The 68,941-nt window shown below is 54.5% G+C and overlaps 3 protein-coding genes and 3 long non-coding RNA genes across 9 annotated transcripts; 3 read left to right on the top strand and 3 right to left on the bottom strand.

Annotated features, from left to right (window-relative positions):
* The first annotated feature begins 10,891 nt into the window (after nt 1-10,891).
* Nucleotides 10,892-11,824, top strand: LOC138102053 (olfactory receptor 14J1-like). The gene has a single exon (XM_068999807.1). It carries the CDS (start codon nt 10,892-10,894, stop codon nt 11,822-11,824), a length of 933 nt encoding a protein of 310 aa, XP_068855908.1.
* A 4,256-nt stretch (nt 11,825-16,080) lies between these two features.
* Nucleotides 16,081-19,355, bottom strand: LOC138102054 (uncharacterized). The gene is made up of 3 exons (XR_011147296.1): nt 19,256-19,355; nt 18,336-18,521; nt 16,081-16,295 (listed from the first exon to the last, which is right to left on the bottom strand). It is a non-coding gene; the product is annotated as an uncharacterized lncRNA (long non-coding RNA).
* Nucleotides 19,356-27,402: 8,047 nt separating this feature from the next.
* Nucleotides 27,403-30,479, top strand: LOC138102045 (olfactory receptor 14J1-like). 2 transcript variants are annotated; one of them, XM_068999802.1, is made up of 2 exons: nt 27,403-27,422; nt 29,519-30,479. In XM_068999802.1, exon 2 carries the CDS (start codon nt 29,547-29,549, stop codon nt 30,477-30,479), a length of 933 nt encoding a protein of 310 aa, XP_068855903.1. In that variant the 5' UTR covers nt 27,403-27,422; nt 29,519-29,546. The 2 variants fall into 2 exon arrangements, with proteins under 2 accessions (XP_068855903.1, XP_068855902.1); XM_068999801.1 differs by lacking the exon at nt 27,403-27,422 and adding an exon at nt 27,559-27,608.
* A 4,244-nt stretch (nt 30,480-34,723) lies between these two features.
* LOC138102060 (uncharacterized) lies at nt 34,724-37,956 on the bottom strand. The gene is made up of 3 exons (XR_011147300.1): nt 37,857-37,956; nt 36,979-37,164; nt 34,724-34,938 (listed from the first exon to the last, which is right to left on the bottom strand). It is a non-coding gene; the product is annotated as an uncharacterized lncRNA (long non-coding RNA).
* A 9,150-nt stretch (nt 37,957-47,106) lies between these two features.
* Nucleotides 47,107-50,274, top strand: LOC138102038 (olfactory receptor 14J1-like). 2 transcript variants are annotated; one of them, XM_068999792.1, is made up of 2 exons: nt 47,107-47,217; nt 49,314-50,274. In XM_068999792.1, the coding sequence occupies exons 1-2, from the start codon at nt 47,189-47,191 to the stop codon at nt 50,272-50,274; spliced, it is 990 nt and encodes a 329-aa protein (XP_068855893.1). In that variant the 5' UTR covers nt 47,107-47,188. The 2 variants fall into 2 exon arrangements, with proteins under 2 accessions (XP_068855893.1, XP_068855894.1); XM_068999793.1 differs by having other exon boundaries at nt 47,128-47,403.
* Nucleotides 50,275-54,524: 4,250 nt separating this feature from the next.
* Nucleotides 54,525-57,790, bottom strand: LOC138102059 (uncharacterized). 2 transcript variants are annotated; one of them, XR_011147299.1, is made up of 3 exons: nt 57,700-57,790; nt 56,780-56,965; nt 54,525-54,739 (listed from the first exon to the last, which is right to left on the bottom strand). It is a non-coding gene; the product is annotated as an uncharacterized lncRNA (long non-coding RNA). The 2 variants fall into 2 exon arrangements; XR_011147298.1 differs by having other exon boundaries at nt 54,525-56,965.
* Nucleotides 57,791-68,941: the final 11,151 nt, after the last annotated feature.

The following is a 68,941-nucleotide window of genomic DNA, read 5'->3' as shown; positions in this document are numbered from 1 at the left end:
TCAGTTTGTTCACCAAGACGCCCACCCTGTCCTCGCCTTCCCTCCATTGCAGCGTTGCCAGGTAACGGGAGTACATCTCTGGTCCAAGGCGTGCAAACCTCAACCACATCTGTGATGTGCACTGGACACCATCTGGGCTCTTAGGAAATCTCTCGTCTTCTGAGAAAATGATCTCCAGCACAGCCAATTCCCTCAGGCACCGGATACCTTGTTCCATTGTGCTCCATTTCCCTTGGTGCACCTGGAGGTCTTCTTTACAAAGGTACCTGTCCCTGACACTTGTAAGCAGTCGCCGCCAGAGGCTGAGAGTTTCTTGGGTTCTCCCGATCCCCTGGTCAATGACCACATCCCGGGACAGAGATCCCAGTTGCCTGGCCTCACTTCCGTCCAGAATGGTGTCATTGGCTGCAGCGTCCCAAATGCGGAGCAGCCAGGTCAGGATGGACTCGTTCGTCTGGCGCGTGAATTCCCTCCGCAGGTCACGCAGCTCACCCAGGGATAGTGACCGAGTGATGATCTCTGGCTCTGCCTCTTCTGCTGGGTGCGAAGGTCCTGCTGCATCCTCGTCAGTCACTATGCGGACTGATTTGCTTTTTGATTTCTTCTTCTGGACGGGGGCAACTGCAATCGGTTTGGGCTGTTCTGGTTCAGTGGTGGCTTGCATGGGGACGCTGACAGTGCTTTTGGTTCCTTTCTCCTCTGAGTCAGTCTGTGTAGACATGGACGCTGTTGCTTTGCATTTGGTTCCTTTCTCCTCTGAGTCAGTCTGCGTAGAGATGGATGGGGTTGCTTTGCGTTTGGTTCCTTTCTGTGTGGCAGTCTGTGTAGACATGGTATTTGCTGCTTTGCTCCTTTTTACCTCCTCCTCAAGCAGACGTTGCACCACACTAAGTAGCGTTCTGTTTCTAAGCATGGTGTACACAATGCAGGCCATAGAGAAAAAAGAGAATAGAACTGACAAGAAGATTATACCATCCTTAACATCCAGAGGGAACTCAATATTTTCAAAAACTGCTGTGCCTGGCCTGAAAGGCTGGAAGAAACCACTCTCTACTCCTCCCACCAGGGGCTGGGTGCAATTGTTGAAGAGATCCCAGACATAGGAGCCCAGACGAGGACAGCCAAACAAAACTGAGTATATATTCCGAATGGTATTCATTGCCTCGCAGGTTATTATGTTATAGACATAATAAACCAATAAAGCAATTCTCATACCAGTCCCTGGTTTTAACAGGAGTAGCACAACAGGCAGATAGTTCCCCATGTGAGGAAAAATATAGAGAGCAAGATACAGTACCCATGTAGACAAGCTGAGCACCATGGTGAATAGGTTTCTGTTTATACAAAATTGTAATTCTGACTTTCTCTCAGAGCCTGCCTCACGTTGGGTGCCAAATTATGTGCTAGTTTGAAAACAAACCAGTGGGAGGCACCAAGTCAGAATAACAATTTAATGGAAATTAAAGGAAAGGAAAAGAAAAGTAAAAGAAAACACTGACAGAGTCAAGATACAACCTGAGTCCCTGTTAGGCAGGATGGTGGTAGCAGTCCTCTGAAGTGGTGATCCTGTAGTAGAAGGGGTCTGCTCTTCCTCAGAAAGTCCAGTGGTGGCTGTGTAGCTCCTGTCCTCTGGAAATCCAGTGGAAAGAGTGTCTCTGGTGCTCAGAGTCCCAGATTATATCCACAATGGGATGCTTGGTTCCTCCCTCTGGGTGGAGCATCTCACAATAGGGTAATGAGTCGTGAGGCCAAGTGTTGATTAGGCTCATTAACAGAAGATAGTCCAGAGGGAGTCATCTCCTAGTCATGAGGCAGGACAATGATGGGCCATTAACAGCAAGATAGTCTGGGGGGAGGAGGCAAGGAAACACTGCCCCACCTGATTTCCACTGCTCATGAGGATGGTAATAGAATACACTTCAACCCAGGACACCCCAACACCTTGACTTAGTGACCACATGGGGAATCATGGAATCAAGGAGCCCATTGTGACACGGCCAGGCCGCATGGAACCAATGGTCCATTGTTACACTGCGGATTCAAGAAGACCATGGTGACACCACGGAACCTCATGGAACCATACGTCCATTGTGACACAGCGGGGCCTCATGGAAACAAGGGGACCATTGTGGCAAAGTAGGGCTTAATGGAAGCATGGAGAGCATTGGGACATTGTGGGGAATCATGGAAGCATGGAGAGCATTGTGACACTAAGGAAACTCATGGAACCAAGAGGACCACTGGCACATAATGGAACCTCATGGAACCAAGCCTCTATGATGACTTTGGAGGGCCTCATGGAGCACAGGATCCATTGTGACACAGCAGGACCTCGTGGAACCAAGGAGCCTTTGTGATACTCCAGATCCACATGGAACCCAGGGTGCACTGAGACACAGCGGGGCCTTGTTGGAACCAAAGACACCACTGCAAAAAGCAGGGCTGCTCCTAGAACCAAGGAGTCCACTGTTAAAATATAACACCTATGGAACTAAGGGGCCATTGTGACACAGCAAGTCCCTCTGGAACCAAGGAGCCATTGTGACACAGGTGATCCACATGAAGCCAAGCAGCCATTGTGACTCTGTGGGTCTCAATGGAAAAAAGGACACTGTTGATAGTAATGAAGCTTATGGAAACTATGGGACATTGTGACACTGCAGAACCTCATGGAGCCAGGGAGACCTCACTGAGGAACCTTATGGAACCAAGAGGCCATTTCCACGCTACGGAACCAAGGAGACCATTGTTGACGGTACAAACCTTATGGAACAAGGGGCCATTGTTATACAGCGAGGGCTCAGGGAACCAAGGGCCCATTGTGACACTGCAGGGCCCTGTGGAACCAAATATTCATTGTGACACAGCGGGGCTGCTTGTAACCAATTGCGGATCCACAGAGACCATGGTGACACTACGGCACTTCATGGAACCAAGGGGCTGTTGTGACACACCAAGGCCTCGTGGAACCAAGGAGAGCATTGTGGAAGAGCAGAACCAAGGAGGCCATTTGGACAGTATGGACCCTAAGGGAACCAAGGCTCCATTGTTCTACAGCAGGGCCTCCTGAAAGCAAGGAGCCATTGTGAAACTGTGGGGCATCATGGAGTCAGGGGCACCACTGCTACTGAAATCTGCTGGAGAGAAACCTTCTCACACAGTTTGGAGGATTTGAAAGCAGCTATTCTTTATTACAGCATGGTGGTCCCTCGGGTGATCCTTCATGCATTTGGGTGCACTGAGCATTGAGTGAACAGAGTTTATATCAGACACACTGATTCCATATTCATTAGCCATCCCCACTTCCTTTGACTTTATTGGACATCATTGTACCCTTATCACAAGTCCTATCTATTTCTCCAAGGCTGTGCTGTTCTGTCCTACTGTCCTTGATAAGAGTTAATGTTTTTCTGTCCTACTGTCCTTGTCACACTACTCGCCCCACATGAGGGCTGTCTGCAAACCCCCCCAGCCAATGGGCTTGGGCTGGGCAAGTGATCCCAAGGGAACAGGGACGGGACAGCTGGGCTGGACTGACCCAAGGGATGTTCCATTCTGTGTCACACCATGATCAGCAAGAAACTGAGACAAGCAGGAGGTGGAGGGCATTAATTTCTTTTTTAAGACATTTTTCTTTCAAACAGCACCTACGCATACAGATCCCTCTCCTGCCACAAGGTGGTTGAGCAATTTCCGCTGATAGGAGATTTCCTGTGCATTTGCTTTGCTTCTGTTTGTGGCTTTTGCTTTTTGTGGTTGGTTTGTTTGTGGGGTTTTTGTGTTGTTGTGGGTGGGTTTTGCTTTGGTATTTTTGGTTGGGTATTGATTTTTCCCTATTGAACTGCCTTTCTTCTGATTCATAAGTATATTCTCCCTTTTCTTTTGTCTTGGTTGGCACCTGATGGCAAGACAAATTTATGCAACTCAGTCCTCTTGCCCAATTATGTTTTGCAGTCACCATTAACTGGATGAGTTTGGTCACAGACTCCCTGCAACTTGGCAGCATCCACAAAGGCTTTGAAAGTGCAATTCATCCCATTGTAGAGATAATAGAAATGTTCCCCAGTGGTGGTCAAGGGCTGGCCACTGAGGGATGGCACCAGGGAGTGGCTGCCAAGAGGACTCTGTACCATGGATGACATCTGACCCTCATTGTTCAGCCCAATTCCCACCCATCCCATGTTCCACTTCTTCAGCCCAGCTCTCACCAACCTGGCTCTGAGGAGTCCCCAGCAGACCCTGGCACAGGCCTGGCTGGAGTCTGGGCACACAACATGCCCTTCTTTTCCCTCCCACAGGGCTTCTGCAATCCCTGCCTTGTCCTGCCAGTGCCTGGAATGGCTGCAGGAGCATTTGCCACATGCCCTTCCCTGCTGAGCCTGACCAGTCTGGGACTGTCCCAACACCTGGATGAGAAGGCCAGTTCATTCCCATAGGAAGGAAAGCACAGAGCCCTGGTGTTTCAGGGGCAGATGAGAGGCAACAAGCAGAGGCCAAGGCCAGCCAGAGCTGTCTGTCCTGGCAGCTTTTGTCTGGGAGAAAGCCTTGCATATAGGCAATTTTGGAGGAGAAGTACCAGTTTTGGCTATGGGTGCCTGGACAGGAGGGACGGTTCTTTCCTATAGGAAGGAAAGCCCGGAGCCCCAGTGTGTGAAGGCAGGTGAGAGCCAGCTCTCAGGAAGCCAAGGGCAGCCAGACTTGTTGGTAATGGCAGCTTTTGTGTGGGAGCAATCCCTGGATATAGGGAATTTTGGAGGCAGAATCCCATTTCAGCCATGGGCACCTGGATGAGAAGAACAGTTCTTTTCCCTTTGAAGGAAAGCCCAGAGCCCCAGTGTTTCAGGGGCACATGAAAGAGACCCTTGACATGCCAAGGTCAGTTGGAGCAGTCAGGCCAAGCCGACCACACCTGTTACCTGTTCCCTCGGATCCACGGGGCCCTGCAGTGTCACAATGTTGGTGTCATATTGGGTCCTTGTTTCCATGGGACCCCACAGTGTCCTAATGTTCCCCCTTGCTTCCATGAGGCCTTGCAGTGTCACAGGGCTCTCCTTGGTACCGCACTATCACAATGGAATCTTGGTTCCATGGGGACTCACAATGTCAGAAGGGTCTCCTTGGTTCCACAAGGTCCTGCAAAACCCCTGATTGAAGGAGGCCTTGAAGTGTCATAATGGTCTTCAGAACTCCATGAGGCCCCGCAATATCACAATGGACCTTTGATTCCATGAGTCCCCACACCGTTACATGAATCCTTAGTTCCATGGGGCCCTGGAGTGTCACAATGCTCTCCTTGGTTCCATGGTGCCACACAGTGACACAACGGCCCCTTGGCCTGAGAAGGTCCCATAGTGTCACAATGGTTCCTTGCTTCCATGAGGCCTTGTAGTGTCACAATGGACTCCTTGGTTCCATGGGGCTGTGTCGAAACTGATGGTGATGAGGGTGTGGGTTCGGTCGGGCCCGGCTGGAGATGGACGGATGGAGACGAGAGATCTCTATAAGCAGGTCTTTGGAGCATGCAGTTTATTGCAAAGGGCGTGGGTACAGGGGCACTGCTTAGAGCTGCCAGCTGCAGCTCCAAGCAGGCCCAAGGTGTAAGAGAGGGAGAGAGAGTGAGCGAGAGAACTAGAGCAAGAGAGTTACTAAGAGAGTTACTAAGAGGAGAAGAGCATTACTAAGAGGAGAGGAGTTAAGAGAGCGAGGTCCTTGTTACAATACAATAAATCATCTTCTGTAGTGAATATTCTAATTCTCAGTAGCCAATCTAATACAAGGTACAAATCCTATAGCATTTACATACAGCCTATAAGAGTTCTTACATTACCATAGAGTGTTACATTTTAACTTCTAAAAACTACTCCTTGGACCCCTTCTGCTGAGCTAGTAGGGTCTGCTCTGACCCTTGGACCTGTCTGCAAGCCGAGGGTATTGTTCAATCAAGAGGGGATTACCTTCAGCCGGCTATACCATTGTTTTCTAGTTGTTCAGTAACTAAGACTCTATATCTCAAAGATGGCCTTCATTTCGATGTCGCTCACGGTTTTCATATTCCCAAAATCTTTTGTTAGGCAATCATATTTATAAGGCTTTCCTGTTTCATCTTCCCCAACAGGGCTGCAAAGTGTCACAAAGGCCCCTTGGTTCAATGGGGCCTGTGGTGTCACAACAGTCTCGGTGATTCCATAAGGCCCTGCAGTGTCACAGTAGACCACTGGTTCCATGAGACCCCACAGTGTCACAAGGGCCCCTTGGTTCCATTGAGCCCCACAGTGTCACTATGGTCACCTTGGTTCCACAAGGCCCCGAAGTGCCACAAGGGTCCTTTGGTTTCACAAGGCCTCAAAGTGTCAAAATGGCCCTTTGGTTTCATGAGGCCCCACTGTGCCACAATGGACCCTTGGTTCTGCAGTGTGAGAATGCCCCCTTGGGCCCTTGGAGCCTCACAGTGTCACTGTTGTGCCCTTGGTTCCACAAGGCCCTGCAGGGCCACAATGGTCCTTCGGTTCCCCGAGGCCTCCAAGTGTCACAATGGTCTGCATGGTTCCATGGAGCCCCACTGGCTCACAGTGGTGAAAGGAATGAGATCAATTTGTCTTTACAAACAAACTGTGGGTCTGCTCTTAGGTAAAAAGCCAGATACTGAGAGGTGAAAGAAGCAATGGCAAGAACCATAAATTCCATAGAAAAAAAAGGGTGGGGTATACATTAGATGGGGTCTGTGTTAAGTGATTTGGGAAGTCTGTAGCTCTCAAGTACCTCAGCCAATGGGCAAAGAGAGAGGGAAATGCGGCCAGGAAATGAGGAGAGAAAGGAGGCTGCATCCTCTAACAACTTGACAGACCCCAGGGAAATGCCCCATGGCCTCTCCCTTTATTCAAATACAGTAATGGGACTCCTCTGTCTCCTTTGTGGACATAAACCTCTGGTGTTTGTGGATTAATTTTCCTGGCAATGGCTTCCTTGGTTCCGTGATGCCCTTTAGTGTAACAATGGTCTCCATGGTTCCATAATGTCAGAATGGACCCTTGGTCCCATGGAGCTCCACAGGGTCACAATGGTCCCCTTGATTCCATGAGGCCCTGCCGTGCTATAATGGCCCCTTGGTTCTAGGAGGCTCTGCAGTGTCACAATGGCCCCTTGGTTCCAGTGGGTCCCAAAGTGTCATAATGGTCTCCATTGTTCCATGAAGCCCCACAATGTCACTGTGGTCCCCTTGGTTCCACAGGGCCCCACAGTGTAACAATGGACCCTTGGTTCCATGAGGTTCCTCAGTCACAAGGGTCTCCTTGGATCTGCAGAGTCACAATGGCCCTTTGGCTCCATGTGGCCACTCTGTGTCACAGTGGCTCATGGTTCCATGAGCGTTCATACTGTCAACAACGATCTCCTTGGTTCCACAGTGCCACCATGGATCCTTGGCTCTGCACTATGACAATGGACCATTGGTTCCATGGGGTCCCACAGTGTCACTGTTGACTCCGTGGTTCTGTGAGTCCCTGCTGTCACCAAATCTCCAAAATATCAGCATAAGACTCCTTAACACTGATTTGTTGTTAAAGAGAGCATCATTTATTCAGGCCTGAGCTCCAGCAGGGGATAACTCCTAACCTTACGTGGACACGTGACTCTACAAGTGTGTTGATCACATCCAGTCGCTACATGCGTATTACAATTCACCCATTTCCTTAAAACCCACCCCAAGTTCCCACATTCAGTCCTTGTTTTTTCTATCCCTGCACCCTTGAGCCAGATGTCTTCTTCTTCTCTTCCAACCATCCCTGCTGGGAAAGCAGCCCCTGCATGCCTTGTTCCTCTGCTAAAAGTTCACAGACACGGTAAAAATTGAATGAAGCCTTTTGGTATCAAGCCCAAGGCTTTGTGTGCCAAGGCAGAGGCAGGCAGGACGCAAAGCTGCCAGCAAAGGAAGGGGCCAGCCAGGTGGGGCAGCCGGAGGGATGAGGACAGCCTGCAGGGACAGAGGCGCAGGGCAGGGACAGCGTGGCACAGCCTGGGCTGGAGAGGGCAGAGGGATGGGCAGCAGCTGCAAGGCCCTGACAGAGCCAACTTGTGCAGCACTTGGGCCACAGCTGCTGGCCCTGGCCCTGAGGCCAGCAGGAGACAAGTGACCCTTGCAGCCCTGGGGCCTCAGTGCCTCCTTGTCCCTGCTCAGCAGCCTGGCAGGGGCCGCCCCATGGTGCTGCCCTTGGCACTGCCCATCCCCACATCCCAGTGCCCCGGCAAGAGCCCTGAGCACTGAGGGAGGGACAGGATCTGCCTTGCCAGGGGCTGGGGCTCAGGCCTTGACCCTTTGCATTCCTCAAACACATCCAGCTTTGCTCAGCAGCAGAGACACCTTTCCCTTGCTTGTCCCCCCCTGTCATCACTGCCTGCAGTGTTCTGCTCTGACTGGAACCTGGGGACACTTTCTCAGTCCTGTCCCTCAGTGGCACCCATTAAAACTTCAAGAAACTTCAGTGTTTCACGTTAACTTTGAGTTGTTTAGAAGTTTTTTGGACACATTCTCAGGGACTGAGGCCAATGTAAACAACACCAGAGCCCCGAGAGGATCATTACAGTCCCTGTGCTGTGTCTGTGCTGCTGAGCTGGGCCGGGCTCCTGGCAAACAAAAAGACGTTCCTCCTAATGAGCAGCTCCTCTCCCAGCCCAGCAGGGCTGCAGGCACTGCCTGCAGGTGCCTGAGAGGAGTGAAGCAGACAGAGGCTTAAAGCAGCTAGAAGGACAATTCTGAGCTTATTCATGGAGAAATCTTCACCACTCCTGACACAGTGAGCCTCTGGCTGCAGGGATCCTCTAGAGCTGGCCCATGACAGGACTGCCATGGCTGTGAGGATGGCTCTGCTGCCGTTCCTGCTTTGGGGGAGGATGTGCTGCAGAGCGGGGCTGCCCTGGGCACCGTCAGAGGGACAGGGCAGGACGGCTCCTGCTGCCAGGGCCGGCTGCAGGCTCTGAAGGTGGGCAGCAGCCAGGGGTGCCCAGGGCTGTCCTGCAGAGCAGCTCCTGCAGCCCTGAGGGCTCTTTGCCAGGCCAGGGCATCTGCCACCTGCCAGGGGCAGCTCTCAGCCTGCCTGGGAGCTCCCCATGGGCGCTGGAGGGGAGCTGTGGCTGCAAGGAGTGACTGCTGCAGGGCAGGTCCTGCTGCTGTGGAGAGGCTGCTGTGGGGGCCAGGGCTGCTCCGAGCTCCAGCTCATGCCCAGCTCACTTCTGAGGGGACTCTTCATGAGCACATTCAGGGCATGGGATTCCTGCTTGAGTGTCTGCTTTCCTCAGTCTGTGCTCCCACTTCTCCCAGGCTCAGCTTGGTGGGAATGGAAACTCAGCTGTGCAGGGTAGAGCAGGGCCTGAGGCTCTTAAACCATCCCGCCGAGGATTCCTGGGAGCCTCAGCAAGTGCCTGCACTTCGCCAGCCTCCAGATGCAGCCAGCATCACCTTTCCATGGTGCCCAGGCCCGGGGGAGCTGTTCTTTAATCGCCGCAGCCCCGAGCGGCTGCCGGGCAGGGCTGGCCCAGGGGCTGGGCTGGGCTCCGGCAGCAGCGGCAGGGACGGAGCCCGGGCCGCAGGAGCAGCTCCCGGCTGGGCCAGCTCCAGCAGCAGAGCCGTGGGCAGGGAGGGAGGGAGGCAGCGCTGAGGGCAGCCCTGCTGAGGGGAGCTGTGGCAGCTGCCGGCGCTGCCCTGCAGTGCAGACACCGCCCTGAGCAGCGCAGCTCCGGTGTCCCCTCGCAGCCAGCACAGCCCTCAGCCCGGGGGCTCGGGGCCCTCAGCCCGGGGGCTCGGGGCCCTCGGTGCCCTCCTGGGCCGGCAGAGCAGCAGCAGAGATGAAGGGCATCTCTGCGGCCACGGGCCCGTTCCTGCTGCCCGGGGCCTGAGGGCGACTGTCCTGCCCTGGTGCTGCCCGGGAGGGGCTGGGCAGCGCTGGGCAGGGAAAGGCTTTTCCTCAGGGCCCGGCTCTCTCTCCTTGCCCTGCTCAGCTGCTCCTGCCGCTGCTGAGGGGCTCTCTGGGAATGGCGCTTCCAGCTGCAGGCTCAGGCCCAGCCCTGGGGCTCCTCCTGTGCAGGCTGAGCACAGCAATGGGGTGTCCCAGCTCCCTCTGCCCCGGGAGCTCTGGGCAGGCCGGGCTGGGAGGCTGGCAATGAGCCGGCTCTCCTCCAGCAGTGCCATGGACAGGAGCCTCGCTGTGCCCTCGGGATGCCATCCCAGCTGTCAGCTGCCTTCCAGGGGACACTGGGGCCGGGAGTGTCCTTGGCCAGCAGTGGGGCTGAGACTCTGAGAAAGGCTGAGCCACTTTGCTCTGCTGTGGCTCCCTCTGCTCTCAGCTGTGCCAGGCTGATTTTCAGGGGAACACAGTGACTGCCCTCGATCTCAGGAAGGGCAGCTGGGGACAGATGGAGCGACAGAGCAGCTCCCCTCACCCTTCACTGAGTTACAGCCAATGCTCTTGCATTGCTCAGCTCTCTCTGCTCTCCCTGGGCACAGCAGGAAACCCTCTCAAAGTGCCTTTGGCCATCACCGTTCCTTGGCCCTGGCACAGGAGATGCTGCCCAGCTCCTCTGCCTCAGGAGCAGTTCTGTTTGACAAATTCCAACCCCAGGACTGGCCCTTGTCCCCCTGTCCCATGACCCCACTGCTGCAGAGCAGAGCTGATTCCTCGGTGTCCATGGGCACAGCCCCTGCTCGTCACGGCAACAGGGCCAGATCCCAGCAGAGCTCCAGGCACGGGGCTGAGGGAAGGGCTCTGAGAAAAGGAAAATTGGGTGGCACAGAGTGTCAGGGGCAGGGCTGGGAGAAAGGGCTTGGGCATTGCTCAGGAAAGTCTCTCCTGACTTGTCACTGTCTCCTCCTAGAACAGATCCCCATGGCCAGAGGCAGCAAATGTCCAACAGCAGCTCCATCAGCCACTTCCTCCTGCTGCCATTGGCAGACACGCGGCAGCTGCAGCTCCTGCACTTCTGCCTCTTCCTGGGCATCTCCCTGGCTGCCCTCCTGGCCAACGGCCTCATCATCAGCGCCGTAGCCTGCGGCCAGCACCTGCACAGCCCCATGTTCTTCTTCCTGCTCAACCTGGCCCTCACCGACCTGGGCTCCATCTGCACCACTGTCCCCAAGGCCATGCACAATTCCCTCTGGGGCACCAGCCACATCTCCTACTCAGCATGTGCTGCTCAGGTGTTTTGCTTTGTGTTCTTCATTTCAGCAGAGTTTTCCCTCCTCACCGTCATGTGCTACGACCGCTACGTGTCCATCTGCAAACCCCTGCACTACGGGACCCTCCTGGGCAGCAGAGCTTGTGCCCACATGGCAGCAGCTGCCTGGGCCAGTGCCTTTTTCTATGCTCTGCTGCACACGGCCAATACATTTTCCCTGCCCCTGTGCCAGGGCAATGCCCTGGGCCAGTTCTTCTGTGAAGTCCCACACATCCTCAAGCTCTCCTGCTCGCAATCCAACCTCAGGGAGCTTGTGCTTATTGTGCTGAGTGCTTTTCTGTATTTTGGCTGTTTTGTGTTCATGGTTTTCTCCTATGTGCAGATCTTCAGGGCCGTGCTGAGGATCCCCTCTGAGCAGGGACGGCACAAAGCCTTTTCCACGTGCCTCCCTCACCTGGCCGTGCTCTCCCTGTTCCTCAGCACTGCAGCATTTGCCTACCTGAAGCCCCCCTCCATCTCCTCCCCATCCCTGGATCTGGCCCTGTCAGTTCTGTACTCGGTGGTGCCTCCAGCCCTGAACCCCCTCATCTACAGCCTGAGGAACCAGGAGCTCAAGGCTGCAGTGTGGACACTGATGGCTGGACCATTTAAGAAACATTAAACTGGTTGCCAATTTTTGCAAATCACTTGTAATAAAACTCGTCTTTGATAGTTCTACTTGGTTTGGTTCTGGGGTTATTTTCTCTGCCTTCAGTAATTTATTGTTGTCCACAAAGCAAGGGCAATATTTCTTCCATTTCTCATTTTGTTTCTCTGCACCTTGGCTGTGGCCCCAGACTGTGTCAATGAGGAGCTGTGCTCTCGCTGCCTTTAAATGAACTCAAGGATCTGCCAGCAAAGTTTCCAGCAGAGATGCCCCTTTAGTTGCCTTCTGTGGAGCTGCAGCAGCAATGTCTGTGTGCAGAGCTGGGGGCAGATCAGGGGGGCACAGCAGCTGTGCCCAGGAGCAGCAGCCCTTGGTGCTGCCAGTGCTGCTCCCGTGCCACTGCCGCGCTGCCCTCCTGCCCCTGGTGTTGCTGCAGGGCCTGAGTGCTCTGGGGCTCGCTCCCAGCCCTGGGGTGGCAGTGCCGGGGCTGCAGCAGGGACAGGCCATGGGCACTGCTGGGCCAGCGCTGACGCCTCAGGGCAGGGCCTGGGGGCTCCAGGCTCCTTGCCCAGGCTCTCTCAAGAGCACGCCCAGGCCAGTGCTCAGCAGAGAAAACCCCCGTGAGCAGCCCCAGGGTGGCCGTGGGCAGGGTGGGGGCAACCAGCATGGCTGGTGCTCTGCAGGGTCCCTGGGGGAGCCGGGAAGGAGCAGCAGAGCAGGGGCTGATCCATCCCCCCTGTGCTGGACACCCCAGGGCAGCGTCCCAGAGCGGCCTCATGCACCTGCCAGCAACATCCCCCCTCTGCAGCCCTGGCCTCTCCCCAGCTCAGAGAGGGGCTGGATCCTTGCAGGCACACACACGGCAGGACTGGCTCAGGAGCCCCTGTTTGCACTGCACAGCCCAGGCGTGAGCACCCCACGGTCTTGGTGTGGGGAGAGGAACCTGAGTGAGCACAAATGCCATCAGCCCCTGGGGGCCAGCAAGGGCTGGGGGACGGCAGGGAAACCTCTCAGCTTTGTCGTGGCCTCTCAAGTCAGCCAGAAAGTTTGTTCCCATCAGCTCTGAGTTTCCTGTCCCACTGCAGACGTTGTTGCTCAGAGCCAGGGCTGCCTGGCAGCCACCCCCAAACAGCCCTGAGCATTTCCTCTGCCTCACCTTTGCTTTCTTTCCTCTCTCCTGCTCCACATTTCTTGCTCTTGCCCACCCCTGTGCCCTCCCCTGCAAACAGCCCAGCCCTGGTTGCCCTTTCCTCTCTGGCCCCACTCCCCATTTCAGTTCCTGCCTTGGCACCATGGGAACGTCCCTTGGGGAGCAGGATCATCCTACAAGTGCTGCAGGAATTGTCTGCAGGGCCCTGCAGTGCCTCGAGCTGTTCCCTTGCCAGGGGCACCACAGGCCAGGGGGGCACATCTGGGCTGCTGTGTCTGGCTGTGGGGCTCCCTGTTGTGGGGCAGTGAGGAGGAGCTGGAGAGGCTCTGCAGGACTGACAGGATGGGCTTTGGGGCGCGTGTGGAGAAGCTGAGGGACAGGGGCTGCTGGACCTTCTGAAGAGGAGGCCCAGGGCTCATCCTGCAGCTGCTTCAAGGGTGGTTTCAGAGAATCACAGAATCAACCAGGCTGGAAAAGACCTTGGACATCATCAAGCCCAAGCCGTGCCCTGACACCTCCTTGTCTCCCCTGAGCCTCCTCTTCTCCAGGAGAAACAACCCCAGCTCCCTCAGCCGCTCCTCACAGCACTTGTGTTCCAGACCCCTCACCAGCCTTGTTGCCCTTCTCTGGACACGCTCCAGCCCCTCAATGTCCTTCCTAAATTGGGGGCCCAGAACTGGACACAGCACTCGAGGTGCGGCCTCACCAGTGCCCAGGACAGGGGGAGAATCCCTGCCCTGGTCCTGCTGGCCACTCCATTCCTGATCCAGGCCAGGAGCCATTGGCCTCCTTGGCCACGTGGGCACACTGCTGGCTCATGTCCAGCCTGCTGCCCATCAGTGCCCCCAGGTCCCTTTCTGCCTGGCCGCTGTCCAGCCACTCTGTCCCCAGCCTGTAGCGCTGCAGGGGTTGTTGTGGCCAAAGTGCAGGACCTGGCCCTTGGTCTTGTTGAACCTCCCATTGTTGGATTTGGGCCCTGGATCCAGCCTGTGCAGGTCCCTGTGCAGAGCCCTCCTACCCTCCAGCAGATCCACACTCGCACCCAGCTTGGTGTCATCTGCAGATTTGCTGGTGCTGGACTCAATGCCCTCATCCAGATCATCAATGAAGACACTGAAATCCACGCTTGGGGAGCTCATCCAGCAGCTCCCTCATCCCCCTAGGATGGATCCCATCTGCTCCCAGAGACACCTGTGAGCATCTGAGGGGCTCAGCAGTCACCAGCTGCTTCCTCCTGGATTACAGGGGCTGTTCTGCTCCCTGTCCCCATCTACCAGCCCAGGAGGCCACTTGTCCTCAGGATGACCTGTCTTAATGTTGAAAAGATAGGCAAAGAAGAGGTTAAGTAGGTCAGCCTTTTCCTCATCTTTAGTTACTAAATTCCCTCCTCCATCTAACAGGGAATGGAGGTTCTCCTTGCCCTCCCTTTTGCCATTAATGTGTTTATGAAAATATTTTTTATTGTCCTTCACAGAAGTGGCCAGATTGAGTTCTAACTGGGCTTTTGCCTCTCTAAGTTTTTTCCTACATGACCTAAAGACTCCCTTAAACATTTCCTGCGATACCTGACATTCCTTCAAATGTGATGCACCCTCTTTTTTCCCTCATGTCATAGGTTAGCAAGCATAGTCCTGGAAGGGATATCCTTGCTAAGGGGTGCTTACAGCTTCCTCTGGGACCTGATAGAACCTATCAGCTGGCCAGTTTGAATATCGACAATTCTTTAAGCCACTTAAAGTTGTGACCGCCTCTGTGATACACACTTAAGAATAGACAAACTCCCCCCCAAGCTCTCTCTCGTTTCCGGCGCTGGGACAGGTGGCTGCAGGCCCCGTGTGGGGGCCAGTGGGCCCGGCCAGGCCCTGCTTGGGCCAGGCCGGGCTGGGCCACGGCCAGCCTGGAGCCATGGGCCTGTTCCAGCCGTGGAACCCCCCCCACTGCCTTGCCGTGGGTGACCGGAGCAGCTCGGCTCTCCCCCCTCTCCACTGCGGCCGAGATTCAGCAAAGCGGCACCTCTGTCCGGCAGAGGTCAGTGACCAACAGCGATAAGCCACATTCCAGCTGCAAGGCCGAGGTGAGATTAACCCTTTTATTGCTGTGAAGAGCTGAAAACCTGAGGGAAGAGAGAGAGGAAATGCTTAAAGCTGAAAGTCTGTTGTGAAGCTATGATATATCAGAGTATCCTGTTGTAATTTCATGAAGATATGGGGGGTGGAGTGTTCAACTCGTAAGCAATAGGCAGATGCTGCCGCAGCTGTAATTTCATGAGAAGTTTGGACAGAGAGAGATGAACCAGATGAACCAGATGAGGACTTTTGCTCCAAAGAGGAAAGGAGAAAAACCTCAGTTCCTAGAGATGCTCCCAGAGATAGTCCTAACGATGAAGATGAGGAAGACCCTTTGCTCCCAGGGAAGGAGAAGGGCCTCTGGTTTTTGTTTCTGAACGGCTCAACCTTAAAATTGTACCCCAAACAACTTCAAGAGTGGACCCTCGAAAGCAGTTGCGGGAAAAGCTGCAAGTCGGGGGAAGGGACTCAACATCACGAGCAGAGAGACTCCTCTTCCTAAATGGACTGAACAATATTTGGAAGTGGGCAGCTGGCTCGTTGTGATAATGTTTTCATAGCACGAGCAAGAAGAGACTTCTCTTTCTAACTGGACTGAACAAGGTTATTATGGAAGTGGTAAACAGACTGAATATCTGAAGGGTTGTCTTTACATTGTCAGTGGGAGAAGGGAGGAAGGTGGGGGGAGGAGGAGAGTTCTGAAGCTATGGTATAATTTTTTTTCCCTCTTTTAGGTCTGTTAATAAACTTCTTTAGATTCTTTCAAGTTTGGTGCCTGCTTTGCATTTCTCCTAATTCTTATCTCACAGAAGATAAACAGTAATGAGTATTTTAGACCAAACCACTACAGTCTCCAAACCACTGAGCCCAGGCATCTCCACCTCCACATACTGATCCTGTACTTGAGGTCTCTCAGCCCCATCATTCTTTGATTCTTATTTTACCAACTGCTTCTCCATAGGGCTGCAAATACCTGCTTTCACCATGTTAGCATTTTCATCTCACCTAATCCCTTATATTTCCATGAAAATCAAAGAATTGCCATAGCAGGGACGTGAATTGCCATATTTGTGCAGAAACCATTCAAAATTCAAACCGTCTAAAACAAGTCAGAGAATGTTCCAACATTTCTGCATGAAAGATTCCCCAAGTGGGTCAGTGGCAGACTCTCCCAGGATGACCTCACAGATGAGGATGGGGTTTTTCCTCTGGGTCTGAGACTCATGGAGGTCAGACAGAAAGAGCATTTTCCAGACTTCCTGAGGGATGCCTAGAAAAGGACACAGGAAGGCAAGGGAAGGGATCATGGCGGTTTGTAGAGGCACAAGTATGAGAAAACAGAGAGAGAACGGCATGAAGGGAGCTGGTGGCTCTGCATCTTCTCCTGCCATGGCAGAGCACACAAACAGCCCATCCCTGGGTCCCTTTCTCTGCTGGCTGGGCTTTGGCCTGGCCTGGAAACCTCCCAAGGTCCCTCCCAGGAGGAGTCCCTGTGCATTCCCCTCCCCCATGGCTCTGCCCCTCCTGATCCAGCAGCTGTGGGGCAGCAGAGCTGGGGCAGGGCAGGGACAGGGCGAGCTCTGACAGGGCCCATGAGGCCACTGCCAGGAGGTGACAGCAAGGACAGTTTGCAAAGGGGAAATGTAGAAATGGTGACTTTGTTGTTTTTAGGCAGAGAAAGCTTGGCTGGAGCGTGTGAGGAGGATGAAAGACAAGGGGTGTTGGGTGAAACAGGATGTTCAGCCAGGAGATGAGGAAAGATTTTTCCCCAGTTGCAGGGCTAGACAGAGCAGGGTGGCCATGAGCCCGGCCGGCCTCCCTGTGTGCCAGGGCTGGTCAGGTTGTGCAACAGAGGTGCCCCAGAATCAGAGCCCAGGTGGGGCCTCTCCCTGCTGCCGCACTCCTTCACCTCCCCAGGGATGGAATTCCTGTTGTGTGGGGTCTCTGATGTGCTGGGTGACCTCACAGTGCTTCCTGGCCACAATGTCTGCTGAGGGCCAGCCAGGCTGCTGCACTGGGAGTGACCTCACAGCCATCACCATTCCAGCCCTGTCCCCTGGGCCTGGCTCTCCCCTTTCCTCTGCCCCTGTCTTGTCTCTGCTGGCATGAGCAGTTTTGTCATTAATATCTTGTCCCCAGGTTATGGGGCCAATTGCTTCCCAACCAGGCTCCTGGAGCAGAAGAGGCTTCACAATCCCCGTGTGAACACTGAGAGACGAAGGGCAAATGGGAAATTATAGCAGGTTGTGATTGCAAAGGGGCTGTGTGGATGGGGGACAGCACCTTTCTGGGGAAAATGTGGGGCATTTGGGTTGTAAAACACCAGATCTGCACAGAGCAGGTTGGAAGCAAATTTGATCTGAGCATTTGCTGTATCAGGGACAGAGCCCCTGGGCACAATGTGCCTTGGTCTGCTCCTGGGGCTGTGGGACCTCACCCTGTGCATATTCCTGTCTGTGCTCCTCTCAGGGATCTTTTCCAGAGCAGGGAGAGGCACCAGGATTGCTTTGTTGCTGTGCTGCGGGATATCAGTTTGTGCTGTGAGAACATCAAGGGCAGTGGGGGTCATTTGGGATGTGTCTCCAGTGCTGCTCTCCTGCCCTGGCCTCGGGTGCTACCTCTGGGAATTCATTAATAATTGTGCCCAGCCTGTGGGGGGAACAGGGGAGGGTGATGATTTTGCCCAGCCTTTCACCCCCTTCTCCTCCTTCAGGCCTTTTCCAACAGCTTTGGGGAATTCTGAATTCCCTCTGGATGTTAAGGAAATCCTGTTCTTGCTGCTGAGTCTGCCGGGTCTCCTCAGTGGGGTCCACACCATGTTTAGAGTCAGGACAGAGGTTTCCAGGACGGTCATTCAGAGACCTGCTCCGAGGGTGGATAGTCACGAGTGGCATGGAATGTGGGAGGGAATGGGCCAGTATTTGGAGAACTCCTCTCCTCCAATGGTTTGGAAGTTCACCCCTGAACAGCCACAGGACCCCGTTAAAGTGATAGAAAATGTGAAGGAAAACGCTGCAGCAGCTCCAGAGAGGTGCAAAGTGATGCAGCCTGCTGGGCCCTGGCTACTGTTTCCGGGACACTGCTGGTCACTGGACAGCACCCTCAGGGGGAGGAGGAGGAAAGCAGAGCAACAGGCACCGTGGGCACTCCAACTGCAGCTGAGCCAGAGGAACAGCCCCTGCCGGAGCAGCTCCTGCTATACAGCAGAAGACATCTGAGACCAAATCATCACCAATCCCTCAGTGAGGGATGAAGAGGAAGAGGCAGGGCCCTCACAACTGGAGGAAGAGGCAAGGCCACAGATAATCACCCACTCCCGGTCCTCAGGTGAGCTGTGAGATGTGTGAAAAGATTTCAGCCGCCAGTCGGGAGAGCCCCTGGTGACCCGGCTGCTCCGTGCTGGGATATCGCGGCTCCCATGTGGAGCTGGATGGTGGTGAAGCCAAGCAACCGGGATCCCTGTGCCAGGATTTGGGCATTGACCGGGTGTAAGGACCTGATAATAAGAAAAATGCCTCAAAAATTGCTTTGTCATTGTGTCTGCTTATTGTAATCTCTTTGAACACCTGGAGACTGTGTCCCCCATGTTTCCCTTGTCCCCCATTCTGTGTCCCCCATCCAACATCCTCCAAGTCCCCACTCCATGTCCCCCATTTCATGTCCCCCACTTCCTGTCCCCCATTTCCCCCATCTTCCATGTCCCTCATCCCATTCCCCCCTTCCATGTCCTTATCCTGTGGCCCCCACTCCATGTCCCATCTCCCATGTCCCCTTGTCCCCCATCCCATGTCACTCATCCCCCATCCCCCATGCCCCACATCCCCCATGCCCCACATTTCCCTCCCCATCCCATGTCCCTCATCCCCATCTCCCATCCCCCACATCCCCCCATTCCCATTCCATGTGCCCCATCCCACATCCCCCATATCCCCATCCCATGTCTTCAATTCCATGTCCCATCCCATTGTCCCACATGCCCATATCCCCCGTTCCATGTCCCATCCCATTGTCCCACACGCCCATATCCCCTATTCCATGTCCCATCCCATTGTCCCACACCCCCATGTCCCCCATTCTATGTCCCATCCCATTGTCCCACATGCCCATATCCCCCGTTCCATGTCCCATCCCATTGTCCCACACCCCCATATCCCCTATTCCATGTCCCCCATTCCATGTCCCATCCTGTTGCTGCCTGTTCTGAGCTTCCCCTCCCATGAGGACACTTGCCTCTGCCATGTGCTCTGAGCTCCTTTGTTCCAAGCTCGGGCAAACCCAAATGTAACTCAGACTCTTTAGCAGTGTCTGATTGGCCGGTCACCCCGGGTCTGCCCCCAGTCCTCCCCTTTCCCCTTCTCCGAATAAAAGAGAGGATCAAGGGAGGCCCCGCCTCTCTTGGCTCTGCTACCCCTTCTGCAAACGCCTCTTGTCATCTGTTTCTTTTGAAAGCTTCTAACTGTGGGAAATTGAGCGAGCAGACAGCTGTATTTCTCCCTCTTTGCTTCTGCTGGAGGTATTTGCTTTGCAGCTGACACAGTTACCGATTTTAGAGCTACTGAAATGCTGGATTGCCCGTGCCACCTCTCTGGGTTATTCGAGGCTTTCTAAGGCATTGAACTACTAGCACAAGCCGGTAAAAAGCTGAAAAGATACCTCCCTCACCATCCCACTTGTCCCACACCCCCACGTCCCCCATTCCATGTCCCCCATTCAATGTCCCATCTCTCCTCCCTGCCCCAGCCCCGTATCCCTGCCCGTGACCCCACGGTGTCACCACGATGTCACAGAGGCCCCACCGAAGTCACAGTGCCACCAGCAGCATCACCGAGTGTCCTAGGGACACAACAGGAGCTAGGCTGGTGGTGGGACATCCCACACCCCCCACATCCTGATCCCACATCCTGATCCCACATCCTGAGAGAGTGCAGAATGACCTCTCACCCTCCTGTACCCCTGGGAATGTCAGATCTGTCAGGATCCTGACTCAGTTTCCCTCAATTCCCAGAGTGGAAGGAAATTTGGGACGTGGTGGCCGACTTTGTCCTGGACCAGCTCCTGCTGCGGAACAAGGTCACCCCAGTTCCCCCACCATGTTCCCTCCTGGGGGTCGAGGTCACCTCTGGCTCATTCCAAAATCCTGAAATTCCACTTCCAGGGCGAGCAGATCCCAAAATCCCAAAGTTCTGCTTGCAGGGGGTACAGATCTCAAGATCCCAAAACTCCGGTTCCATGGAACGCAGACCCCAAAATCCCAAGTTTCCACTTCAAAATCCCAAAATTCCACTTCTGTGGGGAAGCAGATCCCAAAATCCCAAAAATTCCGGTTGCAGGGGGTGCGGATCCCAACCCTTGGCACCCTGGATGTGCTGCCCTGGCAGGCGCAGGTTGGGGACATGGAGGTGACAACGCAGAGGCCGATTTTTTGCCTGGCCAGGAGTTTGGTCCAGAGCCACAATTTGATGGATGACTGGGAATTCCAGCCCGGTAGGACCATGGGCATTCCGAGGTGGACACGGATGGAGGGGGAGAGTTGAGGGAAGGGGTGGAAAATGGGGAGTTGAAAGGTGTGAAAAGAAACCAAAAAAATGTGAGGACACCCTAAAAATCCATGAGGAGATGCCAAAAAACCACAAGGAGACCCCTAAAAAATACAAGGAGATCCCAAAAATCACAAGGAAACCCCCCAAAAACCGAAGAAGAGATCCCAATAAAATGCATGAGGAGCCCCCCAAACCCATGAGGACACCCTAAAACGGCCCATGAGAAGAACCCAAAAATCACAAGGAGCCCCAAAAAAACTGTGAGGAGTCCCAAAAATATATTACAAGACCCCAAAAAGCACATGACAAGAACCCAAAAAACTAGAAGAAGACCCCATAAATCTATTGGAAAACCCCCAAAAACATGAGAAGACCCCATAAACCCACAGGAAAACCTCCCAAAACCCATAAGAAGAACCCAAAAAAACATGAGAAGCACACAAAAATCATAAGGAGACCCCAAAAACTCCAAGAAAACCCCCAAAAAGCACACAGAGACCACATAAAACCATAAGAAGACCCCAAATAACCATGAGGAGACCCCCAAAATACATTAAAAGACCTCAAAAAAGCATGTGGCAAGGCCCAAAAAACCACGAGACCAGAAAAAACAAGAAGACCTCAAAACCACAAGGAGATCCCATAAAACAATGAGGAGATCCCCCAAAATATAGGGATACCCCATAAAACGATGAGAAGCCCCCCAAAAAAACACATTTTGCCATTAATGTAGTTATAAAAAAATTTTATTATCCTTCAGAGAAGCAGCCAGCTTAAGTTCTAATGGAGCTCTCACCCCTCTAATTTTCTTTCTGCGTGACCTAACAACATCCTTAAACATTTCCTGATTTTCCTACCCCTCTGCCCAAAGGTGATGCACTCTCTTTATTTTTTCCCCTGAGTGCCTGCAAAAGCTCCTTGCCCACTCCAGGCTGGTCTTCTTCTCGGCCAGCTCATCTTTCGGCACATAGGGACAGCCTGCTCCTGTGCCTTCAGGATTTCTTTCTTGTCGTGTGGCCATTGTTTCTGGATACCTTTGTTTTTAAGGGCTGTTTCCCAAAGCACTCCAAAATCTGCATCCTGAATAGGCCAAAGTCCACCCTCCAAAATTTCAGTGAAGAAGGTTTGTTGATGCCTAATGGAAGCATGGAGAGCATTGGGACATTGTGGGGAATCATGGAACCATGGAGAGCATTGTGACACTAAGGAAACTCATGGAACCAAGACGACCACTGGGACATAATGGAACCTCATGGAACCAAGCCTCCATGATGACTTTGGAGGGCCTCATGGAGCACAGGATCCATTGTGACACAGCAGGACCTGGTGGAACCAAGGAGCCTTTGTGACACTCCAGATCCGCATGGAACCCAGGGTGCACTGAGACACAGCGGGGCCTTGTTGGAACCAAAGACACCTCTGCAAAAAGCAGGGGAGCTCATAGAATCAAGGAGTCCATTGTTACAATATAAAACCTATGGAACCAAGGGGCCATTGTGACACAGCGGGGCCTCTATGGAAGCAATTGTCCATTATGACAATATGGATCAAAGGAGACCATGGTGACACTGCGGAACCTCATGGAAGCAAGGAGCCATTGGGACACAGGAAGGCCCTGTGGAACCAAGGAGACCATTGTGACACAGGTGATCCACATGAAGCCAAGGAACCATTGTGACACTCTGGGCCTCAATGGAAAAAAGGACATTGTTGATTGGAATGAAGCTCATGGAAACTATGGGACATTGTGACACTGCAGAACCTCATGGAGCCAAGGACACCACATGGAGGAACCTTATGGAACCAAGGGGCCATTCCCACACTACAGAACCAAGGAGACCATTGTTGACGGTACAAACCTCATGGAACAAGGGGCCATTGTTATACAGGGAGGCCTCATGGAACCAAGGGTCCATTGTGACACTGCGGGGCCCTGTGGAACCAAATATTCATTGTGACACAGAGGGGCTGCTTGTAACCAATTGCGACACTGTGGATCCAAGAGACCACGGTGACCCTACGGCACTTCATGGAACCAAGGGGCTGTTGTGACACACCAAGACCTCGTGGAACCAAGGAGAGCATTGTGGCAGAGCAGAACCAAGGAGGCCATTTGGACAGTATGGACCCTAAGGGAACCAAGGCTCCATTGTTCTACAGCAGGGCCTCCTGAAAGCAAGGAGCCATTGTGAAACTGTGGGGCATCATGGAGTCAAGGGCACCACTGCTACTGAAATCTGCTGGAGAGAAGCCTTCTCACACACTTTGGAGGATTTGAAAGCAGCTATTCTTTATTACAGCATGGTGGTCACTCAGGTGATCCTTCATGCATTTGGGTGCACTACGCATGGAGTGAACAGAGTTTATATCAGACACACTGATTCCATATTCATTAGCTATCCCCACTTCCTTTGACTTTATTTGACATCGTTGTAGCCCTTATCACAAGTCCTATCTATTTCTCCAAGGCTGTGCTGTTCTGTCCTACTGTCCTTGAGAAGAGTTGATGTTGTTCTGTCCTACTGTCCTTGTCACACTGCTCGCCCCACATGAGGGGTGTCTGCAACCCCCCCCAGCCAATGGGCTTGGGCTGGGCAAGGATTCCCAAGGGAACTGGGATGGGACAGCTGGGCTGGACTGACCCAAGGGATGTTCCATTCCGTGTCACACCATGCAAGAAACTGAGAGAAGCAGGAGGTGGAGGGCATTAATTTCTTTTTTAAGACCTTTTTCTTTCAAACAGCACCTACACATACAGAACCCTCTCCTGCCACAAGGTGGTTGAACATTTTCTGCTGATAGGAGATTTCCTGTGCATTTGCTTTGCCTCTGTTTGTGGCTTTTGCTTTTTGTGGTTGGTTTGTTTGTGGGGTTTTTGTGTTGTTGTTGTGGGTGGGTTTTGCTTTGGTATTTTTGGTTGGGTTTTGGTTTTTGTCCCTATTGAACTGCCTTTCTTCTGATGCATAAGTTTTTTCTTCCTTTTCTTGTGGCTTGGTTGGCACCTGATGGCAAGACAAATTTATCCAACTCAGTCCTCTTGCCCAATTCTGTTTTGCAGTCACCATTAACTAAATGAGTTTGGTTACAGACTCCCTGCAACTTGGCAGCATCCACAAAGGAGTTGAAAGTGCATTTCATCCCATTGCAGAGATAATAGAAATGTTCCCCAGTGGTGGTCAAGGGCTGGCCACTGAGGGATGGCACCTGGGAGTGGCTGCCAAGAGGACTCTGTACCATGGATGCCATTTGACCCTCATTGTTCAGCCCAATTCCCACCCACCCCATGTTCCACTTCTTCAGCCCAGCTCCCACCAACCTGGCTCTGAGGAGACCCCAGCAGACCCTGGCACAGGCCTGGCTGGAGTCTGGGCACACAACATGCCCTTCTTTTCCCTCCCACAGGGCTTCTGCAATCCCTGCCTTGTCCTGCCAGTGCCTGGAATGGCTGCAGGAGCATTTGCCACATGCCCTTCCCTACTGAGCCTGACCAGTCTGGGACTCTCCCAACACCTGGATGAGAGGCATGGTTCTTTCCTATAGGAAGGAAAGCACAGAGCCCTGGTGTTTCAGGGGCACATGAAAGAGACCCTTGACATGCCAAGGTCAGTTGGAGCAATCAGGCCAAGCAAACCACACCTGTTACCTGTTCCCTCGGATCCACGGGGCCCCGCAGTGTCACAATGTTGGTGTCATATTGGGTCCTTGGTTCCATGAGGCCCCACTGTATCAAACTGGCTTCTTGTTTCCATGGGGCCCCACAGTGTCACGATGGTTCCGCCTTGCTTCCATGAGGCCTTGCAGTGTCACAGGGGGCACCTTGGTACCGCAGTATCACATTGGACTCTTGGTTCCATGGGGATTCACAATGTCAGAAGGGTCTCCTTGGTTCCACAAGGTCCTGCAGAGCCCCTTGATTCAATGAGGCCTTGAAGTGTCATAATGGTCTTCAGAACTCCATGAGGCCCCGCAATATCACAATGGACCTTTGATTCCATGAGTCCCCACACCGTTACATGAATCCTTAGTTCCCTGAGGCCTTGTAGTGTCACAATGGCCTCCTTGGTTCCATGGGGCTGCAAAGTGTCACAATGGCCCCTTGGTTCAATGGGGCCTGTGGTGTCACAACAGTCTCTGTGATTCCATAAGGCCCTGCAGTGTCACAGTAGACCATTGGTTCCATGAGACCCCACAGTGTCACAAGGGCCCCTTGGTTCCATTGAGCCCCACAGTGTCACTATGGTCACCTTGGTTCCACAAGGCCCTGAAGTGCCACAAGGGTCCTTGGGTTTCACAAGGCCTCAAAGTGTCAAAATGGCCCTTTGGTTTCATGAGGCCCCACTGTGCCACAATGGACCCTTGGTTCTGCAGTGTGAGAATGCCCCCTTGGGCCCTTGGAGCCTCACAGTGTCACTGTTGTGCCCTGGGTTCCACAAGGCCCTGCAGGGCCACAATGGTCCTTCGGTTCCACGAGGCCTCCAAGTGTCACAATGGTCTGCATGGTTCCATGGAGCCCCAGTGGCTCACAGTGGTGAAAGGAATGAGATCAATTTGTCTTTACAAACAAACTGTGGCTCTGCTCTTAGGTAAAAGCCAGATACTGAGAGGTCAAAGAAACAGTGGGAGGAACTCCACTGATTGATGAAAGGAGTGAGAGGGATTTGTCTTTACAAACAAACTGTGGGTCTGGTGACACGTAAAGATAGATACTAAGAGATGAAAGAAGCAATGGGAAGAACCATAAATCCCATAGGAAAAAAAAGGGGGGGAGGGGTATACATTAGATGGGGTCTGTGTTAAGTGATTTGGGAAGTCTGTACCTCTCAAGTACCTCAGCCAATGGGCAAAGAGAGAGGGAAATGCGGCCAGGAAATGAGGAGAGAAAGGAGGCTGCATCCTCTAACAACTTGACAGACCCCAGGGAAATGTCCCATGGCCTCTCCCTTTATTCAAATACAGTAATGGGACTCCTCTGTCTCCTTTGTGGACATAAACCTCTGGTGTTTTGGATTAATTTTCCTGACAATGGCTTCCTTGGTTCCGTGATGCCCTTTAGTGTAACAATGGTCTCCATGGTTCCATAATGTCAGAATGGACCCTTGGTCCCATGGAGCTCCACAGGGTCACAATGGTCCCCTTGATTCCATGAGGCCCTGCCGTGCTATAATGGCCCCTTGGTTATAGGAGGCTCTGCAGTGTCACAATGGCCCCTTGGTTCCAGTGGGTCCCAAAGTGCCATAATGGTCTCCATTGTTCCATGAAGCCCCACAATGTCACTGTGGTCCCCTTGGTTCCACAGGGCCCCACAGTGTAACAATGGACCCTTGGTTCCATGAGGTTCCTCAGTCACAAGGGTCTCCTTGGATCTGCATAGTCACAATGGCCCTTTGGCTCCATGTGGCCACTCTGTGTCACAGTGGCTCATGGTTCCATGAGCGTTCATACTGTCAACAACGATCTCCTTGGTTCCACAGTGCCACCATGGATCCTTGGCTCTGCACTATGACAATGGACCATTGGTTCCATGGGGTCCCACAGTGTCACTGTTGACTCCTTGGTTCTGTGAGTCCCTGCTGTCACCAAATCTCCAAAATATCAGCATAAGACTCCTTAACACTGATTTGGTGTTAAAGAGAGCATCATTTATTCAGGCCTGAGCTCCAGCAGGGGATAACTCCTAACCTTACGTGGACACGTGACTCTACAAGTGTGTTGATCACATCCAGTCGCTACATGCGTATTACAATTCACCCATTTCCTTAAAACCCACCCCAAAATCCCAGATTCAGTCCTTGTTTTTTCTATCCCTGCACCCTTGAGCCAGATGTCTTCTTCTTCTCTTCCAACCATCCCTGCTGGGAAAGCAGCCCCTGCATGCCTTGTTCCTCTGCTAAAAGTTCACAGACACGGTAAAAATTGAATGAAGCCTTTTGGTATCAAGCCCAAGGCTTTGTGTGCCAAGGCAGAGGCAGGCAGGACGCAGAGCTGCCAGCAAAGGAAGGGGCCAGCCAGGTGGGGCAGCCGGGGGGATGAGGACAGCCTGCAGGGACAGAGGCGCAGGGCAGGGACAGCGTGGCACAGCCTGGGCTGGAGAGGGCAGAGGGATGGGCAGCAGCTGCAAGGCCCTGACTGAGCCAACTTGTGCAGCACTTGGGCCACGGCTGCTGTCCCTGGCCCTGAGGCCAGCAGGAGACAAGTGACCCTTGCAGCCCTGGGGCCTCAGTGCCTCCTTGTCCCTGCTCAGCAGCCTGGCAGGGGCCGCCCCATGGTGCTGCCCTTGGCACTGCCCATCCCCACATCCCAGTGCCCCGGCAAGAGCCCTGAGCACTGAGGGAGGGACAGGATCTGCCTTGCCAGGGGCTGGGGCTCAGGCCTTGGCCCTTTGCATTCCTCAAACACATCCAGCTTTGCTCAGCAGCAGAGACACCTTTCCCTTGCTTGTCCCCCCCTGTCATCACTGCCTGCAGTGTTCTGCTCTGACTGGAACCTGGGGACACTTTCTCAGTCCTGTCCCTCAGTGGCACCCATTAAAACTTCAAGAAACTTCAGTGTTTCACTTTAACTTGGAGTTGTTTAGAAGTTTTTTGGACACATTCTCAGGGACTGAGACCAATGTAAACAACACCAGAGCCCCGAGAGGATCATTACAGTCCCTGTGCTGTGTCTGTGCTGCTGAGCTGGGCCGGGCTCCTGGCAAACAAAAAGACGTTCCTCCTAATGAGCAGCTCCTCTCCCAGCCCAGCAGGGCTGCAGGCACTGCCTGCAGGTGCCTGAGAGGAGTGAAGCAGACAGAGGCTTAAAGCAGCTAGAAGGACAATTCTGAGCTTATTCATGGAGAAATCTTCACCACTCCTGACACAGTGAGCCTCTGGCTGCAGGGATCCTCTAGAGCTGGCCCATGACAGGACTGCCATGGCTGTGAGGATGGCTCTGCTGCCGTTCCTGCTTTGGGGGAGGATGTGCTGCAGAGCGGGGCTGCCCTGGGCACCGTCAGAGGGACAGGGCAGGACGGCTCCTGCTGCCAGGGCCGGCTGCAGGCTGTGAAGGTGGGCAGCAGCCAGGGGTGCCCAGGGCTGTCCTGCAGAGCAGCTCCTGCAGCCCTGAGGGCTCTTTGCCAGGCCAGGGCATCTGCCACCTGCCAGGGGCAGCTCTCAGCCTGCCTGGGAGCTCCCCATGGGCGCTGGAGGGGAGCTGTGGCTGCAAGGAGTGACTGCTGCAGGGCAGGTCCTGCTGCTGTGGAGAGGCTGCTGTGGGGGCCAGGGCTGCTCCGAGCTCCAGCTCATGCCCAGCTCATTTCTGAGGGGACTCTTCATGAGCACATTCAGGGCATGGGATTCCTGCTTGAGTCTCTGCTTTCCTCAGTCTGTGCTGCCACTTCTCCCAGGCTCAGCTTGGTGGGAATGGAAACTCAGCTGTGCAGGGCAGAGCAGGGCCTGAGGCTCTTAAACCATCCCGCCGAGGATTCCTGGGAGCCTCAGCAAGTGCCTGCACCTCGCCAGCCTCCAGATGCAGCCAGCATCACCTTTCCATGGTGCCCAGGCCCGGGGGAGCTGTTCTTTAATCGCCGCAGCCCCGAGCGGCTGCCGGGCAGGGCTGGCCCAGGGGCTGGGCTGGGCTCCGGCAGCAGCGGCAGGGACGGAGCCCGGGCCGCAGGAGCAGCTCCCGGCTGGGCCAGCTCCAGCAGCAGAGCCGTGGGCAGGGAGGGAGGGAGGCAGCGCTGAGGGCAGCCCTGCTGAGGGGAGCTGTGGCAGCTGCCGGCGCTGCCCTGCAGTGCAGACACCGCCCTGAGCAGCGCAGCTCCGGTGTCCCCTCGCAGCCAGCACAGCCCTCAGCCCGGGGGCTCGGGGCCCTCAGCCCGGGGGCTCGGGGCCCTCAGCCCGGGGGCTCGGGGCCCTCGGTGCCCTCCTGGGCCGGCAGAGCAGCAGCAGAGATGAAGGGCATCTCTGCGGCCACGGGCCCGTTCCTGCTGCCCGGGGCCTGAGGGCGACTGTCCTGCCCTGGTGCTGCCCGGGAGGGGCTGGGCAGCGCTGGGCAGGGAAAGGCTTTTCCTCAGGGCCCGGCTCTCTCTCCTTGCCCTGCTCAGCTGCTCCTGGCGCTGCTGAGGGGCTCTCTGGGAATGGCACTTCCAGCTGCAGGCTCAGGCCCAGCCCTGGGGCTCCTCCTGTGCAGGCTGAGCACAGCAATGGGGTGTCCCAGCTCCCTCTGCCCCGGGAGCTCTGGGCAGGCCGGGCTGGGAGGCTGGCAATGAGCCGGCTCTCCTCCAGCAGTGCCATGGACAGGAGCCTGGCTGTGCCCTCGGGATGCCATCCCAGCTGTCAGCTGCCTTCCAGGGGACACCGGGGCCGCGAGTGTCCTTGGCCAGCAGTGGGGCTGAGACTCTGAGAAAGGCTGAGCCACTTTGCTCTGCTGTGGCTCCCTCTGCTCTCAGCTGTGCCAGGCTGATTTTCAGGGGAACACAGTGACTGCCCTCGATCTCAGCAAGGGCAGCTGGGGACAGATGGAGCGACAGAGCAGCTCCCCTCACCCTTCACTGAGTTACAGCCAATGCTCTTGCATTGCTCAGCTCTCTCTGCTCTCCCTGGGCACAGCAGGAAACCCTCTCAAAGTGCCTTTGGGCATCACCGTTCCTTGGCCCTGGCACAGGAGATGCTGCCCAGCTCCTCTGCCTCAGGAGCAGTTCTGTTTGACAAATTCCAACCCCAGGACTGGCCCTTGTCCCCCTGTCCCATGACCCCACTGCTGCAGAGCAGAGCTGATTCCTCGGTGTCCACGGGCACAGCCCCTGCTCGTCACGGCAACAGGGCCAGATCCCAGCAGAGCTCCATACACAGGGCTGAGGGAAGGGCTCTGAGAAAAGGAAAATTGGGTGGCACAGAGTGTCAGGGGCAGGGCTGGGAGAAAGGGCTTGGGCATTGCTCAGGAAAGTCTCTCCTGACTTGTCACTGTCTCCTCCTAGAACAGATCCCCATGGCCAGAGGCAGCAAATGTCCAACAGCAGCTGCATCAGCCACTTCCTCCTGCTGCCATTGGCAGACACGCGGCAGCTGCAGCTCCTGCACTTCTGCCTCTTCCTGGGCATCTCCCTGGCTGCCCTCCTGGCCAACGGCCTCATCATCAGCGCCGGAGCCTGCGGCCAGCACCTGCACAGCCCCATGTTCTTCTTCCTGCTCAACCTGGCCCTCACCGACCTGGGCTCCATCTGCACCACTGTCCCCAAGGCCATGCACAATTCCCTCTGGGGCACCAGCCACATCTCCTACTCAGCATGTGCTGCTCAGGTGTTTTGCTTTGTGTTCTTCATCTCAGCAGAGTTTTCCCTCCTCACCGTCATGTGCTACGACCGCTACGTGTCCATCTGCAAACCCCTGCACTACGGGACCCTCCTGGGCAGCAGAGCTTGTGCCCACATGGCAGCAGCTGCCTGGGCCAGTGCCTTTTTCTATGCTCTGCTGCACACGGCCAATACATTTTCCCTGCCCCTGTGCCAGGGCAATGCCCTGGGCCAGTTCTTCTGTGAAGTCCCACACATCCTCAAGCTCTCCTGCTCGCAATCCAACCTCAGGGAGCTTGTGCTTATTGTGCTGAGTGCTTTTCTGTATTTTGGCTGTTTTGTGTTCATGGTTTTCTCCTATGTGCAGATCTTCAGGGCCGTGCTGAGGATCCCCTCTGAGCAGGGACAGCACAAAGCCTTTTCCACGTGCCTCCCTCACCTGGCCGTGCTCTCCCTGTTCCTCAGCACTGCAGCATTTGCCTACCTGAAGCCCCCCTCCATCTCGTCCCCATCCCTGGATCTGGCCCTGTCAGTTCTGTACTCGGTGGTGCCTCCAGCCCTGAACCCCCTCATCTACAGCCTGAGGAACCAGGAGCTCAAGGCTGCAGTGTGGACACTGATGGCTGGACCATTTAAGAAACATTAAACTGGTTGCCAATTTTTGCAAATCACTTGTAATAAAACTAGTCTTTGATAGTTCTACTTGGTTTGGTTCTGGGGTTATTTTCTCTGCCTTCAGTAATTTATTGTTGTCCACAAAGCAAGGGCAATATTTCTTCCATTTCTCATTTTGTTTCTCTGCACCTTGGCTGTGGCCCCAGACTGTGTCAATGAGGAGCTGTGCTCTCGCTGCCTTTAAATGAACTCAAGGATCTGCCAGCAAAGTTTCCAGCAGAGATGCCCCTTTAGTTGCCTTCTGTGGAGCTGCAGCAGCAATGTCTGTGTGCAGAGCTGGGGGCAGATCAGGGGGGCACAGCAGCTGTGCCCAGGAGCAGCAGCCCTTGGTGCTGCCAGTGCTGCTCCCGTGCCACTGCCCCGCTGCCCTCCTGCCCCTGGTGTTGCTGCAGGGCCTGAGTGCTCTGGGGCTCGCTCCCAGCCCTGGGGTGGCAGTGCCGGGGCTGCAGCAGGGACAGGCCATGGGCACTGCTGGGCCAGCGCTGACGCCTCAGGGCAGGGCCTGGGGGCTCCAGGCTCCTTGCCCAGGCTCTCTCAAGAGCACGCCCAGGCCAGTGCTCAGCAGAGAAAACCCCCGTGAGCAGCCCCAGGGTGGCCGTGGGCAGGGTGGGGGCAACCAGCATGGCTGGTGCTCTGCAGGGTCCCTGGGGGAGCCGGGAAGGAGCAGCAGAGCAGGGGCTGATCCATCCCCCCTGCGCTGGACACCCCAGGGCAGCGTCCCAGAGCGGCCTCATGCACCTGCCAGCAACATCCCCCCTCTGCAGCCCTGGCCTCTCCCCAGCTCAGAGAGGGGCTGGATCCTTGCAGGCACACCCACGGCAGGACTGGCTCAGGAGCCCCTGTTTGCACTGCACAGCCCAGGCGTGAGCACCCCACGGTCTTGGTGTGGGGAGAGGAACCTGAGTGAGCACAAATGCCATCAGCCCCTGGGGGCCAGCAAGGGCTGGGGGACGGCAGGGAAACCTCTCAGCTTTGTCGTGGCCTCTCAAGTCAGCCAGAAAGTTTGTTCCCATCAGCTCTGAGTTTCCTGTCCCACTGCAGACGTTGTTGCTCAGAGCCAGGGCTGCCTGGCAGCCACCCCCAAACAGCCCTGAGCATTTCCTCTGCCTCACCTTTGCTTTCTTTCCTCTCTCCTGCTCCACATTTCTTGCTCTTGCCCTTCCCTGTCCCCTCCCCTGCAAACAGCCCAGCCCTGGTTGCCCTTTCCTCTCTGGCCCCACTCCCCATTTCAGTTCCTGCCTTGGCACCACGGGAACGTCCCTTGGGGAGCAGGATCATCCTACAAGTGCTGCAGGAATTGTCTGCAGGGCCCTGCAGTGCCTCGAGCTGTTCCCTTGCCAGGGGCACCACAGGCCAGGGGGGCACATCTGGGCTGCTGTGTCTGGGTGTGGGGCTCCCTGTTGTGGGGCAGTGAGGAGGAGCTGGAGAGGCTCTGCAGGACTGACAGGATGGGCTTTGGGGCGCGTGTGGAGAAGCTGAGGGACAGGGGCTGCTGGACCTTCTGAAGAGGAGGCCCAGGGCTCATCCTGCAGCTGCTTCAAGGGTGGTTTCAGAGAATCACAGAATCAACCAGGCTGGAAAAGACCTTGGACATCATCAAGCCCAAGCCGTGCCCTGACACCTCCTTGTCTCCCCTGAGCCTCCTCTTCTCCAGGAGAAACAACCCCAGCTCCCTCAGCCACTCCTCACAGCACTTGTGTTCCAGACCCCTCACCAGCCTTGTTGCCCTTCTCTGGACACGCTCCAGCCCCTCAATGTCCTTCCTAAATTGGGGGCCCAGAACTGGACACAGCACTCGAGGTGCGGCCTCACCAGTGCCCAGGACAGGGGGAGAATCCCTGCCCTGGTCCTGCTGGCCACTCCATTCCTGATCCAGGCCAGGAGCCATTGGCCTTCTTGGCCACGTGGGCACACTGCTGGCTCATGTCCAGCCTGCTGTCCATCAGTGCCCCCAGGTCCCTTTCTGCCTGGCCGCTGTCCAGCCACTCTGTCCCCAGCCTGTAGCGCTGCAGGGGTTGTTGTGGCCAAAGTGCAGGACCTGGCACTTGGTCTTGTTGAACCTCCCATGGTTGGATTTGGGCCCTGGATCCAGCCTGTCCAGGTCCCTGTGCAGAGCCCTCCTACCCTCCAGCAGATCCACACTCGCACCCAGCTTGGTGTCATCTGCAGATTTGCTGGTGCTGGACTCAATGCCCTCATCCAGATCATCAATGAAGACACTGAAATCCACGCTTGGGGAGCTCATCCAGCAGCTCCCTCATCCCCCTAGGATGGATTCCATCTGCTCCCAGAGACACCTGTGAGCATCTGAGGGGCTCAGCAGTCACCAGCTGCTTCCTCCTGGATTACAGGGGCTGTTCTGCTCCCTGTCCCCATCTACCAGCCCAGGAGGCCACTTGTCCTGAGGACGACCTGTCTTAATGTTGAAAAGATAGGCAAAGAAGAGGTTAAGTAGGTCAGCCTTTTCCTCATCTTTAGTTACTAAATTCCCTCCTCCATCTAACAGGGAATGGAGGTTCTCCTTGCCCTCCCTTTTGCCATTAATGTGTTTATGAAAATATTTTTATTGTCCTTCACAGAAGTGGCCAGATTGAGTTCTAACTGGGCTTTTGCCTCTCTAAGTTTTTTCCTACATGACCTAAAGACTCCCTTAAACATTTCCTGCGATACCTGACATTCCTTCAAATGTGATGCACCCTCTTTTTTCCCTCATGTCATAGGTTAGCAAGCATAGTCCCGGAAGGGATATCCTTGCTAAGGGGTGCTTACAGCTTCCTCTGGGACCTGATAGAACCTATCAGCTGGCCAGTTTGAATATCGACAATTCTTTAAGCCACTTAAAGTTGTGACCGCCTCTGTGATCCACACTTAAGAATAGACAAACTCCCCCCCAAGCTCTCTCTCGTTTCCAGTGCTGGCACAGGTGGCTGCAGGCCCCGTGTGGGGGCTAGCAGGCCCGGCCAGGCCCTGCTTGGGCCAGGCCGGGCTGGGCCACGGCCAGCCTGGAGCCATGGGCCTGTTCCAGCCGTGGAACCCCGCCCCCACTGCCTTGCCGTGGGTGACCGGAGCAGCTCGGAACCCCCCCTCCACTGCGGCCGAGATTCAGCAAAGCGGCACCTCTGTCCGGCAGAGGTCAGTGACCAACAGCGATAAGCCACATTCCAGCTGCAAGGCCGAGGTGAGATTAACCCTTTTATTGCTGTGAAGAGCTGAAAACCTGAGGGAAGAGAGAGAGGAGATGCTTAAAGCTGAAAGTCTGTTGTGAAGCTATGATATATCAGAGTATCCCGTTGTAATTTCATGAAGATATGGGGGGTGGAGTGTTCAACTCGTAAGCAATAGGCAGATGCTGCCGCAGCTGTAATTTCATGAGAAGTTTGGACAGAGAGAGATGAACCAGATGAGGACTTTTGCTCCAAAGAGGAAAGGAGAAAAACCTCAGTTCCTAGAGATGCTCCCAGAGATAGTCCTAACGATGAAGATGAGGAAGACCCTTTGCTCCCAGGAAAGGAGAAGGGCCTCTGGTTTTTGTTTCTGAACGGCTCAACCTTAAAATTGTACCCCAAACAACTTCAAGAGTGGACCCTCGAAAGCAGTTGCAGGAAAAGCTGCAAGTCGGGGGAAGGGACTCACATCACGAGCAGAGAGACTCCTCTTCCTAAATGGACTGAACAATATTTGGAAGTGGGCAGCTGGCTCGTTGTGATAATGTTTTCATAGCACGAGCAAGAAGAGACTTCTCTTTCTAACTGGACTGAACAAGGTTATTATGGAAGTGGTAAACAGACTGAACATCTTAAGGGTTGTCTTTACATTGTCAGTGGGAGAAGGGAGGAAGGTGGGGGGAGGAGGAGAGTTCTGAAGCTATGGTATAATTTTTTTTCCCTCTTTTAGGTCTGTTAATAAACTTCTTTAGATTCTTTCAAGTTTGGTGCCTGCTTTGCGTTTCTCCTAATTCTTATCTCACAGAAGATAAACAGTAATGAGTATTTTGGACCAAACCACTACAGTCTCCAAACCACTGAGCCCAGGCATCTCCACCTCCACATACTGATCCTGTAGTTGAGGTCTCTAAGCCCCATCATTCTTTGATTCTTATTTTACCAACTGCTTCTCCATAGGGCTGCAAATACCTGCTTTCACCATGTTAGCATTTTCATCTCACCTAATCCCTTATATTTCCATGAAAATCAAAGAATTGCCATAGCAGGGACATGAATTGCCATATTTGTGCAGAAACCATTCAAAATTCAAACCGTCTAAAACAAGTCAGAGAATGTTCCAACATTTCTGCATGAAAGATTCCCCAAGTGGGTCAGTGGCAGACTCTCCCAGGATGACCTCACAGATGAGGATGGGGTTTTTCCTCTGGGTCTGAGACTCATGGAGGTCAGACAGAAAGAGCATTTTCCAGACTTCCTGAGGGATGCCTAGAAAAGGATACAGGAAGGCAAGGGAAGGGATCATGGTGGTTTGTAGAGGCACAAGTTTGAGAAAACAGAGAGAGAACGGCATGAAGGGAGCTGGTGGCTCTGCATCTTCTCCTGCCATGGCAGAGCACACAAACAGCCCATCCCTGGGTCCCTTTCTCTGCTGGCTGGGCTTTGGCCTGGCCTGGAAACCTCCCAAGGTCCCTCCCAGGAGGAGTCCCTGTGCATTCCCCTCCCCCATGGCTCTGCCCCTCCTGATCCAGCAGCTGTGGGGCAGCAGAGCTGGGGCAGGGCAGGGACAGGGCGGGCTCTGACAGGGCCCATGAGGCCACTGCCAGGAGGTGACAGCAAGGACAGTTTGCAAAGGGGAAATGTAGAAATGGTGACTTTGTTGTTTTTAGGCAGAGAAAGCTTGGCTGGAGCGTGTGAGGAGGATGAAAGACAAGGGGTGTTGGGTGAAACAGGATGTTCAGCCAGGAGATGAGGAAAGATTTTTCCCCAGTTGCAGGGCTAGACAGAGCAGGGTGGCCATGAGCCCGGCCGGCCTCCCTGTGTGCCAGGGCTGGTCAGGTTGGGCAACAGAGGTGCCCCAGAATCAGAGCCCAGGTGGGGCCTCTCCCTGCTGCCGCACTCCTTCACCTCCCCAGGGATGGAATTCCTGTTGTGTGGGGTCTCTGATGTGCTGGGTGACCTCACAGTGCTTCCTGGCCACAATGTCTGCTGAGGGCCAGCCAGGCTGCTGCACTGGGAGTGACCTCACAGCCATCACCATTCCAGCCCTGTCCCCTGGGCCTGGCTCTCCCCTTTCCTCTGCCCCTGTCTTGTCTCTGCTGGCATGAGCAGTTTTGTCATTAATATCTTGTCCCCAGGTTATGGGGCCAATTGCTTCCCAACCAGGCTCCTGGAGCAGAAGAGGCTTCACAATCCCCGTGTGAACACTGAGAGATGAAGGGCAAATGGGAAATTATAGCAGATTGTGATTGCAAAGGGGCTGAGTGGATGGGGGACAGCAGCTTTCTGGGGAAAATGGGGGGCATTTGGGTTGTAAAACACCAGATCTGCACAGAGCAGGTTGGAAGCAAATTTGATCTGAGCATTTGCTGTATCAGGGACAGAGCCCCTGGGCACAATGTGCCTTGGTCTGCTCATGGGGCTGTGGGACCTCACCCTGTGCATATTCCTGTCTGTGCTCCTCTCAGGGATCTTTTCCAGAGCAGGGAGAGGCACCAGGATTGCTTTGTTGCTGTGCTGCAGGATATCAGTTTGTGCTGTGAGAACATCAAGGGCAGTGGGGGTCATTTGGGATGTGTCTCCAGTGCTGCTCTCCTGCCCTGGCCTCGGGTGCTACCTCTGGGAATTCATTAATAATTGTGCCCAGCCTGTGGGGGGAACAGGGGAGGGTGATGATTTTGCCCAGCCTTTCACCCCCTTCTCCTCCTTCAGGCCTTTTCCAACAGCTTTGGGGAATTCTGAATTCCCTCTGGATGTTAAGGAAAGCCTGTTCTTGCTGCTGTGTCTGCCGGGTCTCCTCAGTGGGGTCCACACCATGTTTAGAGTCAGGACAGAAGTTTCCAGGACGGTCATTCAGAGACCTGCCCCGAGGGTGGATAGTCACGAGTGGCATGGAATGTGGGAGGGAATGGGCCAGTATTTGGAGAACTCCTCTCCTCCAATGGTTTGGAAGTTCACCCCTGAACAGCCACAGGACCCCATTAAAGTGATAGAATACGTGAAGGAAAATGCTGCAGCAGCTCCAGAGAGGTGCAAAGTGATGCAGCCTGCTGGGCCCTGGCTACTGTTTCTGGGACACTGCTGGTCACTGGACAGCACCCTCAGGGGGAGGAGGAGGAAAGCAGAGCAACAGGCACCGTGGGCACTCCAACTGCAGCTGAGCCAGAGGAACAGCCCCTGCCGGAGCAGCTCCTGCTATACAGGAGAAGACATCTGAGACCAAATCATCACCAATCCCTCAGTGAGGGATGAAGAGGAAGAGGCAGGGCCCTCACAACCGGAGGAAGAGGCAAGGCCACAGATAATCACCCACTCCCGGTCCTCAGGTGAGCTGTGAGATGTGTGAAAAGATTTCAGCCGCCAGTCGGGAGAGCCCCTGGTGACCCGGCAGCTCCGTGCTGGGATATCGCGGCTCCCATGTGGAGCAGGATGGTGGTGAAGCCAAGCAGCCGGGATCCCTGTCCCGGGATTTGGGCATTGACGGGGTGTAAGGACCTGATAATAAGAAAAATGCCTCAAAAATTGCTTTGTCATTGTGTCTGCTCATTGTAATCTCTTTGAACACCTGGAGACTGTGTCCCCCATGTTTCCCTTGTCCCCCATTCTGTGTCCCCCATCCAACATCCTCCAAGTCCCCACTCCATGTCCCCCATTTCATGTCCCCCACCTCCTGTCCCCCATTTCCCCCATCTTCCGTGTCCCTCATCCCATTCCCCCCTTCCATGTCCTTATCCTGTGGCCCCCACTCCATGTCCCATCTCCCATGTCCCCTTGTCCCCCATCCCATGTCACTCATCACCCATCCCCCATGCCCCACATCCCCCATGCCCCACATTTCCCTCTCCATCCCATGTCCCTCATCCCCATCTCCCATCCCCCACATCCCCCCATTCCCATTCCATCTGCCCCATCCCACATCCCCCATATCCCCATCCCATGTCTTCAATTCCATGTCCCATCCCATTGTCCCACACGCCCATATCCCCTGTTCCATGTCCCATCCCATTGTCCCACACCCCCATATCCCCTATTCCATGTCCCATCCCATTGTCCCACACCCCCATATCCCCCGTTCCATGTCCCATCCCATTGTCCCACACCCCCATATCCCCTATTCCATGTCCCCCATTCCATGTCCCATCCTGTTGCTGCCTGTTCTGAGCTTCCCCTCCCATGAGGACACTTGCCTCTGCCATGTGCTCTGAGCTCCTTTGTTCCAAGCTCGGGCAAACCCAAATGTAACTCAGACTCTTTAGCAGTGTCTGATTGGCCGGTCACCCCGGGTCTGCCCCCAGTCCTCCCCTTTCCCCTTCTCCGAATAAAAGAGAGGATCAAGGGAGGCCCCGCCTCTCTTGGCTCTGCTACCCCTTCTGCAAACGCCTCTTGTCATCTGTTTCTTTTGAAAGCTTCTAACTGTGGGAAATTGAGCGAGCAGACAGCTGTATTTCTCCCTCTTTGCTTCTGCTGGAGGTATTTGCTTTGCAGCTGACACAGTTACCGATTTTAGAGCTACTGAAATGCTGGATTGCCCGTGCCACCTCTCTGGGTTGTTTGAGGCTTTCTAAGGCATTGAACTACTAGCACAAGCCGGTAAAAAGCTGAAAAGATACCTCCCTCACCATCCCACTTGTCCCACACCCCCACGTCCCCCATTCCATGTCCCCCATTCAATGTCCCATCTCTCCTCCCTGCCCCAGCCCCGTATCCCTGCCCGTGACCCCACGGTGTCACCACGATGTCACAGAGGCCCCACCGAAGTCACAGTGCCACCAGCAGCGTCACCGAGTGTCCTAGGGACACAACAGGAGCTAGGCTGGTGGTGGGACATCCCACACCCCCCACATCCAGATCCCACATCCTGATCCCACATCCTGAGAGAGTGCAGAATGACCTCTCACCCTCCTGTACCCCTGGGAATGTCAGATCTGTCAGGATCCTGACTCAGTTTCCCTCAATTCCCAGAGTGGAAGGAAATTTGGGACTTGGTGGCCGACTTTGTCCTGGACCAGCTCCTGCTGCGGAACAAGGTCACCCCAGTTCCCCCACCATGTTCCCTCCTGGGGGTCGAGGTCACCTCTGGCTCATTCCAAAATCCTGAAATTCCACTTCCAGGGCGAGCAGATCCCAAAATCCCAAAGTTCTGCTTGCAGGGGGTACAGATCTCAAGATCCCAAAACTCCGGTTCCATGGAACGCAGACCCCAAAATCCCAAGTTTCCACTTCAAAATCCCAAAATTCCACTTCTGTGGGGAAGCAGATCCCAAAATCCCAAAAATTCCGGTTGCAGGGGGTGCGGATCCCAACCCTTGGCACCCTGGATGTGCTGCCCGGGCAGGCGCAGGTTGGGGACATGGAGGTGACAACGCAGAGGCCGATTTTTTGCCTGGCCAGGAGTTTGGTCCAGAGCCACAATTTGATGGATGACTGGGAATTCCAGCCCGGTAGGACCATGGGCATTCTGAGGTGGACACGGATGGAGGGGGAGAGTTGAGGGAAGGGGTGGAAAATGGGGAGTTGAAAGGTGTGAAAAGAAACCAAAAAAATGTGAGGACACCCTAAAAATCCATGAGGAGATGCCAAAAAACCACAAGGAGACCCCTAAAAAATACAAGGAGATCCCAAAAATCACAAGGAAACCCCCAAAAAACCCAAGAAGAGATCCCAATAAAATGCATGAGGAGCCCCCCAAACCCATGAGGACACCCTAAAACGGCCCATGAGAAGAACCCAAAAATCACGAGGAACCCCAAAAAAACTGTGAGGAGACCCAAAATATTTTACAAGACCCCAAAAAGCACATGACAAGAACCCAAAAAAACTAGAAGAAAACCCCATAAACCTACGGGAAAACCCCCAAAATCATGAGAAGACCCCATAAACCCACGGGAAAACCTCCCAAAACCCATAAGAAGAACCCAAAAAAACGTGAGAAGCCCACAAAAATCATAAGGAGACCCCATAAACTCCAAGAAGACCCCCAAAAAGCACACAGTGACTACATAAAACCATAAGAAGACCCCAAACGACCATGAGGAGACCCTCAAAATACATTACAAGACCTCGAAAAAGCACGTGGCAAGACCCAAAAAACCATGAGACCAGAAAAAACAACATGAAGACCTCAAAACCACAAGGAGATCCCATAAAACAATGAGGAGATCCCCCAAAATATAGGGATATCCCATTAAACCATGAGAACCCCCCCAAAAAAACACATTTTGCCATTAATGTAGTTATAAAAAAATTTTATTATCCTTCAGAGAAGCAGCCAGTTAAGTTCTAATGGAGCTCTCACCCCTCTAATTTTCTTTCTGCGTGACCTAACAACATCCTTAAACATTTCCTGAGTTTCCTACCCCTCTGCCCAAAGGTGATGCACCCGCTTTATTTTTTCCCCTGAGTGCCTGCAAAAGCTCCTTGCCCACTCCAGGCTGGTCTTCTTCTCGGCCAGCTCATCTTTCGGCACATAGGGACAGCCTGCTCCTGTGCCTTCAGGATTTCTTTCTTGTCGTGTGGCCATTGTTTCTGGACACCTTTGTTTTTAAGAGCTGTTTTCCAAGGTACTCCCCAAATCTGCGTCCTGAATAGGCCAAAGTCCACCCTCCAGAATTCCAGTGTAGAAGGTTTGTTGATTCCTAATGGAACCATGGAGAGCATTGTGACATTGTGGGGAATCATGGAACCATGGAGAGCATTGTGACACTAAGGAAACTCATGGAACCAAGGCGACCACTGGGACACAATGGAACCTCATGGAACCAAGCCTCCATGATGACTTTGGAGGGCCTCATGGAGCACAGGATCCATTGTGACACAGCAGGACCTGGTGGAACCAAGGAGCCTTTGTGACACTCCAGATCCACATGGAACCCAGGGTGCACTGAGACACAGCGGGGCCTTGTTGGAACCAAAGACACCTCTGCAAAAAGCAGGCTAGCTCATGGAAGCAAGGAGTCCATTGTTACAACATAAAACCTATGGAACCAAGGGACCATTGTGACACTGCGGGGCCTCATGGAACCAATTGTCCATGATGACAGTGCGGATCAAAGGAGACCATGGTGACACTGCGGAACCTCATGGAACCAAGGAGACCATTGTGACACAGGTGATCCACGTGAAGCCAAGGAGCCATTGTGCCACTTTGGGCTTCTTCCCTTGAGCTCTGCAGCTGGCTGTCCCAGCCCAGCGCACCATGTGCCACCTGCTCTCCTCAGGGCTCTGCCTGCACACAGCCCCAGGAGAAGTTTTCCTGTTTTTAAGGAAAGAATCGAAAAGCCTGAGCAGGTTTCCTAAACAACAAACCCTACTCAGGAGCCACATGCTCAGTACAGGCTGCCTGCAATGATGTCCCCTTTCTCCAAGGGACAGTGGGAGCAGGAATGATCTCTGGGAGAAGAATTCTCTGTGTCTTTCCACTGAATTCTCTGTCCCTGTCCTTTCCCTGGCTCTCTGTTGCAGATGGAAGCTGCTGGTGCCATTCTCAGCTTGAAGCCCTCTTTTGATGCAAGCAGATGTGTCCCAGGTGTGTTCAGCAGCTGTTGCTCAATGTTTATGCAAAGCTTTTGTGTTCCTCATGGAACCAAGGAGCCATTGTGACACTGCAGGGGCTGATGGCATCAAGGAGACAATTGTGACAGTACAGAACCTCCTAGAAACAAGGCTCCATTGTGACACCCTGGGGAATCATGGGATCAAGGAGCCCATTGTGACACGGCCATGTGCACGGAACCAATGGTCCATTGTTCCACTGCGGATTCAAGGAGAGCACGGTGACACCACGCAACATCATGGAACCATGCGTCCATTGTGACACAGCGGGGCCTCATGGAAACAAGGGGACCATTGTGGCAAAGCAGGGCCTAATGGAAGCATGGAGAGCATTGTGACATTGTGGGGAATCATGGAAGCATGGAGAGCATTGTGACACTAAGGAAACCCATGGAACCAAGGCGACCACTGGGACACAATGGAACCTCATGGAACCAAGCCTCCATGATGACTTTGGAGGGCCTCATGGAGCACAGGATCCATTGTGACACAGCAGGACCTCGTGGAACCAAGGAGCCTTTGTGATGCTCCAGATCCACATGGAACCCAGGGTGCACTGAGACACAGCGGGGCCTTGTTGGAACCAAAGACACCTCTGCAAAAAGCAGGGGAGCTCCTAGAACCAAGGAGTCCATTGTTACAACATAAAACCTATGGAACCAAGGGACCATTGTGACACTGCAGGGCCTCATGGAAGCAATTGTCCATTATGACAATGCGGATCAAAGGAGACCATGGTGACACTGTGGAACCTCATGGAACCAAGGAGACCATTGTGACACAGGTGATCCACATGAAGCCAAGGAGCCATTGTGACACTCTGGGCCTCAATGGAAAAAAGGACATTGTTGATTGGAATGAAGCTCATGGAAACTATAGGACATTGTGACACTGCAGAAACTCATGGAGCCAAGCAGACCACATGGAGCAACCTTATGGAACCAAGGGGCCATTTTCACACTACAGAACCAAGGAGACCATTGTTGACGGTACAAACCTCATGGAACAAGGGGCCATTGTTATACAACGAGGCCTCATGGAACCAAGGGACCATTGTGACACTGCAGGGCCCTGTGGAACCAAATATTCATTGTGACACAGCGGGGCTGCTTGTAACCAATTGCGATACTGCGGATCCAAGAGACCACGGTGACCCTACGGCACTTCATGGAACCAAGGGGCTGTTGTGACACACCAAGGCCTCGTGGAACCAAGGAGAGCATTGTGGCAGAGCAGAAGCAAGGAGGCCATTTGGACAGTATGGACCCTAAGGGAACCAAGGCTCCATTGTTCTACAGCAGGGCCTCCTGAAAGCAAGGAGCCATTGTGAACCTGTGGGGCATCATGGAGTCAAGGGCACCACTGCTACTGAAATCTGCTGGAGAGAAACCTTCTCACACAGTTTGGAGGATTTGAAAGCAGCTATTCTTTATTACAGCATGGTGGTCACTCAGGTGATCCTTCATGCATTTGAGTGCACTACGCATGGAGTGAACAGAGTTTATATCAGACACACTGATTCATTAGCTATCCCCACTACCTTTGACATCGTTGTACCCCTTATCACAAGTCCTATCTATTTCTCCAAGGCTGTGCTGTTCTGTCCTACTGTCCTTGAGAAGAGTTAATGTTGTTCTGTCCTACTGTCCTTGTCACACTGCTCGCCCCACATGAGGGGTGTCTGCAATCCCCCCTCAGCCAATGGGCTTGGGCTGGGCAAGGATTCCCAAGGGAACAGGGATGGGACAGCTGGGCTGGACTGACCCAAGGGATGTTCCATTCCGTGTCACACCATGATCAGCAAGAAACTGAGAGAAGCAGGAGGTGGAGGGCATTAATTTCTTTTTTAAGACCTTTTTCTTTCAAACAGCACCTACACATACAGAACCCTCTCCTGCCACAAGGTGGTTGAACATTTTCTGCTGATTGGAGATTTCCTGTGCATTTGCTTTGCCTCTGTTTGTGGTCTTTGCTTTTTGTGGTTGGTTTGTTTGTGGGGTTTTTGTGTTGTTGTTGTGGGTGGGTTTTGCTTTGGTATTTTTGGTTGGGTTTTGGTTTTTGTCCCTATTGAACTGCCTTTCTTCTGATGCATAAGTTTTTTCTTCCTTTTCTTGTGGCTTGGTTGGCACCTGATGGCAAGACAAATTTATCCAACTCAGGCCTCTTGCCCAAATATGTTTTGCAGTCACCATTAACAAGATGAGTTTGGTTACAGACTCCCTGCAACTTGGCAGCATCCACAAAGCAGTTGAAAGTGCATTTCATCCCATTGTAGAGATATTAGAAATGTTCCCCAGTGGTGGTCAAGGGCTGGCCACTGAGGGATGGCACCAGGGAGTGGCTGCCAAGAGGACTCTGTACCATGGATGACATTTGACCCTCATTGTTCAGCCCAATTCCCACCCACCCCATGTTCCACTTCTTCAGCCCAGCTCCCACCAACCTGGCTCTGAGGAGACCCCAGCAGACCCTGGCACAGGCCTGGCTGGAGTCTGGGCACACAACATGCCCTTCTTTTCCCTCCCACAGGGCTTCTGCAATCCCTGCCTTGTCCTGCCAGTGCCTGGAATGGCTGCAGGAGCATTTGCCACATGCCCTTCCCTGCTGAGCCTGACCAGTCTGGGACTCTCCCAACACCTGGATGAGAGGCATGGTTCTTTCCTATAGGAAGGAAAGCCCAGAGCCCCAGTGTTTCAGGGGCACATGAAAGAGACCCTTGACATGCCAAGGTCAGTTGGAGCAGTCAGGCCAAGCCAACCACACCTGTTACCTGTTCCCTCGGATCCACGGGGCCCCGCAGTGTCACAATGTTGGTGTCATATTGGGTCCTTGGTTCCACGAGGCCCCACTGTGTCACACTGGCTCCTTGTTTCCATGGGGCCCAACAGGGTCCCAGTGGTTCCCCCCTGCTTCCATGAGGCCTTGCAGTGTCACAGGGGGCTCCTTGGTACCGCAGTATCACAATGGACTCTTGGTTCCATGGGGATTCACAATGTCAGAAGGGTCTCCTTGGTTCCACAAGGTCCTGCAGAGCCCCTTGATTCAAGGAGGCCTTGAAGTGTCATAATGGTCTTCAGAACTCCATGAGGCCCCGCAATATCACAATGGACCTTTGATTCCATGAGTCCCCACACTGTTACATGAATCCTTAGTTCCATGGGGCCCTGTAGTGTCACAATGCTCTCCTTGGTTCCATGGTGCCACACAGTGACACAACGGCCCCTTGGCCTGAGAAGGTCCCATAGTGTCACAATGGTTCCCTGCTTCCATGAGGCCTTGTAGTGTCACAATGGCCTCCTTGGTTCCATGGGGCTGCAAAGTGTCACAATGGCCCCTTGGTTCAATGGGGCCTGTGGTGTCACAACAGTCTCAGTGATTCCATAAGGCCCTGCAGTGTCACAGTAGACCATTGGTTCCATGAGACCCCACAGTGTCACAAGGGCCCCTTGGTTCCATTGAGCCCCACAGTGTCACTATGGTCGCCTTGGTTCCACAAGGCCCTGAAGTGCCACAAGGGTCCTTTGGTTTCCCAAGGCCTCAAAGTGTCAAAATGGCCCTTTGGTTTCATGAGGCCCCACTGTGCCACAATGGACCCTTGGTTCTGCAGTGTGAGAATGCCCCCTTGGGCCCTTGGAGCCTCACAGTGTCACTGTTGTGCCCTTGGTTCCACAAGGCCCTGCAGGGCCACAATGGTCCTTCGGTTCCACGAGGCCTCCAAGTGTCACAATGGTCTGCATGGTTCCATGGAGCCCCACTGGGTCACAGTGGTGAAAGGAATGAGATCAATTTGTCTTTACAAACAAACTGTGGGTCTGCTGATAGGTAGATACTGAGAGATAAAAGAAGCAATGGCAAGAACCATAAATTCCAAAAGAAAAGAAAAAGGGAGGGGTATACATTGGTAGGGTCTGTTTTAAGTGATTTGGGAAGTCTGTAGCTCTCAAGTACCTCAGCCAATGGGCAAAGAGAGAGGGAAATCGGCCAGGAAATTAGAAGAGAAAGGAGACTACATCCTCTAACAACTTGACAGACCCCAGAGAAATGCCCCATGTCCTCTTCCTTTATTCAAATACAGTATTGGGACTCCTCTGTCTCCATTTTGGACATAAACCTCTGGTGTTTTGGATTAATTTTCCTGACAATGGCTTCCTTGGTTCCGTGATGCCGTTTAGTGTAACAATGGTCTCCTTGGTTTCATGGCATCAGAATGGACCCTGGGTGCCATGGAGCCCCACAGGGTCACAATGGACCCCTTGATTCCATGAGGCCCTGCCGTGCTATAATGGCCCCTTGGTTATAGGAGGCTCTGCAGTGTCACAATGGCCCCATGGTTCCAGTGGGTCCCAAAGTGTCATAATGGTCTCCATTGTTCGATGAAGCCCCACAATGTCTCTGTGGTCCCCTTGGTTCCACAGGGCTCCACAGTGTCACAATGGACCCTTGGTTCCATGAGGTTCCTCAGTCACAAGGGTCTCCTGGGATCTGCAGAGTCACAAACCCTTGGCTCCATGTGGCCACTCTGTGTCACAGTGGCTCATGGTTCCATGAGCGTTCATACTGTCAACAACGATCTCCTTGGTTCCACAGTGCCACCATGGATCCTTGGATCTGCATTGGCACAATGGACCATTGGTTCCATGGGGTCCCACAGTGTCACTGTTGATTCCTTGGTTCTGTGAGGCCGCACTGTCACCAAATCTCCGAAATATCAGCATATTACTTATGACTCCTTAACACTGATTTGTTGTTAAAGAGAGCATCATTTATTCAGGCCTGAGCTCCAGCAGGGGATAACTCCTAACCTTACGTGGACACGTGACTCTACAAGTGTGTTGCTCACATCCAGTCGCTACATGCGTATTACAATTCACCCATTTCCTTAAAACCCACCCCAAGTTCCCACATTCAGTCCTTGTTTTTTCTAGCACTGCACCCTTGAGCCAGATGTCTTCTTCTTCTCTTCCATCCGTCCCTGCTGGGAAAGCAGCCCCTGCATGCCTTGTTCCTCTGCTAAAAGTTCACAGACATGGTAAAAATTGAATGAAGCCTTTTGGTATCAAGCCCAAGGCTTTGTGTGCCAAGGCAGAGGCAGGCAGGACGCAGAGCTGCCAGCAAAGGAAGGGGCCAGCCAGGTGGGGCAGCCGGGGGGATGAGGACAGCCTGCAGGGACAGAGGGGCAGGGCAGGGACAGCGTGGCACAGCCTGGGCTGGAGAGGGCAGAGGGATGGGCAGCAGCTGCAAGGCCCTGACAGAGCCAACTTGTGCAGCACTTGGGCCACGGCTGCTGTCCCTGGCCCTGAGGCCAGCAGGAGACAAGTGACCCTTGCAGCCCTGGGGCCTCAGTGCCTCCTTGTCCCTGCTCAGCAGCCTGGCAGGGGCTGCCCCATGGTGCTGCCCTGGGCACTGCCCATCCCCACATCCCAGTGCCCCGGCAAGAGCCCTGAGCACTGAGGGAGGGACAGGATCTGCCTTGCCAGGGGCTGGGGCTCAGACCTTGGCCCTTTGCATTCCTCAAACACGTCCAGCTTTGCTCAGCACCAGAGACACCTTTCCCTTGCTTGTCCCCCCCTGTCATCACTGCCTGCAGTGTTCTGCTCTGACTGGAACCTGGGGACACTTTCTCAGTCCTGTCCCTCAGTGGCACCCATTAAAACTTCAAGAAACTTCATTGTTTCACTTTAACTTTGAGTTGTTGAGAAGTTTTTTGGACACACTCTCAGGGACTGAGGCCAGTGTAAACAACACCAGAGCCCCGAGAGGGCCATTACAGTCCCTGTGCTGTGTCTGTGCTGCTGAACTGGGCCGGGCTACTGGCACAGAGGCAGCTCCTGGCAACCATAAAGACATTTCTCCTAATGAGCTGCTCCTCTCCCAGCCCAGCAGGGCTGAGGGCACTGCCTGCAGGTACCTGAGAGGAGTGAAGCAGACAGAGGCTTAAAGCAGCTGAAGGACAATTCTGAGCTTATTCATGGAGAAATCTTCACCACTCCTGACACAGTGAGCCTCTGGCTGCAGGGATCCTCTAGAGCTGGCCCATGACACGGCTGCCATGGCTGTGAGGATGGCTCTGCTGCCGTTCCTGCTTTGGGGGAGGATGTGCTGCAGAGCGGGGCTGCCCTGGGCACCGTCAGAGGGACAGGGCAGGACGGCTCCTGCTGCCAGGGCCGGCTGCAGGCTGTGAAGGTGGGCAGCAGCCAGGGGTGCCCAGGGCTGTCCTGCAGAGCAGCTCCTGCAGCCCTGAGGGCTCTTTGCCAGGCCAGGGCATCTGCCACCTGCCAGGGGCAGCTCTCAGCCTGCCTGGGAGCTCCCCATGGGCGCTGGAGGGGAGCTGTGGCTGCAAGGAGTGACTGCTGCAGGGCAGGTCCTGCTGCTGTGGAGAGGCTGCTGTGGGGGCCAGGGCTGCTCCGAGCTCCAGCTCATGCCCAGCTCATTTCTGAGGGGACTCTTCATGAGCACATTCAGGGCATGGGATTCCTGCTTGAGTGTCTGCTTTCCTCAGTCTGTGCTGCCACTTCTCCCAGGCTCAGCTTGGTGGGAATGGAAACTCAGCTGTGCAGGGCAGAGCAGGGCCTGAGGCTCTTAAACCATCCCGCCGAGGATTCCTGGGAGCCTCAGCAAGTGCCTGCACCTCGCCAGGCTCCAGATGCAGCCAGCATCACCTTTCCATGGTGCCCAGGCCCGGGGGAGCTGTTCTTTAATCGCCGCAGCCCCGAGCGGCTGCCGGGCAGGGCTGGCCCAGGGGCTGGGCTGGGCTCCGGCAGCAGCGGCAGGGACGGAGCCCGGGCCGCAGGAGCAGCTCCCGGCTGGGCCAGCTCCAGCAGCAGAGCCGTGGGCAGGGAGGGAGGGAGGCAGCGCTGAGGGCAGCCCTGCTGAGGGGAGCTGTGGCAGCTGCCGGCGCTGCCCTGCAGTGCAGACACCGCCCTGAGCAGCGCAGCTCCGGTGTCCCCTCGCAGCCAGCACAGCCCTCAGCCCGGGGGCTCGGGGCCCTCAGCCCGGGGGCTCGGGGCCCTCAGCCCGGGGGCTCGGGGCCCTCGGTGCCCTCCTGGGCCGGCAGAGCAGCAGCAGAGATGAAGGGCATCTCTGCGGCCACGGGCCCGTTCCTGCTGCCCGGGGCCTGAGGGCGACTGTCCTGCCCTGGTGCTGCCCGGGAGGGGCTGGGCAGCGCTGGGCAGGGAAAGGCTTTTCCTCAGGGCCCGGCTCTCTCTCCTTGCCCTGCTCAGCTGCTCCTGCCGCTGCTGAGGGGCTCTCTGGGAATGGCACTTCCAGCTGCAGGCTCAGGCCCAGCCCTGGGGCTCCTCCTGTGCAGGCTGAGCACAGCAATGGGGTGTCCCAGCTCCCTCTGCCCCGGGAGCTCTGGGCAGGCCGGGCTGGGAGGCTGGCAATGAGCCGGCTCTCCTCCAGCAGTGCCATGGACAGGAGCCTGGCTGTGCCCTCGGGATGCCATCCCAGCTGTCAGCTGCCTTCCCGGGGACACTGGGGCCGGGAGTGTCCTTGGCCAGCAGTGGGGCTGAGACTCTGAGAAAGGCTGAGCCACTTTGCTCTGCTGTGGCTCCCTCTGCTCTCAGCTGTGCCAGGCTGATTTTCAGGGGAACACAGTGACTGCCCTCGATCTCAGGAAGGGCAGCTGGGGACAGATGGAGCGACAGAGCAGCTCCCCTCACCCTTCACTGAGTTACAGCCAATGCTCTTGCATTGCTCAGCTCTCTCTGCTCTCCCTGGGCACAGCAGGAAACCCTCTCAAAGTGCCTTTGGGCATCACCGTTCCTTGGCCCTGGCACAGGAGATGCTGCCCAGCTCCTCTGCCTCAGGAGCAGTTCTGTTTGACAAATTCCAACCCCAGGACTGGCCCTTGTCCCCCTGTCCCATGACCCCACTGCTGCAGAGCAGAGCTGATTCCTCGGTGTCCACGGGCACAGCCCCTGCTCGTCACGGCAACAGGGCCAGATCCCAGCAGAGCTCCAGGCACGGGGCTGAGGGAAGGGCTCTGAGAAAAGGAAAATTGGGTGGCACAGAGTGTCAGGGGCAGGGCTGGGAGAAAGGGCTTGGGCATTGCTCAGGAAAGTCTCTCCTGACTTGTCACTGTCTCCTCCTAGAACAGATCCCCATGGCCAGAGGCAGCAAATGTCCAACAGCAGCTGCATCAGCCACTTCCTCCTGCTGCCATTGGCAGACACGCGGCAGCTGCAGCTCCTGCACTTCTGCCTCTTCCTGGGCATCTCCCTGGCTGCCCTCCTGGCCAACGGCCTCATCATCAGCGCCGTAGCCTGCGGCCAGCACCTGCACAGCCCCATGTTCTTCTTCCTGCTCAACCTGGCCCTCACCGACCTGGGCTCCATCTGCACCACTGTCCCCAAGGCCATGCACAATTCCCTCTGGGGCACCAGCCACATCTCCTACTCAGCATGTGCTGCTCAGGTGTTTTGCTTTCTGTTCTTCATCTCAGCAGAGTTTTCCCTCCTCACCGTCATGTGCTACGACCGCTACGTGTCCATCTGCAAACCCCTGCACTACGGGACCCTCCTGGGCAGCAGAGCTTGTGCCCACATGGCAGCAGCTGCCTGGGCCAGTGCCTTTCTCAATGCTCTGCTGCACACGGCCAATACATTTTCCCTGCCCCTGTGCCAGGGCAATGCCCTGGGCCAGTTCTTCTGTGAAGTCCCACACATCCTCAAGCTCTCCTGCTCGCAATCCAACCTCAGGGAGCTTGTGCTTATTGTGCTGAGTGCTTTTCTGTATTTTGGCTGTTTTGTGTTCATGGTTTTCTCCTATGTGCAGATCTTCAGGGCCGTGCTGAGGATCCCCTCTGAGCAGGGACGGCACAAAGCCTTTTCCACGTGCCTCCCTCACCTGGCCGTGCTCTCCCTGTTCCTCAGCACTGCAGCATTTGCCTACCTGAAGCCCCCCTCCATCTCGTCCCCATCCCTGGATCTGGCCCTGTCAGTTCTGTACTCGGTGGTGCCTCCAGCCCTGAACCCCCTCATCTACAGCCTGAGGAACCAGGAGCTCAAGGCTGCAGTGTGGGCACTGATGGCTGGACGATTTAAGAAACATTAAACTGGTTGCCAATTTTTGCAAATCACTTGTAATAAAACTAGTCTTTGATAGTTCTACTTGGTTTGGTTCTGGGGTTATTTTCTCTGCCTTCAGTAATTTATTGTTGTCCACAAAGCAAGGGCAATATTTCTTCCATTTCTCATTTTGTTTCTCTGCACCTTGGCTGTGGCCCCAGACTGTGTCAATGAGGAGCTGTGCTCTCGCTGCCTTTAAATGAACTCAAGGATCTGCCAGCAAAGTTTCCAGCAGAGATGCCCCTTTAGTTGCCTTCTGTGGAGCTGCAGCAGCAATGTCTGTGTGCAGAGCTGGGGGCAGATCAGGGGGGCACAGCAGCTGTGCCCAGGAGCAGCAGCCCTTGGTGCTGCCGGTGCTGCTCCCGTGCCACTGCCCCGCTGCCCTCCTGCCCCTGGTGTTGCTGCAGGGCCTGAGTGCTCTGGGGCTCGCTCCCAGCCCTGGGGTGGCAGTGCCGGGGCTGCAGCAGGGACAGGCCATGGGCACTGCTGGGCCAGCGCTGACGCCTCAGGGCAGGGCCTGGGGGCTCCAGGCTCCTTGCCCAGGCTCTCTCAAGAGCACGCCCAGGCCAGTGCTCAGCAGAGAAAACCCCCGTGAGCAGCCCCAGGGTGGCCGTGGGCAGGGTGGGGGCAACCAGCATGGCTGGTGCTCTGCAGGGTCCCTGGGGGAGCCGGGAAGGAGCAGCAGAGCAGGGGCTGATCCATCCCCCCTGCGCTGGACACCCCAGGGCAGCGTCCCAGAGCGGCCTCATGCACCTGCCAGCAACATCCCCCCTCTGCAGCCCTGGCCTCTCCCCAGCTCAGAGAGGGGCTGGATCCTTGCAGGCACACCCACGGCAGGACTGGCTCAGGAGCCCCTGTTTGCACTGCACAGCCCAGGCGTGAGCACCCCACGGTCTTGGTGTGGGGAGAGGAACCTGAGTGAGCACAAATGCCATCAGCCCCTGGGGGCCAGCAAGGGCTGGGGGACGGCAGGGAAACCTCTCAGCTTTGTCGTGGCCTCTCAAGTCAGCCAGAAAGTTTGTTCCCATCAGCTCTGAGTTTCCTGTCCCACTGCAGACGTTGTTGCTCAGAGCCAGGGCTGCCTGGCAGCCACCCCCAAACAGCCCTGAGCATTTCCTCTGCCTCACCTTTGCTTTCTTTCCTCTCTCCTGCTCCACATTTCTTGCTCTTGCCCTTCCCTGTCCCCTCCCCTGCAAACAGCCCAGCCCTGGTTGCCCTTTCCTCTCTGGCCCCACTCCCCATTTCAGTTCCTGCCTTGGCACCACGGGAACGTCCCTTGGGGAGCAGGATCATCCTACAAGTGCTGCAGGAATTGTCTGCAGGGCCCTGCAGTGCCTCGAGCTGTTCCCTTGCCAGGGGCACCACAGGCCAGGGGGGCACATCTGGGCTGCTGTGTCTGGCTGTGGGGCTCCCTGTTGTGGGGCAGTGAGGAGGAGCTGGAGAGGCTCTGCAGGACTGACAGGATGGGCTTTGGGGCGCGTGTGGAGAAGCTGAGGGACAGGGGCTGCTGGACCTTCTGAAGAGGAGGCCCAGGGCTCATCCTGCAGCTGCTTCAAGGGTGGTTTCAGAGAATCACAGAATCAACCAGGCTGGAAAAGACCTTGGACATCATCAAGCCCAAGCCGTGCCCTGACACCTCCTTGTCTCCCCTGAGCCTCCTCTTCTCCAGGAGAAACAACCCCAGCTCCCTCAGCCACTCCTCACAGCACTTGTGTTCCAGACCCCTCACCAGCCTTGTTGCCCTTCTCTGGACACGCTCCAGCCCCTCAATGTCCTTCCTAAATTGGGGGCCCAGAACTGGACACAGCACTCGAGGTGCGGCCTCACCAGTGCCCAGGACAGGGGGAGAATCCCTGCCCTGGTCCTGCTGGCCACTCCATTCCTGATCCAGGCCAGGAGCCATTGGCCTCCTTGGCCATGTGGGCACACTGCTGGCTCATGTCCAGCCTGCTGTCCATCAGTGCCCCCAGGTCCCTTTCTGCCTGGCCGCTGTCCAGCCACTCTGTCCCCAGCCTGTAGCGCTGCAGGGGTTGTTGTGGCCAAAGTGCAGGAGCTGGCACTTGGTCTTGTTGAACCTCCCATGGTTGGATTTGGGCCCTGGATCCAGCCTGTCCAGGTCCCTGTGCAGAGCCCTCCTACCCTCCAGCAGATCCACACTCACACCCAGCTTGGTGTCATCTGCAGATTTGCTGGTGCTGGACTCAATGCCCTCATCCAGATCATCAATGAAGACACTGAAATCCACGCTTGGGGAGCTCATCCAGCAGCTCCCTCATCCCCCTAGGATGGATTCCATCTGCTCCCAGAGACACCTGTGAGCATCTGAGGGGCTCAGCAGTCACCAGCTGCTTCCTCCTGGATTACAGGGGCTGTTCTGCTCCCTGTCCCCATCTACCAGCCCAGGAGGCCACTTGTCCTGAGGACGACCTGTCTTAATGTTGAAAAGATAGGCAAAGAAGAGGTTAAGTAGGTCAGCCTTTTCCTCATCTTTAGTTACTAAATTCCCTCCTCCATCTAACAGGGAATGGAGGTTCTCCTTGCCCTCCCTTTTGCCATTAATGTGTTTATGAAAATATTTTTATTGTCCTTCACAGAAGTGGCCAGATTGAGTTCTAACTGGGCTTTTGCCTCTCTAAGTTTTTTCCTACATGACCTAAAGACTCCCTTAAACATTTCCTGCGATACCTGACATTCCTTCAAATGTGATGCACCCTCTTTTTTCCCTCATGTCATAGGTTAGCAAGCATAGTCCCGGAAGGGATATCCTTGCTAAGGGGTGCTTACAGCTTCCTCTGGGACCTGATAGAACCTATCAGCTGGCCAGTTTGAATATCGACAATTCTTTAAGCCACTTAAAGTTGTGACCGCCTCTGTGATCCACACTTAAGAATAGACAAACTCCCCCCCAAGCTCTCTCTCGTTTCCAGTGCTGGCACAGGTGGCTGCAGGCCCCGTGTGGGGGCTAGCAGGCCCGGCCAGGCCCTGCTTGGGCCAGGCCGGGCTGGGCCACGGCCAGCCTGGAGCCATGGGCCTGTTCCAGCCATGGAACCCCCCCCCACTGCCTTGCCGTGGGTGACCGGAGCAGCTCGGAACCCCCCCCCCCCCCCCCACTGCGGCCGAGATTCAGCAAAGCGGCACCGCTGTCCGGCAGAGGTCAGTGACCAACAGCGATAAGCCACATTCCAGCTGCAAGGCCGAGGTGAGATTAACCCTTTTATTGCTGTGAAGAGCTGAAAACCTGAGGGAAGAGAGAGAGGAGATGCTTAAAGCTGAAAGTCTGTTGTGAAGCTATGATATATCAGAGTATCCCGTTGTAATTTCATGAAGATATGGGGGGTGGAGTGTTCAACTCGTAAGCAATAGGCAGATGCTGCCGCAGCTGTAATTTCATGAGAAGTTTGGACAGAGAGAGATGAACCAGATGAGGACTTTTGCTCCAAAGAGGAAAGGAGAAAAACCTCAGTTCCTAGAGATGCTCCCAGAGATAGTCCTAACGATGAAGATGAGGAAGACCCTTTGCTCCCAGGAAAGGAGAAGGGCCTCTGGTTTTTGTTTCTGAACGGCTCAACCTTAAAATTGTACCCCAAACAACTTCAAGAGTGGACCCTCGAAAGCAGTTGCAGGAAAAGCTGCAAGTCGGGGGAAGGGACTCACATCACGAGCAGAGAGACTCCTCTTCCTAAATGGACTGAACAATATTTGGAAGTGGGCAGCTGGCTCGTTGTGATAATGTTTTCATAGCACGAGCAAGAAGAGACTTCTCTTTCTAACTGGACTGAACAAGGTTATTATGGAAGTGGTAAACAGACTGAACATCTTAAGGGTTGTCTTTACATTGTCAGTGGGAGAAGGGAGGAAGGTGGGGGGAGGAGGAGAGTTCTGAAGCTATGGTATAATTTTTTTTCCCTCTTTTAGGTCTGTTAATAAACTTCTTTAGATTCTTTCAAGTTTGGTGCCTGCTTTGCGTTTCTCCTAATTCTTATCTCACAGAAGATAAACAGTAATGAGTATTTTGGACCAAACCACTACAGTCTCCAAACCACTGAGCCCAGGCATCTCCACCTCCACATACTGATCCTGTAGTTGAGGTCTCTAAGCCCCATCATTCTTTGATTCTTATTTTACCAACTGCTTCTCCATAGGGCTGCAAATACCTGCTTTCACCATGTTAGCATTTTCATCTCACCTAATCCCTTATATTTCCATGAAAATCAAAGAATTGCCATAGCAGGGACATGAATTGCCATATTTGTGCAGAAACCATTCAAAATTCAAACCGTCTAAAACAAGTCAGAGAATGTTCCAACATTTCTGCATGAAAGATTCCCCAAGTGGGTCAGTGGCAGACTCTCCCAGGATGACCTCACAGATGAGGATGGGGTTTTTCCTCTGGGTCTGAGACTCATGGAGGTCAGACAGAAAGAGCATTTTCCAGACTTCCTGAGGGATGCCTAGAAAAGGATACAGGAAGGCAAGGGAAGGGATCATGGTGGTTTGTAGAGGCACAAGTTTGAGAAAACAGAGAGAGAACGGCATGAAGGGAGCTGGTGGCTCTGCATCTTCTCCTGCCATGGCAGAGCACACAAACAGCCCATCCCTGGGTCCCTTTCTCTGCTGGCTGGGCTTTGGCCTGGCCTGGAAACCTCCCAAGGTCCCTCCCAGGAGGAGTCCCTGTGCATTCCCCTCCCCCATGGCTCTGCCCCTCCTGATCCAGCAGCTGTGGGGCAGCAGAGCTGGGGCAGGGCAGGGACAGGGCGGGCTCTGACAGGGCCCATGAGGCCACTGCCAGGAGGTGACAGCAAGGACAGTTTGCAAAGGGGAAATGTAGAAATGGTGACTTTGTTGTTTTTAGGCAGAGAAAGCTTGGCTGGAGCGTGTGAGGAGGATGAAAGACAAGGGGTGTTGGGTGAAACAGGATGTTCAGCCAGGAGATGAGGAAAGATTTTTCCCCAGTTGCAGGGCTAGACAGAGCAGGGTGGCCATGAGCCCGGCCGGCCTCCCTGTGTGCCAGGGCTGGTCAGGTTGGGCAACAGAGGTGCCCCAGAATCAGAGCCCAGGTGGGGCCTCTCCCTGCTGCCGCACTCCTTCACCTCCCCAGGGATGGAATTCCTGTTGTGTGGGGTCTCTGATGTGCTGGGTGACCTCACAGTGCTTCCTGGCCACAATGTCTGCTGAGGGCCAGCCAGGCTGCTGCACTGGGAGTGACCTCACAGCCATCACCATTCCAGCCCTGTCCCCTGGGCCTGGCTCTCCCCTTTCCTCTGCCCCTGTCTTGTCTCTGCTGGCATGAGCAGTTTTGTCATTAATATCTTGTCCCCAGGTTATGGGGCCAATTGCTTCCCAACCAGGCTCCTGGAGCAGAAGAGGCTTCACAATCCCCGTGTGAACACTGAGAGACGAAGGGCAAATGGGAAATTATAGCAGATTGTGATTGCAAAGGGGCTGAGTGGATGGGGGACAGCAGCTTTCTGGGGAAAATGGGGGGCATTTGGGTTGTAAAACACCAGATCTGCACAGAGCAGGTTGGAAGCAAATTTGATCTGAGCATTTGCTGTATCAGGGACAGAGCCCCTGGGCACAATGTGCCTTGGTCTGCTCCTGGGGCTGTGGGACCTCACCCTGTGCATATTCCTGTCTGTGCTCCTCTCAGGGATCTTTTCCAGAGCAGGGAGAGGCACCAGGATTGCTTTGTTGCTGTGCTGCAGGATATCAGTTTGTGCTGTGAGAACATCAAGGGCAGTGGGGGTCATTTGGGATGTGTCTCCAGTGCTGCTCTCCTGCCCTGGCCTCGGGTGCTACCTCTGGGAATTCATTAATAATTGTGCCCAGCCTGTGGGGGGAACAGGGGAGGGTGATGATTTTGCCCAGCCTTTCACCCCCTTCTCCTCCTTCAGGCCTTTTCCAACAGCTTTGGGGAATTCTGAATTCCCTCTGGATGTTAAGGAAAGCCTGTTCTTGCTGCTGTGTCTGCCGGGTCTCCTCAGTGGGGTCCACACCATGTTTAGAGTCAGGACAGAAGTTTCCAGGACGGTCATTCAGAGACCTGCCCCGAGGGTGGATAGTCACGAGTGGCATGGAATGTGGGAGGGAATGGGCCAGTATTTGGAGAACTCCTCTCCTCCAATGGTTTGGAAGTTCACCCCTGAACAGCCACAGGACCCCATTAAAGTGATAGAATACGTGAAGGAAAATGCTGCAGCAGCTCCAGAGAGGTGCAAAGTGATGCAGCCTGCTGGGCCCTGGCTACTGTTTCTGGGACACTGCTGGTCACTGGACAGCACCCTCAGGGGGAGGAGGAGGAAAGCAGAGCAACAGGCACCGTGGGCATTCCAACTGCAGCTGAGCCAGAGGAACAGCCCCTGCCGGAGCAGCTCCTGCTATACAGGAGAAGAAATCTGAGACCAAATCATCACCAATCCCTCAGTGAGGGATGAAGAGGAAGAGGCAGGGCCCTCACAACAGGAGGAAGAGGCAAGGCCACAGATAATCACCCACTCCCGGTCCTCAGGTGAGCTGTGAGATGTGTGAAAAGATTTCAGCCGCCAGTCGGGAGAGCCCCTGGTGACCCGGCTGCTCCGTGCTGGGATATCGCGGCTCCCATGTGGAGCAGGATGGTGGTGAAGCCAAGCAGCCAGGATCCCTGTCCCGGGATTTGGGCATTGACCAGGTGTAAGGACCTGATAATAAGAAAAATGCCTCAAAAATTGCTTTGTCATTGTGTCTGCTCATTGTAATCTCTTTGAACACCTGGAGACTGTGTCCCCCATGTTTTCCTTGTCCCCCATTCTGTGTCCCCCATCCAACATCCTCCAAGTCCCCACTCCATGTCCCCCATTTCATGTCCCCCACCTCCTGTCCCCCATTTCCCCCATCTTCCGTGTCCCTCATCCCATTCCCCCCTTCCATGTCCTTATCCTGTGGCCCCCACTCCATGTCCCATCTCCCATGTCCCCTTGTCCCCCATCCCATGTCACTCATCACCCATCCCCCATGCCCCAAATCCCCCATGCCCCACATTTCCCTCTCCATCCCATGTCCCTCATCCCCATCTCCCATCCCCCACATCCCCCCATTCCCATTCCATCTGCCCCATCCCACATCCCCCATATCCCCATCCCATGTCTTCAATTCCATGTCCCATCCCATTGTCCCACACGCCCATATCCCCCGTTCCATGTCCCATCCCATTGTCCCACACCCCCATATCCCCTATTCCATGTCCCATCCCATTGTCCCACACGCCCATATCCCCTATTCCATGTCCCATCCCATTGTCCCACACGCCCATATCCCCCATTCCATGTCCCGTCCCATTGTCCCACACCCCCATATCCCCTATTCCATGTCCCCCATTCCATGTCCCATCCTGTTGCTGCCTGTTCTGAGCTTCCCCTCCCATGAGGACACTTGCCTCTGCCATGTGCTCTGAGCTCCTTTGTTCCAAGCTCGGGCAAACCCAAATGTAACTCAGACTCTTTAGCAGTGTCTGATTGGCCGGTCACCCCGGGTCTGCCCCCAGTCCTCCCCTTCCCCCTTCTCCGAATAAAAGAGAGGGTCAAGGGAGGCCCCGCCTCTCTTGGCTCTGCTACCCCTTCTGCAAACGCCTCTTGTCATCTGTTTCTTTTGAAAGCTTCTAACTGTGGGAAATTGAGCGAGCAGACAGCTGTATTTCTCCCTCTTTGCTTCTGCTGGAGGTATTTGCTTTGCAGCTGACACAGTTACCGATTTTAGAGCTACTGAAATGCTGGATTGCCCGTGCCACCTCTCTGGGTTGTTTGAGGCTTTCTAAGGCATTGAACTACTAGCACAAGCCGGTAAAAAGCTGAAAAGATACCTCCCTCACCATCCCACTTGTCCCACACCCCCACGTCCCCCATTCCATGTCCCCCATTCAATGTCCCATCTCTCCTCCCTGCCCCAGCCCCGTATCCCTGTCCGTGACCCCACGGTGTCACCACGATGTCACAGAGGCCCCACCGAAGTCACAGTGCCACCAGCAGCATCACCGAGTGTCCTAGGGACACAACAGGAGCTAGGCTGGTGGTGGGACATCCCACACCCCCCACATCCAGATCCCACATCCTGATCCCACATCCTGAGAGAGTGCAGAATGACCTCTCACCCTCCTGTACCCCTGGGAATGTCAGATCTGTCAGGATCCTGACTCAGTTTCCCTCAATTCCCAGAGTGGAAGGAAATTTGGGACGTGGTGGCCGACTTTGTCCTGGACCAGCTCCTGCTGCGGAACAAGGTCACCCCAGTTCCCCCACCATGTTCCCTCCTGGGGGTCGAGGTCACCTCTGGCTCATTCCAAAATCCTGAAATTCCACTTCCAGGGCGATCAGATCCCAAAATCCCAAAGTTCTGCTTGCAGGGGGTACAGATCTCAAGATCCCAAAACTCCGGTTCCATGGAACGCAGACCCCAAAATCCCAAGTTTCCACTTCAAAATCCCAAAATTCCACTTCTGTGGGGAAGCAGATCCCAAAATCCCAAAAATTCCGGTTGCAGGGGGTGCGGATCCCAACCCTTGGCACCCTGGATGTGCTGCCCTGGCAGGCGCAGGTTGGGGACATGGAGGTGACAACGCAGAGGCCGATTTTTTGCCTGGCCAGGAGTTTGGTCCAGAGCCACAATTTGATGGATGACTGGGAATTCCAGCCCGGTAGGACCATGGGCATTCTGAGGTGGACACGGATGGAGGGGGAGAGTTGAGGGAAGGGGTGGAAAATGGGGAGTTGAAAGGTGTGAAAAGAAACCAAAAAAATGTGAGGACACCCTAAAAATCCATGAGGAGATGCCAAAAAACCACAAGGAGACCCCTAAAAAATACAAGGAGATCCCAAAAATCACAAGGAAACCCCCAAAAAACCAAGAAGAGATCCCAATAAAATGCATGAGGAGCCCCCCAAACCCATGAGGACACCCTAAAACGGCCCATGAGAAGAACCCAAAAATCACGAGGAACCCCAAAAAAACTGTGAGGAGACCCAAAATATTTTACAAGACCCCAAAAAGCACATGATAAGAACCCAAAAAAACTAGAAGAAGACCCCATAAACCTACGGGAAAACCCCCAAAATCATGAGAAGACCCCATAAACCCACGGGAAAACCTCCCAAAACCCATAAGAAGAACCCAAAAAACCATGAGAAGCCCACAAAAATCATAAGGAGACCCCATAAACTCCAAGAAGACCCCCAAAAAGCACACAGTGACTACATAAAACCATAAGAAGACCCCAAACGACCATGAGGAGACCCCCAAAATACATTACAAGACCTCGAAAAAGCACGTGGCAAGACCCAAAAAACCATGAGACCAGAAAAAACAACATGAAGACCTCAAAACCACAAGGAGATCCCATAAAACAATGAGGAGATCCCCCAAAATATAGGGATATCCCATTAAACCATGAGAAGCCCCCCAAAAAAACACATTTTGCCATTAATGTAGTTATAAAAAAATTTTATTATCCTTCAGAGAAGCAGCCAGTTAAGTTCTAATGGAGCTCTCACCCCTCTAATTTTCTTTCTGCGTGACCTAACAACATCCTTAAACATTTCCTGAGTTTCCTACCCCTCTGCCCAAAGGTGATGCACCCGCTTTATTTTTTCCCCTGAGTGCCTGCAAAAGCTCCTTGCCCACTCCAGGCTGGTCTTCTTCTCGGCCAGCTCATCTTTCGGCACATAGGGACAGCCTGCTCCTGTGCCTTCAGGATTTCTTTCTTGTCGTGTGGCCATTGTTTCTGGACACCTTTGTTTTTAAGAGCTGTTTTCCAAGGTACTCCCCAAATCTGCGTCCTGAATAGGCCAAAGTCCACCCTCCAGAATTCCAGTGTAGAAGGTTTGTTGATTCCTAATGGAACCATGGAGAGCATTGTGACATTGTGGGGAATCATGGAACCATGGAGAGCATTGTGACACTAAGGAAACTCCTGGAACCAAGGCGACCACTGGGACACAATGGAACCTCATGGAACCAAGCCTCCATGATGACTTTGGAGGGCCTCAGGGACCACAGGATCCATTGTGACACAGCAGGACCTCGTGGAACCAAGGAGCCTTTGTGACACTCCAGATCCGCATGGAAGCCAGGGTGCACTGAGACACAGCGGGGCCTTGTTGGAACCAAAGACACCTCTGCAAAAAGCAGGGGAGCTCATAGAAGCAAGGAGTCCATTGTTACAACGTAAAAGCTATGGAACCAAGGGGCCATTGTGACACTGCAGGGCCTCACGGAACAAATTGTCCATTATGACAGCGCGGATCAAAGGAGACCATGGTGACACTGCGGAACCTCATGGAACCAAGGAGACCATTGTGACACAGGTGATCCACGTGAAGCCAAGGAGCCATTGTGCCACTTTGGGCTTCTTCCCTTGAGCTCTGCAGCTGGCTGTCCCAGCCCAGCGCACCATGTGCCACCTGCTCTCCTCAGGGCTCTGCCTGCACACAGGCCCAGGAGAAGTTTTCCTGTTTTTAAGGAAAGAATCGAAAAGCCTGAGCAGGTTTCCTAAACAACAAACCCCACTCAGGAGCCACATGCTCAGTACAGGCTGCCTGCAATGATGTCCCCTTTCTCCAAGGGACAGTGGGAGCAGGAATGATCTCTGGGAGAAGAATTCTCTGAGTCTTTCCACTGAATTCTCTGTCCCTGTCCTTTCCCTGGCTCTCTGTTGCAGATGGAAGCTGCTGGTGCCATTGTCAGCTTGAAGCTCTCTTTTGATGCAAGCAGATGTGTCCCAGGTGTGTTCAGCAGCTGTTGCTCAATGTTTATGCAAAGCTTTTGTGTTCCTCATGGAACCAAGGAGCCATTGTGACACTGCAGGGGCTGATGGCATCAAGGAGACCATTGTGACAGTACAGAACCTCCTAGAAACAAGGCTCCATTGTGACACCGTGGGGAATCATGGGATCAAGGAGCCCATTGTGACACGGCCAGGCTGCATGGGACCAATGGTCCATTGTTACACTGCGGATTCAAGAAGACCATGGTGACACCATGGAACCCCATGGAACCATATGTCCATTGTGACACAGCGAGGCCTCATGGAAACAAGGGGACCATTGTGGCAAAGCAGGGCCTAATGGAAGCATGGAGAGCATTGGGACATTGTGGGGAATCATGGAAGCATGGAGAGCATTGTGACACTAAGGAAACTCATGGAACCAAGAGGACCACTGGCACATAATGGACCCTCATGGAACCAAGCCTCCATTGTGACTTTGTAGGGCCTCATGGAGCACAGGATCCATTGTGACACAGCAGGACCTCGTGGAACCAAGGAGCCTTTGTGACACTCCAGATCCGCATGGAAGCCAGGGTGCACTGAGACACAGCGGGGCCTTGTTGGAACCAAAGACACCTCTGCAAAAAGCAGGGGAGCTCATAGAAGCAAGGAGTCCATTGTTACAACGTAAAAGCTATGGAACCAAGGGGCCATTGTGACACTGCAGGGCCTCATGGAAGCAATTGTCCATTATGACAATATGGATCAAAGGAGACCATGGTGACACTGCGGAACCTCATGGAAGCAAGGAGCCATTGGGACACAGGAAGGCCCTGTGGAACCAAGGAGACCATTGTGACACAGGTGATCCACATGAAGCCAAGGAACCATTGTGACACTCTGTGCCTCAATGGAAAAAAGGACATTGTTGATTGGAATGAAGCTCATGGAAACTATGGGACATTGTGACACTGCAGAAACTCATGGAGCCAAGCAGACCACATGGAGGAACCTTATGGAACCCAGGGGCCATTTTGATACTACGGAATCATTGAAACCATTGTTGACGGTACAAACCTCATGGAACCAAGGGGCCATTGTTATACAGCGAGGCCTCATGGAACCAAGGGGCCATTGTGACACTGCGGGGCCCTGTGGAACCAAATATTCATTGTGACACAGCGGGGCTGCTTGTAACCAATTGCGATACTGCGGATCCAAGAGACCACGGTGACCCTACAGCACTTCATGGAACCAAGGGGCTGTTGTGCCACACCAAGGCCTCGTGGAACCAAGGAGAGCATTGTGGCAGAGCAGAACCAAGGAGGCCATTTGGACAGTATGGACCCTAAGGGAACCAAGGCTCCATTGTTCTACAGCAGGGCCTCCTGAAAGCAAGGAGCCATTGTGAAACTGTGGGGCATCATGGAGTCAAGGGCACCACTGCTACTGAAATCTGCTGGAGAGAAACCTTCTCACACACTTTGGAGGATTTGAAAGCAGCTATTCTTTATTACAGCATGGTGGTCACTCAGGTGATCCTTCATGAATTTGAGTGCACTGAGCATGGAGTGAACAGAGTTTATATCAGACACACTGATTCATTAGCTATCCCCACTACCTCTGACATCGTTGTAGCCCTTATCACAAGTCCTATCTATTTCTCCAAGGCTGTGCTGTTCTGTCCTACTGTCCTTGAGAAGAGTTAATGTTGTTCTGTCCTACTGTCCTTGTCACACTGCTCGCCCCACATGAGGGGTGTCTGCAACTCCCCCCAGCCAATGGGCTTGGGGTGGGCAAGTGTTCCCAAGGGAACAGGGATGGGACAGCTGGGCTGGACTGACCCAAGGGATGTTCCATTCCGTGTCACACCATGATCAGCAAGAAACTGAGAGAAGCAGGAGGTGGAGGGCATTCATTTCTTTTTTAAGACATTTTTCTTTCCAACAGCACCTACACATACAGAACCCTCTCCTGCCACAAGGTGGTTGAACATTTTCTGCTGATAGGAGATTTCCTGTGCATTTGCTTTGCTTCTGTTTGTGGCCTTTACTTTTTGTGGTTGGTTTGTTTGTGGGGATTTTGTGTTGTGGGTTTTGCTTTGGTATTTTTGGTTGGGTTTTGTTTTTTGTCCCTATTGAACTGCCTTTCTTCTGATGCATATGTTTTTTCTCCCCTTCTTTGTGGCTTGGTTGGCACCTGATGGCAAGACAAATTGATCCAACTCAGTCCTCTTGCCCAATTCTGTTTTGCAGTCACCCTTAATGAAATGAGTTAGGTCACAGACTCCCTGCAACTTGGCACCATCCACAAAGGCGTTGAAAGTGCATTTCATCCCATTGCAGAGATAACAGAAATGTTCCCCAGTGGTGGTCAAGGGCTGGCCACTGAGGGATGGCACCAGGGAGTGGCTGCCAAGAGGACTCTGTACCATGGCTGACATTTGACCCTCATTGTTCAGCCCAATTCCCACCCACCCCATGTTCCACTTCTTCAGCCCAGCTCCCACCAACCTGGCTCTGAGGAGACCCCAGCAGACCCTGGCACAGGCCTGGCTGGAGTCTGGGCACACAACATGCCCTTCTTTTCCCTCCCACAGGGCTTCTGCAATCCCTGCCTTGTCCTGCCAGTGCCTGGAATGGCTGCAGGAGCATTTGCCACATGCCCTTCCCTGCTGAGCCTGACCACTCTGGGACTCTCCCAACACCTGGAGGAGAAGGCCAGTTCTTTCCCATAGGAAGGAAAGCACAGAGCCCTGGTGTTTCAGGGGCAGATGAGAGGCAACAAGCAGAGGCCAAGGCCAGCCAGAGCTGTCTGTCCTGGCAGCTTTTGTCTGGGAGAAATCCTTGCATATAGGCAATTTTGGAGGAGAAGTAACAGTTTTGGCCATGGGTGCCTGGACAGGAGGGACGGTTGTTTTCTATAGGAAGGAAAGCCCAGAGCCCCAGTGTGTGAAGGCAGGTGAGAGCCAGCTCTCAGGAAGCCAAGGGCAGCCAGACTCATTGGTAATGGCAGCTTTTGTGTGGGAGCAATCCCTGGATATAGGGAATTTTGGAGGCAGAATCCCATGTTGGCCATGAATGCCTGGATGACAAGGAAAACTCTTTTCCCTTTGAAGGAACGCCCAGAGCCCCAGTGTTTCAGGGGCACATGAAAGAGACCCTTGACATGCCAAGGTCAGTTGGAGCAGTCAGGCCAAGCCAACCACACCTGTTACCTGTTCCCTCGGATCCACGGGGCCCCGCAGTGTCACAGTGTTGGTGTCATATTGGGTCCTTGGTTCCATGAGGCCCCACTGTGTCACAATGGTTCCTTGTTTCCATGGGGCCCCACAGTGTCCTAATGGTTCCCCCTTGCTTCCATGAGGCCTTGCAGTGTCACAGGGGTCTCCTTGGTACTGCAGTATCACAATGGACTCTTGGTTCCATGGGGATTCACAATGGCAGAAGGGTCTCCTTGGTTCAATGGGTCCTGCAGAGCCCCTTGATTCAACAAGGCCTTGAAGTGTCATAATGGTCTTCAGAATTCCATGAGGCCCTGCAATATCACCATGGACCTTTGATTCCATGAGTCCCCACACCGTTACATGAATCCTTAGTTCCATGGGGCCCTGTAGTGTCACAATGCTCTCCTTGGTTCCATGGTGCCACACAGTGACACAACGGCCCCTTGGCCCGAGAAGGTCCCATAGTGTCACAATGGTTCCCTGCTTCCATGAGGCCTTGTAGTGTCACAATGGCCTCCTTGGTTCCATGGGGCTGCAAAGTGTCACAATGGCCCCTTGGTTCAATGGGGCCTGTGGTGTCACAACAGTCTCGGTGATTCCATAAGGCCCTGCAGTGTCACAGTAGACCATTGGTTCCATGAGACCCCACAGTGTCACAAGGGCCCCTTGGTTCCATTGAGCCCCACAGTGTCACTAAGGTCACTTGGTTCCACAAGGCCCTGAAGCGCCACAAGGGTCCTTTGGTTTCACAAGGCCTCAAAGTGTCAAATGGCCCTTTGGTTTCATGAGGCCCCACTGTGCCACAATGGACCCTTGGTTCTGCAGTGTGAGAATGCCCCCTTGGGCCCTTGGAGCCTCACAGTGTCACTGTTGTGCCCTTGGTTCCAAAAGGCCCTGCAGGGCCACAATGGTCCTTCGGTTCCACGAGGCCTCCAAGTGTCACAATGGTCTGCATGGTTCCATGGAGCCCCACTGGCTCACAGTGGTGAAAGGAATGAGATCAGTTTGTCTTTACAAACAAACTGTGGGTCTGCTCTTAGGTAAAAAGCCAGATACTGAGAGGTGAAAGAAACAGTGGGAGGAATTCCACTGATTGATGAAAGGAGTGAGAGGGATTTGTCTTTACAAACAAACTGTGGGTCTGCTGATAGGTAAAGATAGATACTGAGAGATGAAAGAAGCAATGGCAAGAACCATAAATTCCAAAAGAAAAGAAAAAGGCTAGGAGTATACATTAGATGGGGTCTGTGTTAAGTGATTTGGGAAGTCTGTAGCTCTCAAGTGCCTCAGCCAATGGGCAAAGAGAGAGGGAAATGCGGCCAGGAAATGAGGAGAGAAAGGAGGCTGCATCCTCTAACAACTTGACAGACCCCAGGGAATGCCCCATGGCCTCTCCCTTTATTCAAATAAAGTAATGGGACTCCTCTGTCTCCTTTGTGGACATAAACCTCTGGTGTTTGTGGATTAATTTTCCTGACAATGGCTTCCTTGGTTCCGTGATGCCCTTTAGTGTAACAATGGTCTCCTTGGTTCCACGATGTCAGAATGGACCCTTGGTCCCATGTAGCCCCACTGGGTCACAATGGTCCCCTTGATTCCATGAGGCCCTGCCGTGCTATAATGGCCCCTTGGTTATAGGAGGCTCTGCAGTGTCACAATGGCCCCTTGGTTCCAGTGGGTCCCAAAGTGTCATAATGGTCTCCATTGTTCCATGAAGCCCCACAATGTCTCTGTGGTCCCCTTGGTTCCACAGGGCCCCACAGTGTAACAATGGACCCTTGGTTCCATGAGGTTCCTCAGTCACAAGGGTCTCCTTGGATCTGCAGAGTCACAATGGCCCATTGGCTCCATGTGGCCACTCTGTGTCACAGTGGCTCATGGTTCCATGAGCGTTCATACTGTCAACAACGATCTCCTTGGTTCCACAGTGCCACCATGGATCCTTGGCTCTGCACTATGACAATGGACCATTGGTTCCATGGGGTCCCACAGTGTCACTGTTGACTCCGTGGTTCTGTGAGTCCCTGCTGTCACCAAATCTCCAAAATATCAGCATAAGACTCCTTAACACTGATTTGGTGTTAAAGAGAGCATCATTTATTCAGGCCTGAGCTCCAGCAGGGGATAACTCCTAACCTTACGTGGACACGTGACTCTACAAGTGTGTTGATCACATACAGTTGCTACATGCATATTACAATTCACCCATTTCCTTAAAACCCACCCCAAAATCCCAGATTCAGTCCTTGTTTTTTCTATCCCTGCACCCTTGAGCCACATGTCTTCTTCTTCTCTTCCAACCATCCCTGCTGGGAAAGAAGCCCCTGCATGCCTTGTTCCTCTGCTAAAAGTTCACAGACACGGTAAAAATTGAATGAAGCCTTTTGGTATCAAGCCCAAGGCTTTGTGTGCCAAGGCAGAGGCAGGCAGGACGCAGAGCTGCCAGCAAAGGAAGGGGCCAGCCAGGTGGGGCAGCCGGGGGGATGAGGACAGCCTGCAGGGACAGAGGCGCAGGGCAGGGACAGCGTGGCACAGCCTGGGCTGGAGAGGGCAGAGGGATGGGCAGCAGCTGCAAGGCCCTGACTGAGCCAACTTGTGCAGCACTTGGGCCACGGCTGCTGGCCCTGGCCCTGAGGCCAGCAGGAGACAAGTGACCCTTGCAGCCCTGGGGCCTCAGTGCCTCCTTGTCCCTGCTCAGCAGCCTGGCAGGGGCCGCCCCATGGTGCTGCCCTTGGCACTGCCCATCCCCACATCCCAGTGCCCCGGCAAGAGCCCTGAGCACTGAGGGAGGGACAGGATCTGCCTTGCCAGGGGCTGGGGCTCAGGCCTTGGCCCTTTGCATTCCTCAAACACATCCAGCTTTGCTCAGCATCAGAGACACCTTTCCCTTGCTTGTCCCCCCCTGTCATCACTGCCTGCAGTGTTCTGCTCTGACTGGAACCTGGGGACACTTTCTCAGTCCTGTCCCTCAGTGGCACCCATTAAAACTTCAAGAAACTTCAGTGTTTCACGTTAACTTTGAGTTCTTTAGAAGTTTTTTGGACACACTCTCAGGGACTGAGACCAATGTAAACAACACCAGAGCCCCGAGAGGATCATTACAGTCCCTGTGCTGTGTCTGTGCTGCTGAGCTGGGCCGGGCTCCTGGCAAACAAAAAGATGTTTCTCCTAATGAGCAGCTTCTTTCCCAGCCCAGCAGGGCTGCAGGCACTGCCGGCAGGTGCCTGAGAGGAGTGAAGCAGACAGAGGCTTAAAGCAGCTAAGAAGGACAATTCTGAGCTTATTCATGGAGAAATCTTCACCACTCCTGACACAGTGAGCCTCTGGCTGCAGGGATCCTCTAGAGCTGGCCCATGACAGGACTGCCATGGCTGTGAGGATGGCTCTGCTGCCGTTCCTGCTTTGGGGGAGGATGTGCTGCAGAGCGGGGCTGCCCTGGGCACCGTCAGAGGGACAGGGCAGGACGGCTCCTGCTGCCAGGGCCGGCTGCAGGCTCTGAAGGTGGGCAGCAGCCAGGGGTGCCCAGGGCTGTCCTGCAGAGCAGCTCCTGCAGCCCTGAGGGCTCTTTGCCAGGCCAGGGCATCTGCCACCTGCCAGGGGCAGCTCTCAGCCTGCCTGGGAGCTCCCCATGGGCGCTGGAGGGGAGCTGTGGCTGCAAGGAGTGACTGCTGCAGGGCAGGTCCTGCTGCTGTGGAGAGGCTGCTGTGGGGGCCAGGGCTGCTCCGAGCTCCAGCTCATGCCCAGCTCATTTCTGAGGGGACTTTTCATGAGCACATTCAGGGCATGGGATTCCTGCTTGAGTCTCTGCTTTCCTCAGTCTGTGCTCCCACTTCTCCCAGGCTCAGCTTGGTGGGAATGGAAACTCAGCTGTGCAGGGTAGAGCAGGGCCTGAGGCTCTTAAACCATCCCGCCGAGGATTCCTGGGAGCCTCAGCAAGTGCCTGCACCTCGCCAGGCTCCAGATGCAGCCAGCATCACCTTTCCATGGTGCCCAGGCCCGGGGGAGCTGTTCTTTAATCGCCGCAGCCCCGAGCGGCTGCCGGGCAGGGCTGGCCCAGGGGCTGGGCTGGGCTCCGGCAGCAGCGGCAGGGACGGAGCCCGGGCCACAGGAGCAGCTCCCGGCTGGGCCAGCTCCAGCAGCAGAGCCGTGGGCAGGGAGGGAGGGAGGCAGCGCTGAGGGCAGCCCTGCTGAGGGGAGCTGTGGCAGCTGCCGGCGCTGCCCTGCAGTGCAGACACCGCCCTGAGCAGCGCAGCTCCGGTGTCCCCTCGCAGCCAGCACAGCCCTCAGCCCGGGGGCTCGGGGCCCTCAGCCCGGGGGCTCGGGGCCCTCAGCCCGGGGGCTCGGGGCCCTCGGTGCCCTCCTGGGCCGGCAGAGCAGCAGCAGAGATGAAGGGCATCTCTGCGGCCACGGGCCCGTTCCTGCTGCCCGGGGCCTGAGGGCGACTGTCCTGCCCTGGTGCTGCCCGGGAGGGGCTGGGCAGCGCTGGGCAGGGAAAGGCTTTTCCTCAGGGCCCGGCTCTCTCTCCTTGCCCTGCTCAGCTGCTCCTGCCGCTGCTGAGGGGCTCTCTGGGAATGGCACTTCCAGCTGCAGGCTCAGGCCCAGCCCTGGGGCTCCTCCTGTGCAGGCTGAGCACAGCAATGGGGTGTCCCAGCTCCCTCTGCCCCGGGAGCTCTGGGCAGGCCGGGCTGGGAGGCT

Source organism: Aphelocoma coerulescens, unplaced genomic scaffold, assembly GCF_041296385.1.
Source record: "Aphelocoma coerulescens isolate FSJ_1873_10779 unplaced genomic scaffold, UR_Acoe_1.0 HiC_scaffold_60, whole genome shotgun sequence".
NCBI classification, from domain to species: domain Eukaryota; kingdom Metazoa; phylum Chordata; class Aves; order Passeriformes; family Corvidae; genus Aphelocoma; species Aphelocoma coerulescens.
This window is presented reverse-complemented; position numbering and strand designations above follow the sequence as displayed.

Coding starts and splice junctions, on each gene's coding strand:
- LOC138102038 (XM_068999792.1), top strand. CDS start 47,189: ATGGAGAAATCTTCACCACTCCTGACACA. Junction 47,218..49,313: donor TCTTCACCACTCCTGACACA/GTGAGCCTCTGG, acceptor GTCTCCTCCTAG/AACAGATCCCCATGGCCAGA.
- LOC138102053 (XM_068999807.1), top strand. CDS start 10,892: ATGTCCAACAGCAGCTCCATCAGCCACTTCCTCCTGCTGCCATTGGCA.
- LOC138102045 (XM_068999802.1), top strand. CDS start 29,547: ATGTCCAACAGCAGCTGCATCAGCCACTTCCTCCTGCTGCCATTGGCA.